At 32.9% G+C, this 62,581-nt stretch overlaps 2 protein-coding genes and 1 pseudogene across 2 annotated transcripts; 1 reads left to right on the forward strand and 2 right to left on the reverse strand.

Moving 5' to 3' along the window:
* Positions 1–2,053: 2,053 nt before the first annotated feature.
* On the reverse strand, positions 2,054–6,004 carry LOC114376452 (annotated as a pseudogene).
* A 15,854-nt stretch (positions 6,005–21,858) lies between these two features.
* LOC114373039 (mitogen-activated protein kinase FUS3-like) lies at positions 21,859–24,295 on the reverse strand. Its single transcript, XM_028330592.1, has 4 exons — positions 24,101–24,295; positions 23,912–23,980; positions 22,189–22,372; positions 21,859–21,890 (listed from the first exon to the last, which is right to left on the reverse strand). Exons 1-4 carry the CDS (start codon positions 24,293–24,295, stop codon positions 21,859–21,861), a joined length of 480 nt encoding a protein of 159 aa, XP_028186393.1.
* A 7,379-nt stretch (positions 24,296–31,674) lies between these two features.
* LOC114375864 (peroxidase 4-like) lies at positions 31,675–35,653 on the forward strand. The gene is made up of 3 exons (XM_028333731.1): positions 31,675–31,924; positions 33,680–33,874; positions 34,904–35,653. The coding sequence occupies exons 1-3, from the start codon at positions 31,709–31,711 to the stop codon at positions 35,465–35,467; spliced, it is 975 nt and encodes a 324-aa protein (XP_028189532.1). The 5' UTR covers positions 31,675–31,708; the 3' UTR covers positions 35,468–35,653.
* Positions 35,654–62,581: the final 26,928 nt, after the last annotated feature.

Consider the following 62,581-nt stretch of genomic DNA (forward strand, 5'->3'; position numbering starts at 1 on the left):
CCCATGGGGAAGACATATGAAGCACCCCTAGACCACAATCTAACTGACTTCGAACCTCACCTCGGATATGCCACTGAGGGGTAGACATTTTGCGACATACCCCTACCAAACACTTTGGAAGGACCTCAGTACCACCTACAACCACAACCCTTGCCTTTTGCAGTGGGAAAAGTCCCTTTTGCCATGGTGGAAAGAGAAAAATTCAATCATATAGAGGAAAGGCTGATGGCCATTGAAGAAGGCGGAGATCATGCTTTTGCTGACATGGTAGAGTTATGCCTAGTGCCTGACATCATCATCCCTCCGAAGTTCAAGGTGTCAGACTTCGATAAGTGCAAGGGGACTACTTGCCCCAAGAATCACTTAAAGATATACAACAGGAAAATGGGGGCATACTCGAAAAATGAAAAATTGTTGATGCATTTCTTCCAAGAAAGTCTTACTAAGGCAGCCGTCACGTGGTATACTAATCTGGAAACTTCTCAAGACCATTCTTGAAAGGACCTAATGGTTGCCTTCATTTGGAAGTATCAGTACAATTCTGATATGACTCTAGATAGAATGCATCTACAGAACATGTGTAAGAGGGGGCATGAATTTTTCAAAGAATATGTCCAATGGTGGAGGGATCTGGCAGCTCAAGTAGCACCCCCAATGATGGAAAGGGAGATGATCACAATGATAGTGGACACGTTACCAATGTTCTACTATGAGAAGATGGTGGGTTACATGCCTTCAACCTTTGCTGATTTGGTTTTTGCTGGCGAAAGGATCGAAGTTGGTTTGAGAAGAGGAAAATTTGATCATCCTGCTTTGATGAATAGGAAGCTTGTGATATGAACCCTCATGGCACAAGGGCTGACTTAGGATCGTCTAGGATTAAACCTTGATGGAAAATGCTGAAATTGATTAAGGAAAGGATGGAAAATAAGGTGGTTAATTTCGTGGGTCTTAATAAGGTGGTTCTTGGCATAAAATGGATGAATGGGATGGTAAAACGTAGGTTAAGTGGTGGCTGGACAGAAATATAGAAATGGCAATAACTGAAGCTACAGGGCTCCAAATGAGGTGATTCCAAAATGAGGTGAAAGGTCTCGTTTTGAAATTCAATTTAGGCTCAAGAATCACTTAATTTGAGTGCATAAAATGGGAGTTATGGCCACGAGATAATTCTGGGCAGAGGTGGATTTTCTGGAATTGTGGTTTGAAAGAACAAGGGTGAAGATGAAAGGAAGGAAAGAATCACTCTTTCCAGCGAGGGCAACACACAAATGTTGTGAAGTCCTTTGATACAACCAGAGTGTTCTTGAATCCCTTAAGAATTTAGGAGAATCACTCTCACTAAGATAAAAGAGATAAACTCTAATTTTCTGAATAAAACTCAACTTGTGTTTATTGATAAAATGGTTCAGCTTATATAGAAGCTTTACAGTAGATTTTAGTAATGACCCACTAACCTAGAATTAAAATAACTTAATGCCATTAACCTAGGGAATTAAAAAAAAACTTAATGGCTGAGTGTAACTGAAATTGTGGCAACCAAAAGTAACCCCCAACAGCCAACAAGTCAACCACCATTTGGTCTCCCAAAAGGCTTATGCCTAGTTTGCCAATTAGGCCCTTATTACAACTTGAACTAAACCTAACTAAAGCCCTTTTAGTTGATTAACCCAAAACATATTTTTGTTCAGCCAACTTTACAAGGATTGGGCCATTATTTAGACAAACTAAACACTCTAAAATTGAGACAAAGTGGTGTCATTTAGTCCTCCTCCATTTGGGCCATGATACAACTCACAACCTTGGACTTTTCTCCTTGAAACTTGGGCTTGTATTCAAATAGTATGGACAACACTTGTTGAAGAGCTTCCTTGGCTTTCCTTGCTCTAGCCCTTGTCATAGGTCCTCTAAGTCCTTCAAGTGGATCCTTGCCCTTGCTCTTGATCATGTCCTCATCATTCTCTCCCTCTTGAGAATGATTTGTCCTCAAACTGGATTCTCCATCTGCATCAAAAAGAGATAAATCAGAGACATTGAAGGTGGAACTAACATTATACTCACCGGGCAGCTCAACTTTGTAAGCATTGTCATTGATTCTTTCAAGCACTTGAAATGGTCCATCTCCCCTTGGTTGAAGCTTTGATTTCCTTTGTTCCGGAAACCTTTCTTTTCTCATGTGCACCCAAACCCGATCTCCGGGTTCGAAGACAACCTTCTTTCTCCCTTTGTTGGCTTGTTTAGCATAGCTTTTATTTTTTCTCTCAATTTGATCTTTGACTCTCTCATGAAGCTTCTTCACATAGTCCGCCTTTGCTTGACCTTCTTTATGCTTAAAAACAGAAACATTAGGCATAGGCAAAAGATCAAGAGGAGTTAGTGGGTTAAAACCATAAACAACTTCAAAAGGAGAACAATTAGTGGTGCTATGAACAACTCTATTATAAGCAAATTCAACATGGGGTAAACAAGCTTCCTAAGTTTTTAAGTTCTTCCTCAAAACTGTCCTAAGCAAAGTTCCCAAAGTCCTATTAACAACTTCCGTTTGCCCATCGGTTTGTGGGTGACAAGTGGTTAAAAATAACAATTTAGTGCCCAACTTGCTCCACAAAGTCCTCCAAAAATGGCTTAGGAACTTAGAGTCCCTATCACTAACAATGCTCCTTGGCAAACCATGGAGTCTCACAATCTCCTTGAAAAACAAATCAGCCACATGGGAAGCATCATCAACTTTTTTACATGGAATAAAATGAGCCATTTTAGAAAACCTATCAACAACCACAAAAATGGAATCTCTACCATTGCTTGTTTTTGGCAGCCCCAAAACAAAATCGATGGATAAATCAATCCAAGGATACTCCGGAATTGGCAATAGAGTATACAATCCATGAGGCTTTACCTTAGACTTTGCCTTTTTACATACAATGCAATGTTCACAAAATTTCTGCACATCCTTTTTCATATGAGGCCAATAAAAATGTTCTTGTAATGTTTCTAGAGTCTTTTGGACCCCAAAATGCCCCATTAAACCTCCTTCATGTGCTTCACAAACAAGCAAATTTCTAGTAGAACATTTAGGCACACACAATTTGTTTTCTTTGAAAAGAAAGCCTTCATGTCTAAAGAAACCATTTTCTGAAAATTTTTCACAATTTTTAAAAATTTCTTCAAAAGTTTCATCATTTTCATACATGCTTTTCAAACATTCAAGACCAATCAATTTTGTTTCAAGCATAGAAAGTAAGGCATGACGCCGAGAAAGAGCATCGGCTACAATATTACATTTTCCCTTTTTATGTTTGATAACATAAGGGAATTGCTCTAGGAATTCCACCCACTTCGCATGCCTTTTGTTAAGCTTGCCTTGCCCCTTGATATATTTGAGGGACTCATGGTCACTATGAATGACAAATTCCTTGGGATAAAGGTAGTGTTGCCATGTTTTCAAAGCCCGTACTAAGGCATACAACTCCTTATCATAAGTTGAATAGTTAAGGGTAGGACCACTTAACTTTTCACTAAAATAAGCAATTGGATGGCCTTCTTGCATCAACACAGCCCCAATCCCAACATTTGAAGCATCACACTCAATTTCAAAAGATTTTTGAAAGTTTGGCAACGCAAGTATGGGGGCATTAGTTAGCTTTTGCTTAAGAACATTGAAAGCTTCTTCTTGTTTCTCTCCCCATTTGAAACCAACATTTTTCTTGAGCACTTCATTAAGAGGTGCTGCCAATGTGCTAAAATCCTTCACAAATCGTCTATAAAAACTTGCTAAGCCATGAAAACTCCTCACCTTGGTCACGGACTTAGGAGTAGGCCATTCTTGAATAGCCCTAACCTTCTCCTCATCAACTTGCACTCCTTTTGAACTCACAACAAAACCAAGAAACACAACATGGTTAGTACAAAAGATGCATTTTTCAAGATTGAGCACAGTCAAGACAGATTTTAAATGATCAATATGCAAATCAAGTGAAGTGCTATAGATAAGAATATCATCAAAGTACACCACAACGAACTTTCCTATGAACTCTCTCAAGATATGGTTCATTAATCTCATGAAAGTGCTAGGAGCGTTAGTTAGGCCAAAAGGCATAACCAACCATTCATACAAACCATATTTTATTTTAAAAGCAATTTTCCATTCATCCCCTTCTCTAATCCTAATTTGATTGTATCCACTTTTTAAATCGATTTTAGAGAAGTAACATGCACCATGCAATTCATCAAGCAAATCATCAAGCCTAGGTATAGGATGCCTATATTTAATGGTGATGTTATTAAGGACTCTACAATCGGAACACATGCGCCATGTCCCATCCTTTTTAGGGACCAAAATCACTGGGACAGCACAAGGACTCATACTATTTCTTACCCAACCTTTGCTAATGAGTTCATCCACTTGTCTTTGAATCTCTTTGGTTTCTTGTGGATTACTTCTATAGGCTGGCCTATTGGGCAAAGAAGCTCCTGGAATGAGATCAATTTGATGCTCAATTCCCCTCAAAGGTGGTATTCCACTTGGCACATTTGGTGGAAACATGTCTTGAAAATCCTGCAAAAGAGTTTTAACACTAGAAGACACTTCAAAATCATCAAAAGTGTTAGTGGTCAAAATCTGATTTTTGCAAAACAAGATATACAATGACTGTTTAGCACGAAACAACCTCTTGACCTCACTTTTTGTGGCTAAATAGCTCTCCCTCACTTCAAGTGTTTCACTCTTCTTTTGTTCACTCTTTTTCCTCCCAAGTGTTTCCCTCTTTTTCTCACTCTCAAGTGTTTTGCTCACTTTTTCTTTTTCTCTTTTCTCTTGAAGAAGTTTTTCTCTCATTTTCTTTTGATCCTCACACACTTCTTGTGGACTCAATGGCTTGAGCACAATCTTTTTGTCTTGGTGCATGAAAGAGATCTTGTTGGTGTAACCGTCATGATTGGCTCTTTTATCAAATTGCCATGGTCTCCCCAACAGTAAGTGACTGGCCTCCATAGGAACAACATCACAAAGTACCTTATCATTGTATTTCCCAATGGAAACGTCCACTTCAACTTGCTACCTCACTTGCACCTCCCCATCCTTACTAAGCTATTGAAGTTTGTATGGCCTAGGATGTGGTTTAGTAGCTAAATTTAGCTTTGACACTAATCTAGCACTAGCCACATTGGTGCAACTACCTCCATCAATGATCACCATGCATACCTTGCCATTGATTAAACATCTAGTGTGAAAGATGTTTTCTCTTTGGCTCTCCTCCTCATGCTTCAATTGACCACCAAGTAACCGCCTAATCATCAACAAATCTCCCTCCGGAGTCTCCTCTTCCTCTACGTACTCACTCTCCTCTTCCTCTTCAACATCGGATTCACTTATATATTCTCCATCTCTAAGAACCACAGACCTTTTGTTAGGGCACTCATAAGCATAGTGTCCTAGGCCTTGGCACTTGAAACACTTCACATCTCTACTCCTTTTAGAGGGTTCCTCTTGGGACTTTGAGCGAGTTTTTGATGGGATAGGTGAGGAACTACTAGAAGTAGCAGCCCCATCTTTCTTACCTTTGTCTTTCCAACTAGAAGAACCAAAGTTGGTAAAACTCCTCTTAGCCACTCCTTTCCTTTTTAATTATTGCTCTACTTGGATTGCTTTGTGAAGCAAATCATCCATTTCAACAAACTCCTGTAGCTTAAAAATATCACGGATATCATTAGTCAAACCATTAAGAAATCGAGCCACAGTTACCTCCTCATCTTCTTCAATCTTCGCTTGAATCATGAGCACATCCATTTCCTTGAAATACTCCTCAACCCCCTTGTTGCCTTGGGTTAGTTTTTGGAGCTTGAATTTCAAGTCCCTTGAGTAACTAGCCGGCACATATCGCTTCCTCATGATCTTTTTCATCTCCGTCCATGTATCAACCATTGGCTCTTCATTTCTTGCTCTCTCCTTTTGTAGCTTGTTCCACCACAGAAGAGCATAGTCGGAAAACTCCGTGGCGGCAAGCTTCACCTTTTGGTCCTCCTCATAGTTGTTGCATGAGAAAACATGCTCTATTTTCATCTCCCACTCCAAGTAGGCCTCCGGATCATTCTTTCCTTTAAAGGGAGGAATGTTGAGTTTAATACCATCAATTCGGTTTTGTCTAGGAACACCCTCATTCCCTCCTCTCCTCCTTTCTTCTTCATTATGATCTCTATTCTCCATTTGATCCAACCTCTCATGGAGCGCATCATCTCGTTGTTTCATTAACCTCTCCAAATGTTGCATCAAAGCTTGCATTTGGAATTGCGAAAGCCCCACTCCATCATTAGGATTAGTACCTGACATCTCAAACAAACAAATCAAACGTAACAAGATAATTATAGTTGCTGTTTGAATACCTCACCCACTCAAGTGTATCACACAATTATGGCTTTTCTCTAATGAAACACTCTTGCCTTTTACCACTCTAATTCCCCTTGAGTTCTTAGGCAATTCAAGAGATTATGGCCACAACAAAGAACAATTCACCAATATGTGTAAAGGTAAGGCTAGAGAGACAAGGAAAAGGTTAACCAAGAAAAAGGCTAACAATGTTTTTAGGCACAAATGAAGGAAATAAAATTCAGAATTTAGGAATTCAAGTAACAATCCTTCATGCAACCAATATATTACCTTAAAGAGTTTTTTTTTTTAAAGTTCTTCAAGCATGAACCTTTCAGCCCAATTTTTTTTTTTTTAATTTTGCTTATACGAAATTCTGCTTTCTTTTTTTTTTTTTTTAACAAAGAGATCAAAAGGCTTAACTTTGGCAATGGTTCAGCCTAAAAAAAAGATATGAATAAGAAGGTAATATAAATGGCAAAGAGAATAAAGAAGGATGTTACCCAATATTTCCAGCAAAGGAAGTGTTGATCCTAGAACCGGAGCTTTGATTACCAAATGATATGAACCCTCATGGCACAAGGGCTGACTTAGGATCGTCTTGGATTAAACCTTGATGGAAAATGCGGAAATTGATTAAGGAAAGGATGGAAAATAAGGTGGTTAATTTCGTGGGTCTTAATAAGGTGGTTCTTGGCATAAAATGGATGAATGGGATGGTAAAACGTAGGTCAAGTGGTGGCTGGACAGAAATATAGAAATGACAATAATTGAAGCTACAGGGCTCCAAATGAGGTGATTCCAAAACGAGGTGAAAGGTCTCATTTTGAAATTCAATTTAGGCTCAAGAATCACTTAATTTGAGTGCATAAAATGGGATTTATTGCCACGAGATAATTTTGGGCAGAGGTGGATTTTCTGGAATTGTGGTTTGAAAGAACAATGGTGAAGATGAAAGGAAGGAAAGAATCACTCTTTCCAGCGAGGGCAACACACAAAGGTTGTGAAGTCCTTTGATACAGCCAGGGTGTTCTTGAATCACTCAAGAATTTAGGAGAATCACTCTCACTAAGATAAAAGAGATAAACTCTAATTTTCTGAATAAAACTCAACTTGTGTTTATTGATAAAATGGTTCAGCTTATATAGAAGCTTTACCGCAGATTTTAGTAATGACCCACTAACCTAGAATTAAAATAACTTAATGCCATTAACCTAGGGAATTAAAAAAAACTTAATGGCTGAGTGTAACTGAAATTGTGGCAACCAAAAGTCACCCCCAACAGCCAACAAGTCAGCCACCATTTAGTCTCCCAAAAGGCTGATGCCTAGGTTGCCAATTGGGCCCTTATTACAACTTGAACTAAACCTAACTAAAGCCCTTTTAGTTGATTAACCCAAAACATATTTTTGGTCAGCCAACTTTACAAGGATTGGGCCATTATTTAGACAAACTAAACACTCTAAAATTGAGACAAAGTGGTGTCATTTAGTCCTCCTCCATTTGGGCCATGATACAACTCACAACCTTGGACTTTTCTCCTTGAAACTTGGGCTTGTATTCAAATAGTATGGACAACACTTGTTGAAGAGCTTCCTTGGCTTTCCTTGCTCTATCCCTTGTCATAGGTCCTCCAAGTCCTTCAAGTGGATCCTTGCCCTTGCTCTTGGTCATGTCCTCATCAGCCTGGGAGAAATGGAGAGAATGAGAGGGAAGGAGGAACCCATGTTGTGACTGTCGTTCCTACATGGCCAAATTTCCCACCAGCTTAACAATATCAATACTCAGTCAATATTAGTCCTTTTCATTACCCACTACCCTATCAACCAAGAACACTCAATCATCCATAAAGGCCACCCTTAAATTAGTCACAAAGTCTTCCTGCCACACATCCAATACCAAACATCACCCTTAACACAAACCAAAACACCAACCAGGGAAGGAATTTTCCAGCAAAGAAGCCTGTAGAATTCACCCCAATTCCGGTGTCGTATGCTAACTTACTCCCATATCTACTCAATAATGCAATGGTATCCATAACCCCAGCCAAGGTTCCTCAACCTCTATTTTTCCAAGTATACAACTCAAACGCAACATGTGCTTATCATGGAGGAGTTCTGGGGCATTCCATTGAGTATTGTATGACCCTGAAACATAAGGTGCAAAATCTGATTGATGCAGGCTAACTAAAATTTGAGGAGGATAATGACTTGTGAATTCTGACGTTGGCAAGCAACACTATGCATGGGGCAATTTGAAGGTTGCTGCTAGATGTCTACAATGACTCATTAGGATTTTCAAGTTTATGCCATTACTGTAAACAACAGTCACAATGCTAATAATATGGATAAATTTGATGTCCGTATCTCATTCTCTCACAATTACATCTTTGCTTATTTAACTTTCATTGAAATGTGAATGTAAGTCGTTGGTTTCTTTGCTCAAGTGACTTGCGCTCCTTTCCAAGTCTATTCAATTAGATACTACTCATTCTATACGTTTGGTAGGGGTGTCGTAAATGACAAGTAAAGTAAAAAAGAAGAAAAATAACGTTTGATTGACTATTTTTTAATCAAAATAAGAAGTACAGACATTCATGTGACCTCATTCTTAAAAGTTTTCTTTTTGAGAGAAAAGTGAGTTATTAAGAACAGGAGTCATTTGACTTAATCTGTCAATTGAAAATCTATTAAATATTTCTCGTCCTTGAAAATTCATTTTCGAGAACCTGCATAGTTTCTTTCATTTTTCCTTGCTACAAGGTGATGACAAAAGACAACAATGGATATCTCAGAGCCCTACACTAAGGCAATGAGAGGCACCTTGCATGAGCCTCAAGCGAACCTAGGGGCAGATCAAAAGTTCTCACCCGGTAGGTTGAAAACCCGAAAGGGCAGCCTAAGCAAAAATTAGGGTTGATATAAAATAAAAAAAACAACCAGGGGCGCGTTATTGAGGTTTTGTCCCAAAATCCAAACTACAAAAGGATCTAAGTCAAGATTTGAAATGAAACATGGTCATGTTTCAACATCCCAAACACCAATTTGTCCCTTGCTACCCCCTCCGAGCCAAAGCATATTTGTTTTTTAAAAAACAAAAAACAACAAAAATAAAATAGGAACCCTGAGTAGGAACCACCGCTAAACCAGCAGGAAGAGCAATGCAAACAACACATGCATGAAGTTGGGCAACAATAATAAAAAAAAAGATAAAATCTGCCAAAGGTGAGTGAAGAAAAAAGAGAGACAAAAGATCTCCAAATCTTACAAGAAAGGCACAAAAGTGCAATAAGGATTACTGTATAAGACAAAAGGAGTAGAGCCCAACCCAAAAGGTACAAGCAACGCTCTTGAGGTTCTTACTCAATGTAACCATTGAACACTCTTTGAGCCTCTCTAATCCTTTCTTTCATAGCCCTCTTACCCCTGACCACGTTACAAGCCTAATAAAGCCCATGTGGATCAAGGAATAACTAATTTCGCTTTTAAGTTAGGATTCTGGAATGAAACCCACACACGCTTTTGATTGTTGAAAAAAAACATGCAAAGAAAAAGAGAATCCTCAAGGTTTCGCACTTGCTCATTTAAGAAGAAAACTCATTCGACCAGGAGCTCGTAGAAAATGCTCAAAGACAATTGTGATAGTAGAGTACATCTGATGTTAGTCTCTCATGCAAACTCTTAAGGATTCGTTTCGAATCCAAGGGTAGCTTCGTTATATAAATTCTTTCATGATCAATACATGTCATCAAGTTTCAACGGGATCGACAAACCCTTGGCATCACTCTATGACCTTAAATCAAGAAAGTTTCACTTGGTCATATACCAAAGTGTGACAATTCATTGCCATCCTTCAATGGGGCGCACGATCGATCCCCAAAGCCTTATGTTTTCTGGCTGTGCAGAATAATCAAAGTTTTTAAAAGGAAAGGGGAAAACCATAGGGTCAATATTTTAGTTGATTGATTAAATGTCGAACAACTCCATTGTTGTCACTCAAAAATTGTCAAGTGACAAAATCAAACTAAACATACACTCTGAGGAAGTCCCCAAAGAGATTTTCAAAAAGATAGGATGAGGTCTTATGAGTTATCACGTCTTTCAAAAAGAGATAGTCAATTTGTGTTTTCCACAAAAAGAAAAAAAATCAAATAAAAATCACAAAAATAGGAAAGAATGTCATGAGCATTACACAATTTTCATGATTCAAAACCTTTTGCATTTTACTGCATTTCAAGATGAAGGTTGCATGCATATGCATCCCAAAAATCATGTTAGGTTATAAGTGCATAGATTTCTCTTTATATACCAATTTTCCAAATCTAAATGTCCTATCTTTAGGATGAGAGGCCCTCTCAAAGAGTCAATCTCTTGTTTTCTCATAAGGTTGAGCTCTTTGGTACTAGTGCCCATTGGCTTGTTTCATAGGACTCAACGTCCTTTGCTTTATGATTTCATGGAACTCAAAGTCCTCGCCTTTACCTTTCATAGGACTCAAAGTCCTCTGTCTTTATCTTTCATACGACTCAAAGTCCTTCATCTTTATGCATTCAAGACTATCAACATCTTCTTTACATTTCAAAGACTATCAGAGTCTTTTGTCAAGACTATCAAAGTCTTCTTTACATTTCAAAGACTATCAGAGTTTTTTCTCAAGACTATCAAAGACTTATTTACATTTCAAAGACTATCAGAGTCTTTTGTCAAGACTATCAACATCTTCTTTGCATTTCAAAGACTTCAATGTCTTCTTTACTTTTCAAAGACCTCAATGTCTTTTGTCAAAAGACGACAATGTCTTCATTTACATTTCAAAAGACTTCATTGTCTTTTGTCAAAAGACGACAATGTCTTCATTTACATTTCAAAAGACTTCATTGTCTTTTGTCAAAAGACAACAATGTCTTCATTTACATTTCAAAAAACTTCAATGTCTTCAGTCATTTACGCTAATTTCGTTCGGGGACTATTGTTTGTTGATCTTTTGATCCTTGTTAGTTGACTTACGGTGTTGAACGCCAGTTATAGTGCGAAACAGAAGATTATTCAATGTTTTTTTATCAAGAATGTGAAAGATACCGAAAGGGAGGGGCAAAAGGGTCATTTTAGGGGGTTTTCTGGACTCTGGCTCGCCTGGGCCCCCAAATAGCTTAGGGGTGAAGTAACCAACTTGCCTGGGCGAGCTGCCATGACCCCTAATGCCATCTTTAGCTATAAATAGGCATGAGGGAGGCTGAGTAAAGGGTTCCAAGGTCCAGCATTGAGAGAAATTGGGAGAAATCAGAGAGAAGAAGAAAGAAGAGAAAAATGAGGTCGAGGCGCTACCGAATTGCGACCGTAATCAACTTCTACATCATTCTTCGTTCGTCATCCAATTAGTTTTTGTTTTAAGGATTTGAATGTGATCTATGCACCCTTAGGGGTCCTTTTTTGTGTTGTGCATCTTCATCTCCTTCTTCTAGCATCAGAAATCTCATTTTCTTCTTGTAAAGTAAGTTTTAACTGTTCATTAGTGTCGCAAGTTATCTATAAAAAAGGATTGAAGGTTAATAAGCAAAAGCAAAATAAAATAAACTTCTTCACTTCATCAAATATCGCTTGAGGTCATTTCAAGGTCCAACGCCTTAACGATTCTCTCCGCTTTTCATCAAACATCACTTGAGGTCGTTTCAAGGTCTAATGCCTTAACGATTCTCTCCGTTTTTTAAAGTTTAAAACATCGTTTCAAGGTCCAATGCCTTAAACAACTTTTGTTCGCAATTAAAATCAATCTTTCAAAAAACCTTAAATCAATGTAACACACAAACTTTCAAACTTAAAGAACTACGTAGGTCTAAATTTCTCATCGCACTTGAGGATACGTTGGAGCAAGGGCAACACCCTTGTCGACCCCAAAAAAATAATAAACATAAAAAAGGAAAATACATAATTTTGAAGTCATGTTTTACACACTCGATTAAAGGCTGTCGTCCCTTGTGACGGGCGCGTAGGGTTCTGATACCTTCCCCAAGCGTAAACAACTCCCGAATCCTTATTTTCAAAATTCGCAGGCCTTCGTCTTTTTGTTTTTTCTAACGTTTTCCTCGAATAAACGTTGGTGGCGAATCCACACATTTTCTTCACGAGAAGACACACCTTTTTGTTTTGCCTCGCCCTCTCGCCAAAGGGTAGGTTGCGACACATATGAAGAGGCTTCAACCCATTTAGTGGAATAATCAATTGCTACTAGAATGAAGTGGTGCCCACTCGACGCTTTGGGTTTATGGGCCCAATGACATTCATTCCCCACATATAAAAAGGCCAAGGAGATTATAGTTCATTAAATGACATTGGTGGAGCATTGATGTTATCAGCATATGTCTGACACTTGTGATATTTTCTCACATAATTATAATAGTCTGTCTCTATGGTTAACCAGTAATATCCAGCCCTCAACATCTTTCTTGCCATGGCGTGCCCATTGGTATGAGTACCAAAGAACCATTGAGATTTCAAAGCACCATGGTTTCCCATTAGATTCCTCTTCTACCAAGTGACAATATGCAGGCTGATCATGATGTTGGATCCTTATAAGTGGCATGTCCCCATCTTTGCTCAATGCTAACATGGATGATAAAGTGGCTAGTGCATCTGCCAATTGGTTATCTTCATGAGGAATGTGCTTGAACATGATTTCATCAAATTGTTTCACCAATTCCTTGATGTTTCCTATTCACCTTTTAACTGATGGATCACAAGTGCTGAGTCACCATAAACCTCAAGTTTTTTTTTTATTTTTGATTCCACAGCTACCTGTAACCCCAAAGTGCATGCCTCATATTCTGCTATATTTTGGTATAATTAAAGCATAGGCTATTCGTGATTGGGATATACTGCTTCTTTGGGGAGAGTAATATAACTCCTATCCCGTGGCCCATGATGTTGGAAGCACCATTAAACCACATGATCCATCCTCTTTCTTTTGACGAATCTTCATTGTCAAACAACGCCATTATGCCTTCATTGGGGAATTCACATTGCATTGACTGATAATTTTCAACAGGTTGGTGTACTATATAATCTGCTAGAGCACTACCTTTAACAGCTTTTTGTGTCACATATACAATGTCATATTCTGATAAAAGAACTTGCCAACGAGTAATCCTTCCTGTAAGAGCAGGCTTCTAAAAAATATACTTAATTGGGTCCATTTTAGACACCAACCAAGTTGTGTGACTCAACATATACTACCTTAAGTGATGACTTGCCCATGTTAAAGCACAACAAGTTTGCTCTAAAAATGAATATTTGGTCTCGTAACCAATGAACTTCTTGCCCAAATAGTATATAGCATGCTCTCTCCTTGTAGAATTATCATGTTGCCCTAACACGTAACCTATAGATCCATCAAGCACTGTTAGATACATTATGAGGGGTTTTCTAGCAACTGAGGGGGACTAAGATTGAGGGACTTCTCAAGTATTGCTTTATTTTCTCAAATGCTTCCTGAAAATCATTATTCCACTTCGAAGGATGATTTTTTTCACAACAATTTGAAGATAGTTTTGCATGTCGCCGTTAGTTGGGATATAAATTGGGCAATATAATTTAACCTTCTTAGGAAACCTCAAATCTCCTTTTTCGTGCGAGGGGGTGGCATTTCCAAGATTGCACAAACTTTTTCAGGATTCACTTCAATTCCTCTTTGGATGACAATGAAACCTAACAATTTGCCAAATTTGATGCCAAAAGTGCATTTAGTTGGATTTAACCTCAGTTTGAACTTCCTTAGCCGCTCAAACAATTTTTGCATATGAACTACATGATCTTCCACCTTTTTGACTTAGTGATCATGTCATCCACGTAAACTTTGACCTCTTATGTTGCCCCAACGTTCTTCAACCCAAATGGCATGACGTTATAACAAAAGGTGCCCCAAGGCATGATGAATATGGTTTTCTCCTTATCCTCTTCAGCCATTTTAATCTGGTTGTATCATGAGTATCCATCCATAAAGGAAAAGAAATAATGACATGTTGTATTATCTACTAGCACGTCAATATGAGGTAATGTGAAATCATCTTTTGGGCTGGCTTTATTTAGATCTCGATAGTCGACACACATTCAAACTTTTCCATCTTTCTTAGGGACTAGAACTATGTTGGCAACCCATTGTGGGTATTTGGTAACAACTATAAATCCTGTGCCGAGTTGCTTCTTGACCTCCTCTATACTCTTTAGGGACAACTCTGGTTTCATTTGCCTTAACTTATGTTTGACTAGAGGACATTCTGGCTTCAGTGGCAACTTATGCTCCACTATGTTGACATCAAGTCCTGGAATATCTCGGTATAACCAGGCAAAGACATCAGTATATTCATGTAAGAGCTTTATTAGCTTGTTGTACTCATTTTTACATATTAATGTGCCAACTTTAACCTCCATTTTCTCATCTTCAGTCCCCAAATTAATTATATCATCTGGTTCTTCATGGGGGCGAATCTTTTTAGTTTCTTGCTCTACCAACCTTAATAACTCTGAAGAAATACCCTCTTCGTCTTTGCTTTCTTCATTTGATTGATTATCGAGACAATCAAAACTGCTGGATGTGATACTAGGCACTGTCAACTTCAAGCATGTCATTTTTAAATCTGCATCATTAAAGTTTAAACAAGAATGACAAAGAGATTCAATAAGGTTTAGAGATGAGAAAGGGAAATAGAAGAGAAGAGAGAAGAAACATTCTTTTATTAATATACTAAAAGGAAACACATGAGCCTTTATTCAATAAAGAAAATATCCAAAAACCTTGGGTAGAGCAATAGTATTAGCATTACAAAATTACTTTAAATTTGAGTTCACAACTATAGAGAGCTCGATAATCTTCCAATTGTTGAGCTTGACGTTTGGTGGACAAGCACGAACTAAGTAGAAAGACTTGTCTTAAAAAATGTCTTCCTTTATAGCAGTTATCGCGTCAGGAAACTTAAACCCAACACTCCAAAAGCTCTCTTGTAAATCGCAGATAGGGACTTCCTCAATTCTAGGCACTCTGTTTTCCAATCGGGCTAGTCTTTTTTCTCTTTTTCCAAGCATAACCCACTTTTTATCATCTTTTGATGGTCTGTAGCCCAGACCGAATCGGTCTTTGTTTTCCACCAAATCAAGCGATTGTGTAGGACCCTGCCCATGTCTTCCTAGTCCATGGCCATATTGATACCCATTCTCTAGCATAACTTTTGCCACCATCTTGGAAGCACTTGAAGGTTGGGTAATCGCCTTCCCTTCCTTCTCATCAATAGCATTCGCAATTTCAAGCCCTTGGAATGAGGTCTCTAAGGCTTCCTCAACAACTTTAATATAAGGAGTGGATGATGGCTTACTAACTAATAAATCATCCTCAACAAAAATAATGACCAATTTGTCATCATTAACAATGAATTTCAGTTTCTGGTGCAAAGTAGAGGGCACCGCTCTTACGCCAAGAATCCAAGGCCTTCTTAGAAGACAACTATATGTCGACGCAATCTCCATCACATGAAATACTACCTCAAAGGTAATTGGACCAATATGGATAGGCAGCCTTATTTCCCCAATCACTTCTCTACGAAACCTATCGAGAACACGTACTACCATAGTGCTTGGCTTCATGTATGATTCATTAGACAATAGTTTTGCCAATGTTGTCTTTGGCATGACATTCAACGAGGAACCGTTATCAACTAGAACTCTTGCCAAGACATGGTCCATGCATTTCACTTATATATGTAGGGCTTTATTATGCCTTGCCTCTTCTTTTAGCATCTCCTCATTAGTGAACATAAGGTAATTGCTTTTGGTGACATTAACGACATGAGCCTCACTCAATATTTTCAACAATACCTTCCTATGGGGTTCAAAGTTCAACATAAGGGAAAAAATTGATATTTTGGCAGGGGTGAGATTAAGTTGGTGCACCATTGTGTATTCATTATGTTTACTAAGCTTCAGGATTTGCAAGCCTCTTCATCAGAAATTTTTTTCCTTTGGAGTATGCACAACATCTTTACCCTTTGTTTCTTTAGATGGTTCGGTCCTTGATTCACTAGGGCTGTAGATTCGGCTACTCCAATTCATACTACCAATCCAGCAATATTTATAACATTGGTAGCTTCTGAGCTGGCATTCTTGGATTATTTTTCATCAAAACCATTAACACACACGTTGACTTCATATCTCCAAGGCACTGCTTTATTATCCTTGTAAGAAAAAGCTTTCGGAACTTGTATAGTGATGGGCTTTGGTCCACTAGCAGTGCATTTTGTATGATGTACCACTAAGGGTTTTGGAAAGTTTGAATTAGAGTCAACTATCGATACATCAAAATTTTCACCAATTGCCTATCCATCAGGTCTTGTAGGATTTGTTTGAATTCTTGACTTGCTTTAGGGTGTAAGTTATAACCCTCATCTTTGTCGAGGTGCCTTCAATCATTCCAAATTTGTACATTTCCTAAAAAAGTCATCTATTAGAGTTTTCACATCTTTTACCCTTATTCTTCTAAGTTGTTATCCACCCACTTCAATAACACTAATTGATGGCTCTCTATGTCTTGGCAAAGGATTATTCCTTATGTTAGGATTATCCTCCTTGAAGTTCAACCATCCTGCTTTAATTAAACGCTACACTTTGAACTTCAAAGCTCTACAATTTTTTGTGGAGTGGTCAATAGCACCTGCATGATAGTTACATTTGGCCTTGGCATTGTTTCCCCTGGGATATGGCGGTTCTTGAGGTTGTATCGGGATCAGAACCACCAATGAGTTTTGAATTAAAAGGGGTAATAACTCCATGTAAGATATTGCGATAGGGTCAAACTAAACTAGTGCTCGGTCTTGGGTGTATTATGATCTGGTTTAGGCAAAATTTTGGTTTCATCACTGATTGGTAAAAGATGAGCTTGCTGATGGTGTACTGGGTGAGGGATTTGTGAGATGGTGGTAATTTGAGGAGTTTTATAATTTGGTGCCTCGAACATCACTACATTGGTGTTCCTTTCTTTTTTCTTCCCTGACCTACTTGGAAGAGTTTTTGAATTGGCTGCTCTAGGGGAATCAATCCTCACTTTCCTCATGCCATTCTCCATTCTCTCCCCTATGAAGACTATATCAGAAAAGTTTGACAAGGTACACCCAATCATTTGTCATAAAATGGCTCACACAAGGTATCGATAAACAATGTTGTGGTTTTTTTTCTCCGATAAAGGGGGTTCCACTTGAGCTGCCACTGCTCGCCATCTTTAGGCATACTTCTTACATGTTCCATATTCCTTCTTTGTCAAATATGTCAGGAGTCAAGTTGATGTTGTACTTGTACTACTTGGTGAAAGCTTCACCTAAATCTTTCCAAGAGTGAATATGGGCTCACTCAAGCTGCATGTACCATTTCAAGGCTGCCCCAGTTAGACTGTCCTAAAAACAATGGATAAATAACTTATCATCTCTGGCTTATGCCACCATCTTCCTACAATACATAGTTAGGTGACTTTTTGGGCAGCTAGTTCCTTTGTATTTATTGAACTTTGGTGCTTTAGACTTCGGAGGAATGATTACATCAGGAACCAAACAAAGATTTGCAGCTTCCGCCATGCCATAATTACTACCCTCAATAGCTTTCAACCTCTCCTCCAACATTTATAGTTGCTCATTTGAATAACCACTAGGACTCCTTCTGTGATATGTGTCATGTTGTGATTGATTGGAGGCGTGGAATGAACTGGTTTGTTAGTTGGGATCGGAACCTCAACCATTGGCTGAGTGAGTTTTATTGTGTCTGCAATAGGGGCGTATAATCAGGTAGGAGACCATATAGGTGAGCTTGAGCAAGGTTAGCATGTTGTCCAGGCCTATTAAGGTGTAAAATGATAGGTTGTGCTTAAGTAGGGATCCCCTCTGAAGCCTTTATTTGGAGAGCTTGTAATATCTCCAGAATCTGCGTCATTTGCTACTTCAATTGATCAATGTCACTCCTTTGCTCTTCATTACGCTCTTCAAACTCATCCATGATCTGGGCTTGGGAGTGTGTTCTATAAGGATGCCGGGGAAACAATTTTCCTTTTTGGTGTTTTACTTTCTGTCAAGAGAAAGCAGAGTGAGCATAAAAGAAAAAGGCAGAAGGGACAAGCCACTAGTTAGAAAGATTTGATCGAAGCATTCCATATGGAAGAAGATTCCCTATATTTTAGCACTAAAGGTATAATCCCTCTTAGCCTGCAAAGTGGTTGACTCTCATCTTAAGGAAGCATTTACTTCTCAATAAAGGAGGTCTTATGTACTAGCAATGCGATGCGTCCCCCACATTTTGCACAAGGATCAAAACATCTCAAGATCGAAATGTGGTTGACATATATCCAACGGAGGATATTCTCCTCAATAGATAATGTCTGAAACATAAGCTGAAAAGTTGAGTAAAGCAAATCCTTAAATCGCCCATATTTCTTTTCAAAAATTGAGCGAATTTCCTTGGTCATCTTTTTCTAGCAAATGTCATTCACCTCTTGTAGATTATTGAGCAACACAATGATCCTGATGTTTTTGGTAAATGTTAACACATTGCTAGTATGATTCTCTTCCATATTGAACATTGCTCATATCTTTTTCTCCTACATGTATGCATGTATATTTTATTTTGGGAGTGATGCATGTATACATGAATCCTTTTTTCTTTTCTTTTTTTTATTATTTTTTATGAATGCATGACATTTTGTTTTATGCTTAATGATATTTTGTGCAAAATAAAAATGCATGTGATGCATGAACATATTACTATGTTTCTACACTAAATGTTAGGATGAAAAATGAGAAAAAGAAGAAGAAAGGTATGTTCCCCATGTGTCCTATCAAGGTAGAAATCTAAGTTAAGGAATTTCTATGGCCATAACCCTAACTTGGTAGGTCACTAAGCTCATCTAGAAGTGAAAGGTTCCATTGATGGTTCTAGACTCCTAAAGATTTGATGGTCTCCAGATTGCCTTTGTCTTTAGACTAAGATCCACCCCATGACTTGGCCACCAGTAGGGAAATGCCCACTCAATATGACTAACCCATAGTACTAGTAACAATCTGAACGGTAACTCAACAACTGTCAAGTGAGCATGAAGCCCCTCAATAATAGTCGTCAAGACGCCTTCTAGCCCTAGGTATGCACAAGCTCGGGTATAGAGCCCAAAAGTGTGTGAGGCAAAAGGAAAAAAAAAAACAAATATATACAAACACTACTAGAAATCACAGTTTTTACATCGGTCGAAAATGACATTTTACATCGTTTTTGGACCATTTTTTGAATATAATGTTGTTGAAAGTTAAAAGTTTTGACATCGTTGCTCAATCGACCGTTGTAGGAATACAATGTTTTCTACATCGGTGTTATCCTGACCACCGATGTAGAAATTATACTTTCTAAGTCGGTGTTGTATTCGTGAACGATGTAAAAAATGTATTTTAACATCGTTGGTGACGTAAGCACCGATGTTAAATGTTGTGGTTTAACATCGTTGGTGACGTAAGCACCGATGTTAAATGTTGTGGTTTACCTCCTCCTTTTTCTCCTCTTGCTGCGGTTATTTCTTCTTCTTTTTACTCCTCTGGAGGTTTAGGCAAAGGTGAAATGAGCTCTACTTTCTTGCCACTTTTCTTTTAAGATACTATACTTAAAAACTATATGAATGTCATAATCATAATCTGCGCGTACAAATATCAAAAACACATAAAAATACCAAGCTTATTCACTTTAAACAGACAACAACATATGACAAAGCCAATAAAGAGAACTAAAATCAAACAATAAAACAAAACAAAATTTAGATAAATTTTGGGAAAATACATGGTACCTATGTTATAAAGAGTCTCTACAAAAAATTATAAATTGCAATACTTCTTAGAGCCACAAGCCAACCAATATGGCTACTTATGCAAAGTTGCTACCTCTAGCTTATCTTGCTACAACACCAGGTACCAACAATTTTAATCAATTACATTTACTTTCGTGGTACTCAATTTTTGGATACAGTGTTGTTGCAACTACAACATGATCTCATGATTGGTCTCTTTCTCTTTCCTCTTATCTCTTATCTCTTGCCCTTCTCGCTTACAACAACTCTTTGAACCTTTTGTCATGACTTTGGGCTGCTTTGGCTCGAGAACCAAATTAAAATGCATATTTAGATAGGTTCAACAAATATCGTATCTTGTTAGTCAAATTGTAAATATTGAAAAAGACACAGGAAACTAATTCCTCCACTTCTAGCTAAATGTTCCATTAAAACACAAGATGAAATTAAGAAAAATCAAATAATAAAGTGAAATGATATTCACATCACACTCATCCCAAAAAAATTGCTCCTAAAGAGTGATACCCACTACTGATTGTAGACAAGATTATAGTCTATGGAGGAAGTTCAATTCTTGCACACTGCACATTTATATATAGTTAAATAATTCGTTCAGTTTTTGAACCATGAGAGAATTAATTCTCATATATATGACTTATCAGATTTTTACCCTTTAGATGATCATAAGTCTAAGATTGTTGAAATGAGTTATATGTGAAAAAAACTCCTAATCAATGGATCCACCAAGAATTCAGAGTTTAAAATGTTATTAAAATATGTATAGAATTTTCTTAAAAAAAGGCAATGTGATTTAAAAAGACAACAATAACATTGATTAGGAGTTTTTTTCACATATAACTCATTTCAACAATCTTAGACTTATGATCCACCAAGAATTCAGAGTTTAAAATGTTATTAAAATATGTATAGAATTTTCTTAAAAAAAGGCAATGTGATTTAAAAAGACAACAATAACATTATATTCCATAAAATTACTTCATTATATAGTTGACAGCGCTTGTGGGTAAAACGAGTACGATCTCCAGCCTACCTTAATTACTTCATGGCTCTATTATTAATGAGACTTGGTGAATCTTAATTATCTCCTCTCTACCTACGTCCTTGCATTATGGTACTAAAGTTCTCGAAGAACTTAGATACATTCCACCATGTCTTGGAATGTAGCTCTTAACTTTCCACTACTGTATTTATTTGAAAAATTGAATTAGTGTCCCAACAAATTACTTGCTTAAAAGTTACTCCAGCAAAAAAAATTAATTATATATCACTTTTAACCTATTCAATTATTTCATATAAAAAACCTATTTAATTATTTGGTTCAACAAAAAACCTATTTAATTGTATATTATTTTTTTATTGTTTGATTTATTTTGGTAGCTCATTTACTTGTGAATAATTAATTTATCCTATGTTGTGGCTATATATATTCTGTGTACGTAATAATAAAAAAATAAAAGGTTTATAGCACAACGTTACCCCAAATATCCTTTACTAAAGTAGAACAGAATAAGAAGAATTAAGTTAGAAAATAGAAAATAAACACCATATCACAGAAAAAAAATTAGATGTATAGGATACATACCGGAATAGATGCTCAGATGTATAAAATTGTGGTTTATTGGCCTTAGCAATCACAACATCAAGCAGTTCCGTCCAAGAGTCTCTACAATCCAGAAAATCCTAATCAACATTCAAGAATAAACTCAAGGAAATTATGTCCAGAAATGAAAAGTGCAAAACAATCATGAACCACAAAAATTACATATAAAACTAAGTAAGGAACTTTCAACCAAACAATTTAAAGAGACCTGAGTGTCAGTGTCATTGTCAACTATCTAAGTAATGCGTAATACACATTTTCTTTTCATATTCAGATTTCAGTTACAACTTTATGAGCACAGTATATCAAGTTAATCATGGTAAATCATATTTGAACAGGATGAAAAACTACGTTATTTTACCTGTGATGCGCCTATTTGGATCATGGACAAGCATCTTCTCTAACAAATCAACAGCACTAGGAGACATACTTGGAAATCTAGCAGCAAATTGTTGCCTTGGATATTGTGGAAGTTGTCTCACATATCTACAAGCATTATCACTTCGTAGAAATCCAAGGCTAGTGTCATCAGGTGAGCCTATGAGCTTTTTAAAAGCAAGGAAAATTTGTCAAACTTAAATCAATTTTTAAACATGGAGACTTGGTATGAAAATGAGAAAGAAGTTGCAATCTATAGGGGAAAATGCACAACCTACCCTCCCCCCATGCATTTAAGTTCTTAGTTTTTGGTTTAGAGTGAGTGAAGAAATTTTTTTTAGGGAAACATGTCTGAATTAGCTTAATCAAAATCTCTGACTAGCTAATACCTCTGACATGTTTTTGAACTTCAGTTTGGCAATAATACTAAAAAGAAGAATAATCTACAGATCTTTTAATATGGTAGACATTAATAAAAGGCATATGCAAAAAGAAATGGTTATACTGCTAATAAAAAAATTAAAATTAAAATCCAATAAAAAAAAATTCCCATGCAACAAGGTGAAAATATAACACCAATACCAACTCTTAATAGATGTTGACTTACAAAAATGTGTGTTTCACAATATACTAATTAGAAAACAAAAGAAGAAAACTTTTTTTCAAAAAAATAGATATAAAATGTTGTGAAGGATGTAAATACCTAAGTAAGCCTAAAACATGGTACTCAAAAGCATATATAATGTAAATATATATATAAAAGGCAAAAGTTCTATTATATCAATGTATATTGATATCCTAAAAACATAAGTCAAAATACACAGAAGAGATATTTTGGTATGTTGTAATTTTCAAGAGTTTTAAATTTATCACAATAGAAAGGGTAACCAAAAGTATATCAATGAGTACTTCTACCAAATTATAGATATGTTTATGAGAACTAAAGCAAATGTCTAATTTGAGCCGAACATCAGGATTATGGTTAAAAGGTCCTTCATCACTAGTAAATTATGGAAAATTTGTGTATAGTTACAATGTGCGATGCAACCCAAAAATAAGAAGCAAAAACAAAGAAGAAATCAAAATATAAGGCAACAATCAATCAAACAGGAAAGTCCATACTGCCACATGGAAAATGGCACTCCCTAATATCCAAATTTGAGAGGAAAAAAGGAAGATAAAAAATAAAAAGTAAAATACATAATTAAATAAATAAGCTATACAAATGGGGGGACAAGGTTTAGATATGAGAATGCAAGTAAAATATTTATTTAAATTACATTTTCATGTTCCATGTGCCGAGAAGTTTAATTTCTCATAGGGTCCTTTTGGCATCGATTCTGTTGTCAAATGCATTGCCAACCTTCTTAATGGCAACTTCTTCATGCGTCTCTGCATTTACAACAACACTGAAGGAAATTGAAAGAAAAAAAAAACATTGTCCCTCATATTATTGATAACAGATTCTAAATTCATATGAATGAGAAAAGACAAGTCATTGTCTAACACACCAAATTTAATAAACCATCCACAAGATACAAAATTATCTTCAGTTTAATGAGTCTGAAAATCCTAAGGATTGTGTTTAAGTGTCAACAAGTACACCAAATTCTCATAGTCCCGGCTATGACACTCAGGTCAGGTAGCTTCAGCCAAAATGTAAATTAAGCTCTATAACAAGATAATCTGAGGCATAACCCTATTGCCAGAGGTTTACCATTTTTGAACCCCAAGTCCTCTTTGATGCACCTAGAGAGGAGGAGTTCATAGTTATCCTGCGCAACACATGGTATCAATAATCCTATACGTCACAATATTTGGCAAAATGCAAAGCACAGTCAATCATAGCTTGTGATGAATATGTTTAGGTATAAAATTGATAATAAACCCTCTACCTGAAGCCCAATCATACTACCACACATTCTAACACTAATATACACAGAATGGGGGAACAAAAGTTTGAAAAGTGGAACCTGATCAATGGCGAAAACCCACGACGCCTCCGCCACCACCACCATCGCCCCCATTGGCACTGCTGCCTCCTCTGTCAGCTGTATCGTGGCGGCAAAGATCCCCCTTCCAAGGCCCATCGCATTGGGCTCTCTGCGTAAACCCTAACCGCACTCTCCCTCCTTTCTTCCCCAATGGAGGTCGAAGTCAAGCTGCATCTCGCCGACACCAATGCCCACCACCACGTCACCACTCTACTCTCGTCCTTTCTCGTCATCACCCACTGCTAGCATAACCTCTTCTTCGACAGAGCCGCATCCGAGATCTCTGTTCGCCGCGTCGTTCTCCGCCTCTGCTTCTACGGTGATGACGAGCGTTGCGTCGTTTTGCTGAAGGTGCGGGCGGTGCTGGTGGATGGCGTCAGCGCGTGGAGGATGACCCATGCCATCCTCCACCAGAGAGAGAGAAAGTGAGAAAAGCCAGAATGAAAGAAAGGGTCTACCCGATAAGATAAGAGAGAAAAAAAATGAAAAAAAATAAAAACGTTCAAAGACGTTCGTTGGGTAAGACTGTCTTTATTGAGTTTAATTAAGTCGGTGTTTTTAGTCACCGTCCTTAAATTTATAACTTAATTACGATATTGTCATTCTATTATTTTCAAAGACGCGTCCTACCCACCGATGTTATTTGCACGTTGTAGTAAACAGATTTTGTAGTAGTGAAAAAGCCTTCTATCCTTGAGTGGCATATAATATTTATAAAATAAAAAGATAACCAAAATATATAAATAAAAGAACTCATACAACAAAGACACAAAATATACAAGAAAGAAAGAAAAAAAAAGAAGAAAGAGTAACATAAATATTTATAAAATTATAATTTTGCACAACTAATTATTTTAGGCCCGACTCTAAAAAAAAGTCCTTATTGGAGTCACCATCTGTCGCAACCGGGATCACGAGAGAAAGTAAAATTTTATTTATAATGGAGTCGTCACTAACATTTTAAATTGAAAGAACACATTAGAAAATCCTTAAAAAATCTTTGGAACTATAAATGAGTTCATGAGTCTATTACATGTAGAGAAGGTATTAGCACTCTACATTGCTTCTAGAAAACGGTACCTCTAATTAATTGCACAATATTATTAATTTTATAAATATTTACTTTATCTCTAAAAACATATTCTTGAATCTTATTATAAAAAAAGCTCATTTTTTATACCTTATTAAGAGTTAATGCAAGGATTTAAGCTAGCAAATGACTAGTCCTCAAATCCTCACAGAAAGATAATTAAAACTAAACTAATCTATACAAAGAAGGCACATATTGCAAAGGACACAACCTTACATTTCCTGATCATTACTTTAATATTTCTAACTTAAAAGATAAAATAACAAAAGTTAAAATAAACTTAATGAATAAAAAAACCTTCCATGCCTCTTGTATCCTAGAGTTATCATTATTTCTTCATCTTATAAAAAGTTGAACTTTCTTTTTATCCACCAAAACAACATCTTTTAATATTATAATCCTAAAATAAATAAATAAATAAATAAAACGTTGCCTTTTGACTTACAATACGAAGGTGAACATGTGGTCACAATGAATATATGTATTCTATTAAGAAAATAAACATATGGGCCGCATACATACACGAATTCATGAAACTAAAAATTAAATGAAGAAGCCAAACATAACAACATATGAACGAGAGAAAAGAAAAAAAAAAAACAAGAACAAGGACCTGATCTAAAGCACGTAACAGTAAAAGAAAGCTGCAAACTTGGACTTAATTTAGGATTGAGAATAAGGCGCTATCGACTTATGTTGCATGTGTGGGGCAATTGATTATAGCACGATAATCACCTTTTCAGTATATAAGTGTTGTAACCACTTAATCTTGTTCATCCATCTATTCTCTTCACTATCTGTCAGTTACACAATCAATTTATCTCTTTTGATTTAGTTTTCTCTTATCTTATTTAACTTATCATTATCTTTTAACAAAAATCTTTTTGTGTAACCAAAAATATTTTTTGATGACCTGATCTTCTCTTATAACCACCTGTTATTTAATATTTTAAAAAGATTAACATATTCTTCTAAATAAAATTGGTTATTAACATCTCAAAAGAATTGATGTTTTAGAATTTTAAAGTCTAATTAATTAATAATTTTTTTTTCTCAAATATGCTCTTATTTAATACTAACTACTATTGGTAAAAAAAATCACTACTAGTGACACATGTATTAAAGAACAAGCTATTAAATAAGGATAATTATATTTATTTTAAATATATCAATTTCTAATTTTATTAAATATTTTTTAATTCATGTGTAATAATCTTAATCATAAAAAATATGGAAAAAAGGTGGTATTAGCTAGAGAGAAATGCTATGATAGGATGTGAGTGGAGCCAATTGCTTAATTGTCCACCAACTTTTCGTAAGATTAGCTATATGCCGGTTCATGCTATGCCGATTCAAATAACATATGGTGTATGGTTAACTGTCACCTGAATCCACCTGGGTCATACCAAGAACAACCAATTAACTGACATCAAACAATTTTTTGTTTGCTTGAAATTGCAGAAAAAATAAATTATATGGAGTATTTCACAGAATTATGTTGAAAGCATCAAATGTATTGCATTAGCTTTAGTGAGAATGTAGATTTTGGACAGACCAATAAGCTTGCATTTAATAATACCGTTGACAATCTTTTGGATAACATCAAGCTGTATGCTATCTATTTTCTATATATGTCACAATTTTCAACCTATAACTGATCGAGTTCATGGTAATCACGAGCCTCAGAGTCAATGGGAGTATGCTTTTGACCCAAGAAAAATTAGTTTTCTTTATAAATGTATATAATGGAAAAATATGATTCCTAATGGTTACGTTTTGCAATATTTCTTTTCTGGACTCCGACTTTATTAGAAAAACTGTTCATTACATTATTCACTTTCCCATTTCTCTAACATTTGTTTACATGGTAGAATCAGTGTACAAATTACAAAAAATGAGGTAAACTCTTTTTCAAAATCTAGGTTATTGCTTTTTTGTCTCCAAAATTTCACAATGCCACAAATTTTGTCTCATATTTTTATTTTGCAAAATTTATCCCCAAATTTATAAAGCATCACAAATTTTGTTCTAAAAAATTGTTACAATTAGAATATTTCATTTGTAAAGGTTTTTCATTTAAAACGTCATAATTGTGAAATTTTTCATTAATTGTGATGTTTTTTTTTACACGGGGACACAATTTTTTATATTTTATAAATTTGGGGAGGAATTTGCGAAAAAAAATAGAATAAAACTAACATTGTGAAATTAAGGAGACAAAAGTGTAATTAAACCTAAAATTTAATTGTTGAAAATGTATATTGAACTTAACTTATATGTATGCTTTTCATGAATTCACTTCATCATAGAATATTTCCAAGAGCCTTGATTAATTTATATTTTAAATAATGCTCAGTTTTTTTTTTCACGAGACAATTCTTTTTAACAAATAAGAATAATGAATGATTAAATTGTATTTTTTTTCTTTTAATCCTTAGTTTTGGTTCTCCTTTAATTCTTAATCCTCAATTTCGGTTCCTCTACTTTTTTTTCCTATAATTTTGATTCAATTCTTAAAGATGTATATGTTTTATTTATTTTATTTTAATCCAATTAAACCTTATACTTAATATATTCATTTTTTATAGAAATATATTCACTTAAGGTATCATAAAAAATAACTTAATTAATTAAAATGTAAAATAAATATTTGGAAAACTGGAGATTATATTAGACCAAAATTATAGATTTTCTAAAAGTAAAAAGACCAAATCACATAAGAAAAAAATAAAAAGAACAAAATTATAATCTAACCAATAAAAAATGGGTATAGAGATTAGACACATGTACACGTGTATAAGAACTAAAGTATTTCTTGTACTCCTTTAATAAAAAAAATCATTGTTTATTAAATAAATGCTATCTATGAATCAAAATTAATAATTAATTATGTTACACCTATCTTATTTGTTTGGAAAATAAGTTGAGGGAGTGAGTGTTGAAATAAATGATATTTAATTTTATTATTTTAGAAATTTGATTAAAAATAGTATAAGAAAAATATCCAAACAAAAAACAAATATTACTCAACAAAAAATAAAGGTTGTTAATTTGATTATATGTGCAGCATGCATGTCTAGACTCCAACATCCCGCAGAAAACTCAGGGTGGGAAGGAGTTCAAGAGTTACACGCTGATTATGTCTTAAAAAAGTATTCGTATAAATTAAATCTGTACACGCGAAAGGAAAGTACCAAAGCAACCAAATGATTAAGAAAGGAAAACGAAAATAAGCATGGAACAGAAATAACTGAGACCTACATATCTAATTTAATTATTTATTTAATATGCTGCCCTCTTGCAGTCGAATGTTTTGAACTTTATTTATTGGAAATGGCATGTTTATCTATTGTGTTATCTATTTATCAGCACATATCATATTAATTTTAAATATTATTTTGGTGTTAGACAATTAATCATGTCCTCATCATGCTTGTATCTTAATATAATGCACATAAAATTACTAATTATTAACAAGAAAAAACCTGTCTGGGTCATTGTTGCCAGCTCACAGCTATATAAAAATGTTCTACATTGAATTCTTATATAAAACTTCAGGATATTGGATGCTCTCCTACTGTATTATAGCTAGGTTGTCATAAGGAAAAATTAATCATTTTTTTACGCTTAGCATTTATATAATTGGATAAAAGTTAGGGATAATAACAAAAAGTTAGTAAATGCACTACTACAAAATTTACTTTTCACATCGTTAGAATAACATCGATTTTTTAAACCAAAATGCGATGACATAATTGTAAATAATGTGGTTTCATCAACTTTGGTTCTACCAAAAACTAATGTTAACGTGAGTTTGTTAACATCGATTTTCCAAAAATCAATGTTAACGTGAGTTGGTTAACATTAATTTTCCAGAAACCGATGATAACGTGAGTTGGTTAACATCGGTTTTTTAAAAAATTGATGTTAACCAACTCACGTTAACATCGGTCAATGGAAAAAAACGACGTTGTGTTGTTCTATTTATAATTGTTTCGTGCTTCTAGCAGTTCACTCGTCTCTCCCCCACGCTTCATCTCCCTCATGACTTGTCTCCCTCACGAACCCTCCTTTGTCAGTCTCACTCTCACTCTCGTGGCGTTGAAACCATTACCGCTGACGGTATCTCGCACACGATGTCACTCTCACTCACTCTCACGACACTGAAACCACCCTTCACTCTAACTCTCGCTCACGGTGTAGGTGTTATTGTTACTCTCGCTCTCACGATATGTTTTTCTCTCGAAGCTTTTTCGACAGTGGTTGTTCATGGTTATGGTTATTTTGGTTGTTTTCGACATTGTGTTGGTTGTTCATGGTTCTGGTTATTTTGGTTGTTTTTTATAGTGTTTTGGTTGGATTTGACAATGTTTTCGACATTGTGTTGGTTGTTCGTGGTTCTGGTTGTTTTGGACAATGTAGGTTTTTTTTTACAATGAAATAAGTGAAATTTTACTTAGGTTAGGTTCTATTTTGGTTGCAGATTAACTTAAGTTCTGTTTTGCATGGTTCTAGTTCCTCCTCATTATGTTAGTTGCATGGAGTAAGCTCTTAGATAAGCATGGTGCATGATCAGTTTGTGCATGGATCAGTTAGTGGATTTAGATGGTTTGACAAAATCTACTTAATGTCATGTTTATATTGTAAATGGAGTTTAGAAACGATGGATGAACATCAACAAAATTAGAAGGAAATGACTAACACAATGATAAAAATTAACAAAAAAGTAGAAAAAATGTTCAACATTGTTCATGTTATTGATTAGGTTAAAAATTTCAAGACTATTCTAAAATAAACATGACTTGATATAACACATTTACTTATATTACTTTGTTTGTTAAATGTAGCCTTATAGTAGGTCATTTGTTGTAAGATGAAAGGATGTACTAGAGCCTACTTGACATCTGCTACACTCTAGTGGCAACATGCACTCTATCACATATAACCAAGACCAAGATCTGGTGAGCCTAATTCTACTTGCTAGATGGACAGAACTCAGAGAGTTCTATGGGCTCACTAGAAATCGTCAAGTCACCTTGACCCACTATGGACAAAGTGTTTTCCTCTTCACCATCTTCAAAAGCACCTCTTAACCAAAAACTTACCCTAAATGACACTCCTTGTACCACGAAGTTCCTAACTCAGTCACTTTTAAAGTTCTGTTGACTGAGTATAAAGTGACTTGCAGCAGTTTGGTGAGTAATTAAACACTCCATTGTATGTCAAATTTTAAAATCTTATACATATTTAATATGAATTTCATGTTAATTTCAGGATGTGCCGAGTACCATGTACTCATTTATGAAAGCTGCAAGATTCACCCATCTGAACATGGAAGGGACTACGGAGTGTAGGATACTTTATAATCATCATAGGAAGATTGCAAAAATTGGAAATGGACGGAGAAAATTTTCACAATCACAGAATTTGCTTCTTGAAACTCAAATTATATTTGAGTTCCTAGATACAACTTCTAACTTTGTTTTATTTTGACTTTGTTTGTAATTAATTAAAATACATTACTACTCTAGTCAATTTATAAATTTTTGTTTATAAGTTATTTTGTGAGAAATATTGGAACATGTTGAACACATTTATTGTATATTTTGTTTATAAATGTTTATAACTATTCTTGGTGCATGATATATTGATATACTTTGTTTATAACTTTTTGTGCATGACTAATTTTATATGTTTATTTACAACTTTAAATGATAAGTTGTGATTTGAATTAATTACAGGTTGACAATTAAAAAAATAAGTAAGATATTAAAAAAACCAAAAAACAATATTAGTTTTAAAAAAAATCAATATTGTTGTTTACTGACAACATCGATTTTTTCTAAAAACCAATGTTGGTGAAAAGAAAATAACATCGATTTTTATAAGAACCAATGTTGTTTTAGCAAAAAAACAACATCTATTTTTAAACAATCAATGTTAACGTTGGTACTTTAATGTTGATAGTTTCAACATCGGTTAATAACTGATATTAAAAGTCCTTAATAACCAATGTAAAAAATCTATTTTCTAATAGTGATGAAATATTACTCCAAAAGTTGCACGTGCAAGTTATTAGTAAATGAAATTGTATATTATAATTTAGGGCTTAAATACGTAGTGTAGCTCCTCCTCCATATCTATGCAATATTACTAATTCATTTTGGACTTATATGAACACATATATAAAATCTCTTGACTTTAGTTTCTAGCAGACGTGTGGCGATGTTATGGACCACAATCCAGTTGTATTATGTACATGATGAACTAAAATATTATAAAGTGAGTAGTTTAAGCAAGTAAACTCATTAATTAATTAATTTTGCTCGACGCCATATTGCTACTTCCTTTCTATATAAATCATATCCCTAGCCAAGGCAATAATAACTTAGCACAAAGCAGGGCAATAGCACAACAAGATGGCTTCTAATATCCAAACTCTGCTTGTGCTTGTTCTGGCTACATTGGCCATATTTATGATCCCTTCCAATGCACAACTTACTCCTAATTTCTATAAGAAAGTTTGTCCCCAAGCATTGCCAATCATAAGGTCTGTCGTTCACCGTGAAATCATTCGTGAACGACGCATTGGAGCCTCCTTGCTACGTTTGCATTTCCATGACTGCTTTGTTAATGTAAGTTATTAGTGTGTGAATTGGTATATATATACTGTCTTTTATACACATACATTCTTTTATACCATAAATTTAGGCACAACTAAGTAATATTATTTGTAGTATAGTTTCCTATATTACTTTTCTAAAATCAAAATTAAAAACTAATTAATTACTATATGCATGGCCAATTAAAGTTTCCTATATCAATTTATATGCAAGGTTTCAATAAATTAAAGTTTTTCGGTTCTGCTAACCAAAACCACGTTATTAATTATGCGCAGCATGTAGCTTTTGCCTCTATGTCACTTTTCAGGTGTAAGAATAGATTTGTTAGTTTGACCTTAGGTCATATATAGGGCCAACCCACTTTTGGATTATAACAATTTTAAAAATATTTTTCAGTCGACCAATGTTAGATTACTTTTGGATCGGCCTAAGTCATCTTTTAGTTAGTCTCGATTCGGAAACTTTTCGGCTAACCTCAACCAAAACATTTTTTTTATCAACCACGGCCTAGGTTTCTTTCGGCCAGCCTCGACTAAGACATTTTTTGGTCATGACTTTTTTCCATTAGCCTTAGCCACGAGACATCTTTCGCCCCGGACAACTTTTGGCTAACATGGCTAGAACAATTTTCAGTTGGTCTTGGCTTGAGCTTCTTTTGGCCAGCCTCATCATGATATCTTTTGGCCATGACAATTTTTAGCCAATCATGGCTAAGAATATCTCTAATAAATTTTCTTAGGAAGCTTTTTTTAGATGATGAGGTTTTGTTAAACTTAAAGAACTAATTCTCATACAATTTCATTATAGGAGTGACAATTCTTGTATGAGAATTGTTGTTTATATAAAGAACTATTCTTAAAAATTGTGAGTCCAATTATATTATATGATGGGTTATCTTAAGTTCTTAAGAACAATACTATTGGAGAAAATAATTATTGAAGTTCTTAAATCTCATGTAACATTGAAGAGTTTACCAAAAGAAAAGTTAAGCACATCTTAAGTGATTTCATATGATCATAGATTCATAGTTACACTATTGGAGATGTTCTAAAAGCTAAAATTCCTTCCTTCCATTTTTTTACAGTCAAAGCGTAATTTTATAACAAAAAAGAAAAGTTAAGCACATCTTAATTTGTATGATAAATTATTTCAACTCTAAAAATTACCATTAATATATTATCATCAAATTTTTAAAATTAATTTATTTTTAATATAATCCGAAAAATTTATACTCTTATTGTAATTTGATCATTTGACTTGAAATTAAGCGTGCATTATTACAATAGCTTTTAAAATAGGTCGCTTAAGTCCATGAAATGATCACTGTATTTGATACCTATAAAGAAAAAAAATATAGAAAAAAAAGAAGTGTAGATATATAATTGAGATATAGGTGACTAGGTGATATGAAGTGAAAATAGAAACTGTTATTGAAATATTTATAATGAATGAGTATTTATGTATCTTTATTTATTTATAATTAAATTAAATTTCAATTTTCAGTGATGAATATACGGTTAAACCAAAATGATTGTGAATCTTACGTGTTGCAAAGTGATGAACTTGCAGGAAGCTGGAATACGTAGCAGCCCAACCAATCATGTCGATCATAAAATGAAATAATCTAAACACCATAAATTAAGAAATAACGGAAACATGCATCAAACAGACAGGAATATGCATGTCACTTTCTATTAGATAACATTATCAAATTTCTGTAATATATACTAATTAATTTAGTGATTTGTTGGATCATTGGGAGCACAGGGTTGTGATGGATCAGTTCTGCTGGATGATACGCGCAACTTCACTGGCGAGAAAACAGCCCTACCCAATCTGAATTCAATAAGAGGTTTGGAAGTGGTTGATGAGATTAAGGAAGCTGTTGACAAAGCTTGCAAACGCCCTGTGGTATCATGTGCTGATATCTTAGCTACAGCTGCTCGTGATTCTGTGGCCATAGTAAGTATTAATTATATATAATTATTATACAAACTTTTCGTTCCAGCTAGCAATATTGCACTTAATTTGTTGGGATAAAATCTTAAATTAATTTATTTTTATTCTTAAGTTAAAATACTCTCGTTACACGAAAACATTATTCATGGAATAAAAACAGTAATGATACATACACGTCATCCTATTATTACAAGGGAAATTATTTTGATTGAACCCCCGATGCCTGTAGATGAGAAATTATTACAGGATAGGATCATAAACACGTGGTGATTTGTAACTATGTAATATTTTTTTGGTATAAATATTTAGAGACATGAGAAGAAATGATAGATAAGTAATGAGAAGAAATGATAAATAAATAATTGATATGATTTGACAAAAGAAAGAATAAAGAGAAACGTGTGATTTTCAATGGAGCGTTTGCAAGCCACTTTTCAGGGTAAAAAAATGAGGACTCTTATTACATTCTGTTGCTACAAATAGGCATTAATTTGATACCTCTTATTTCTTAATTTGTTTGTTTATCACATCACACATCACACTTCTTATTATAGCTATCACAAATATGTATGTATTGTGTCCGCAAACATTGCTCATAAAATCAGAATTTAGAGTGATATTTTTTTAGATACTTAAATATTTAAATAAATTTTTCTTTATTTCTCTTATCCCGTCACATCATATTATCTATGATACCTAACTATTCTTTCTTCTTCTTTTCCTTTTCCCTCTCACAAGCCGTTAAATAACATTTCCGTTGTGCATGTAAAATTCATTTTTGTTTTGTTTAGTTTAGTTTAGAATATTGTTTTTTAGATACTCCAATTTTTAAATAGCCCATCAATACTTTTTATTTTTCTTTTCCTGTGATGTCATATTACTTATTTTACCTATACTTTTTTTTTTTTTCATTCTCACTATGGATTAAATAACGTTTCGGGTGTGCGTGTAAAAATCATTTTTGTTTAGTTTATTCTCTAATTTCTTAAGGGGAAGCCTAACCATATCATATTGTCTTTCTGTTAACAACAGTTAGGTGGTCCACACCTACGGTACTCAGTATTACTAGGCAGAAGAGACGCAAGAACCGCAAGCAAGGATGCTGCAAACGCCAATCTCCCTCCTCCATTTTTCAGCTTCTCACAACTTCTCTCCAACTTCAAGTTTCACGGATTAGACCTCAAAGACTTGGTGGCACTTTCTGGAGGCCACACATTAGGGTTTGCAAGGTGCACTACCTTCAGAGACCGCATCTACAACGACACCAACATAAATCCTACCTTTGCAGCCTCTTTGCGCAAAACATGCCCTAGAGTTGGCGCTGACAACAACTTGGCACCGTTGGATCCAACTCCTGCAACGGTTGACACTTCTTACTTCAAAGAATTGCTGTGCAAAAAGGGTCTTCTTCACTCTGATCAAGAACTCTACAAGGGAAATGGCAGTGAAAGTGACAAGTTGGTGGAGCTTTATAGCAGAAACCCTTTTGCATTTGCTAGAGATTTCAAGGCTTCTATGATCAAGATGGGTAACATGAAGCCTCTCACTGGGAACAAGGGAGAGATCAGACGCAACTGCAGAAGGGTTAATAATTAATGTTGTTGTTGTCGCATTTTACTGGGATGGACCACAATAAAGATTGAAAGATTAAGAAATTAATTAAGAGTATTATTATTATTATTATTATTATTATTATTATATGTCAAGTGAATCAAGCCATGCATGCCATGTAATGTTTTTTAACTGTATGTGATTGTGGTATTAATTTATATTTTCTATTACTAAAATATGTGTTAATAGGTTCAAATAATGTTGAACCAAAAGTGTCAAAAAGAAATATCAGCTAACGAAAGGTCACGTGTTAATTGTGGCTACGCAACAATTTGTACTTTTTGAATTCATGCACCAAGGGAATCACTTCAGGGATATATAATTTTTGTTATTAAAATTTTAGCTACCGATTAACAAAATAAGGTTAGACTTCTCTAAAGTAAACATGAGTAAATTAAGCAACAAGTAGACAAAGTAATTAGGTTTTCTACTCTTCAATAGAACTTTAAAGTATCTTTAAAACATGAGATCTTGAGCTCACCATGTGACTAATATATATTTTGTTTATGACTTGAAGTAAACATGAATAAATTTTAATTATTTTTTAATCCACATATTAAGATGTTGGTTAAATTATTTATTTGGTTCTTATAGTTTTATGATCTTACTTTTTTAGTTCCTATAGTTTGAAAGTGATATTTTTAATCCCTATAGTTTACATTTTAATTTTCTTTTAGTCCCTGTCGTTTAAAAGTATTTTTTTTTAGTCTTTATAGTTTGTATGTTAATTATCTTTTAGTCCCTATAGTTTGAAAGTGATATTTTTAATTCTTATAATTTGTATTTTAATTACCTTTTAGTCCTTGTTACAAAAAAATATATAAAAATAATTAGTTACAAATTAGTTATAAATTATAAATTATTTTTTTATTACAAATTATCTTATGATAATTTAGTTACGAATTACTTGCTAATATTTTTGTAATTGATTGTAATTGATAATATTACTCATATTTTGATGGTAAGGACTAAAATAAAATTAAAATATAAAATATATAGACTAAAAAGACCACTTTAAAACTATAGAGACTAAAAGAGAATTAAAATACAAATGATAAGGACTAAAAAAATCACTTTCAAAATTATAGGGATTAAAAGAGAATTAAAATTAAATTATAGGGACTAAAAAAACCACTTTCAAATTATAAGAATCAAAAACATAAAAATCGTGAAATTATAAGAACTAAATAAATAATTTAACTTAATATCTTTAATTATTTGATGAGACCTTAAGATATTGTCACAACTTTAATTTTCGTTCTTTGTGCCAACTACTTGACTAATCTAATACGGGCAGGGATCTCATTGAAACCAATATACTTAAACTCCTTTCCCATGTATGTATCTTTAAGGATGTGTTCTACCAGAATAAATAATTGTGATTTTGGCAATTCTTTGGATCATCTGATTAATCTTCAATAGAGATTTAATTAGTTACACCTAAACTCCTTTTCCCTTTTAAAGGATAATGTAAGAATCAAACTCAAATTTTTTTCACATAAATTCAACATGTATTATCAACTAAATTGTACTTATTTGATTATTACATCACATTTATAACTTTTGTGTAAGAACACATAATATTAATTGTTGATTTTCTGATTAAATTTAATAGTTTATTTCCTAAGCTGAGTTTCTCATTTTCAAAGAGTCGAATCCATAAAATTAATAAATAATTCTAAACTACTTAACTATGAATTAATTTCATTAATAAGTTTACCAAGAGGTAGCATGTCGGAAGTGCAAGTGTTTTAAATCTTCTGAGATTCTGTATTCAATTCATATGAATCGGAAAAAAACTACCTTAATAAGTTTAGAAATTTGTTTCTCTCCTTGTGATACACTTAAAATCTTTTTGTATCATATGCAATTTACAAGCACGTACAGACTACATACTCCTTTGATTAGGTCTTCCTCTCTAGCTAGCGCTTTCTCCTTTCCCCGATCTGTCCATTATATATGGCTCCATTCATGTCCTTAATTTTAGGGCATACATTCAAAGTTATAAAAGATTTACTCGTCATTTTTTGCAGGCTATGTTGGCCTGCAACTTAAAATATGGGAAAATTATCTGTCTGTAATGCTGAGCGCGTAACGTTTATATATGAAACATTTTTAGTTAAAGCATTATTACATATGGTCAAGGAAAAAGAATACACAAAGAGTTATGTCAAAAGAAAACACAAAGAGAATAAGCTCTATTAATTATTTTGAATTGGTCTGCTCCCATAGTAATTTGGATTATTTTCGTTGAAAAGTCATTTGGTATATATACTGTCACACTTAATTGATGGAGAATAGTGAAACGGAGATCATGATGCATGTCACACGCTCTCGGTATTTAATTTAATTATTAATTAAGTTAACGATACCTACCCAATATTTTTGGTCATATCTCAATTATTGATATGTTAGCCCGGCCCTAAGCCATTACCATCATGGCCGCTCCGCAACCTCTTTCAGCCTATTTGAAATTAATTTCCGAATTTTCTTTTCCTTGGTTACTTGTATAACTCACTCCAGAGTAGCGTACAAAACATGTATTTTCTTGATCTTATGAATTCATCACGGTATTAAAAGTTTTATAATACTCACATTTTGCTAAACCAACTAAGATAAATCCTCTGGATACAAAGCATATATTAGCAGACTGCTATGACGGAATTCTCGGCGGGAGATGCAAGTTTCACAGAATTTCCTGCAGAAATTGCCATAAAAAAAACTAATTTATTTTGATTTAAGAATGAATTGAATTGAAATAAAATAAATTATATATTTAGTCACTGTCCACCTACACAAATTAACTGGTGGTTGCTTAGAAACTATCGTAAATTGATCAAGGTCAATGTAGCTTTACATTTTATATATTTATATTGTTATATATTATGTATTTATATAAATGTGTACGCATAGTTGACATTTTAAGAAATCATTATATAATTGAACTATTTTAGTATTTTTCTTTTGGATAAATCTACGAGGTGTCAGTTTGATTTGAGGTAAAAACTAAGTTAAGGAAAAGTAATTATGAATTTGTGAATACAATTACTTAATATATTCTTTTATATGTTAGTCTTTTTTTGTACAATTAATGACAGTAATAAGATTTAAAGTATTAATTAAAACTCTTTATTACTAGTTAGGCAGACTCTAATGAAACATTAGTAGTGCTGCACGACAGGACCTCTTTAAATTAGTAGTACTGCACAAAAAGAAAGTACAAGATACAATTTACTCTTAGTTATTTTAACATTACAGAACATAGGTCGAGTTTTTCGTTCCATGATTACACTTTTGTCAAATACGAACTTAATATATTCAGTTTTGTCAAGAAAAAGCTGGTATTGACTTTTGGTTACAATTTGTCTCATTGACCCATTATATTTACACAGTAATTTTATCAAACATTTTCATTTTTCTTTTATTTCTTTATCTTTTTCCTAATTATATATGGCTCTCATTTTTCATTTTGTTTCGTAAACCCGTGATTCAAAACTTCGGTGTTTCCTTTATATATATATATATATATATATATATATATATATATATATATATATATATATATATATATATATATATATATATATATATCCAGTTTTTAGCAAAAGATTCTTACAAATTTCTTCTCCATTTTGGTTGGGTAAACATACGACTTTTTCCCTTTTCAAGCTGGCATGCATTAAGCACGGATAATTGCATGCAATGCACGCATGGAAAAATATTACCATGTTGATAACACAAACAAGTAGGCTAGCTAGTTGCTACTTCGTGTCTATATAAATCCTCCCCAACCAAGATAAACTCACATCAATCATTGCTTGTTAAGATCCATCAAAAAAGAAATGGCTTCTCATAATCTCCAATCACGTACTACCAGAAAAAAGGTTATTTGCACCGACATTTATTGTTGAGATGAAAAGTATTGTTGCAAAAATAACTTTCGGCAGTGATAAAATTTTCGTTACAAGCTTAAAAGTTCGTTGCTAAATGTTTTTGTAGCGACATTTGATGTTGCTGCCATTATTTATGTTTTAATAACAATAATTGTCGCTATCATTTTCACACAATTGTTGCTGCCATAAGTAATTTGTACCAACCATTGAACTTATTGCTACCAAAAAAATTATTTGTCATCAACTAAAGTCATTGCAAAAACATTATTTGTCATCAATTATAGTCTCTATAATTAGATAGTTTTCCTTAATAATTAATATTTTGCTATGATATGATACCTTTAAGCAACAACTAAAATCATTACAATAAAATCTTGTTACAAAGATTAATTACTGCTATATTTTTTTCTTAATAACAAAAAGTTGCTGCCATAAATAGTCATTTGTTAACTATCTATATTATATATCATTGCAAAATTTAATATAATTTTTTTTATTTTAATGATAATTATATATTATTTAAACACAAATGACAATATTGTTGCAAACAAATTATCATAAATTATTATAATGAGTAAAATTCTATTTAAGTGTAGTTTTCACAAGTAAAGACTAACATGTATATAATTGACAAAATAGAAATGAAATCAAACCCAAATAGAAAAGGTGACTTTAAATAATTAAATCTGTGAGGGTTCAAAATAAAAACAATAAATACATTAAAAGAAGCTAAGTTGTTTCCTATTTTTAATACAATAAAAAAATAACTCTATACAAGCAAACACTATTGTACTCTAAGGGGGTGTTTGGTTTGACTGTTTTCTGTTTTCATTTTTACTGGAAATAGAAAATGGTGATAGAAATGCGTTTGGTTGAATTTATGAAAACATTTCAGTGGAAATATTTTCTCAAACGAATCAAAAATTGGAAACAATAAAATCTCATTTTTTAGTTGAAACCAGGAACCTCATCTTGGATAAAATGAAAACGTGGTGACAATGAATGTAATTTTAAGTAAATCTAAAAATACATTTCTTTTTGAAAATGCAATTTTCAATATTTTTATTTCTTAAAAGTAGAAAACAAGAAGTCAAACCAAACATATTTTCAGAATTTTAATCTTTTAAAAATGAAAACAGTTTTCAAAAAATGAAAACAAAAAATAAAAATACAAACCAAACGCACCCTAAATTTTTCCATTTTCAGTAGTTGAACATAAGAAAACACGTCGAGAGCATTCTTTATGTCCAGTGCCTGTAAAAAAATGTCAGTCAGTTTGATTTTTTTATTAGCAAAGTAAACTTGTATTATTAGTATAGGTACATTCTTTTAAAGGCATTTGCTGATAAAATATTTCAATACACAGAAAAACTTCGAGTACAACTTATTTTAATGGCAGCACAAAATATTTCAATACAATCAATGTATCTTACCTAACCAATAATAAAAACATAAAAGCTCAAATACCCATTATTACCTATCCCCCAAAGAATATACCAAGAACCTTTAAGATATGATATTGTTTAAAACCAAAAACAGCACAAACGTTAAACATAGAACTAAAGCTTTGCCACTTCAACCATTCAAACAATACATCACACAAGGTGATAATTACAAAAGTGTGATTCCACATGTTGAATCTAAGTCGGTTATAAAAACTTGAGGTGACATTTTTGAAATTAATATCAAATTTTTATAAAGCATTAACATAGGTTTGTATAAAACTGCTTTTGATATAAATGTTACTAAATCGTCTTTGTTCGTAAGCCTATTACTACGGTTCCTTAAAAACCGCCTTTGTCTCATATTTATAATTACTTTATTAATTTTTGCTTTTTAGTCTTTGGAACTCATATGCGCATGCCTTTCCATTCACTCTCACCCTTCATCCCGTTGTGACCTCCACACATCTCACTCTCGCCCTTCACCCTGTCGTGACCTCAACAGTCTGCCACAACCTCCGTTGTGACCTTCGATACTTGCTGCAAGCTCATCGTGGACATTCCCTCTATTGCTTCCAGCTGCCTCTTGGAAATGTGCAGTATGTACCAATAACCTAAAATCAAATCCCCCAAATAGATTTTATTACCCAAGTCTCAAACCAAATACATGTAGACACTTTTTTATGGATAGACAAAAATATAAAAGCGCAAGGTGCGCGTGCTACTATACAAGTAGCAGTCTGCCATAACCTCTGTTGTGACCTTCGATACTTGCCGCAAGCTTGTCGTGGACATTCCCTCTATTGCTTCCAGCTACCTCTTGGCATTGTGCAGTATGTACCAATAACCTAAAATCAAATCCCCCAAATAGATTTTATTACCCAAGTCTCAAACCAAATACATGTAGACACTTTTTTTTGCATAGACAAAAATATAAAAGCACAAGGTGCGCGTGTTACTATACAAGTAGCAGTCTGCCACAACCTCCGTTGTGACCTTCGATACTTGCCGCAAGCTCGTCGTGGACATTCCCTCTATTGCTTCCAGCTGCCTCTTGGCATTGTGCAGTATGTACCAATAACCTAAAATCAAATCCCCCAAATAGATTTTATTACCCAAGTCTCAAACCAAATACATGTAGACACTTTTTTATGGATAGACAAAAATATAAAAGCGCAAGGTGCGCGTGTTACTATACAAGTAGCAGTCTGTCACAACCTCCATTGTGACCTTCGATACTTGTCGTAAGCTCGTGGCGGACATTCCTTCTATTGCTTCCAGTTGCCTCTTGGCATTGTGCAGTATGTACCAATAACGTAAAATCAAATCCCCCAAATAGATTTTATTACCTCAAACCAAATACATGTAGACACTTTTTTATGGATAGACAAAAATATAAAAGCACAAGATGCGCGTGTTACTATACAAGTCTAAGAGAATCTAGAAAATTCTTCACATATAACCAAAACCCAGCGTAGCTGTCCCACTAATACTAAAAAGTTTCACCCCAGCATCTTATAATATCGCAAATTGTGTGGCATATTACAAGATACTGGGATTTTCCGAATCCAGAACAAATGATGGTATAAAAAAGACCAACCACACTCCTCCTAGTATATAAAAACAATCCCACACTCCATCAAGAAAGCAAAACCACAAATAACATGTAAATACATTATCATAACACCACATATGATACCATCCTTCTGCCATTTAAAACTTTTGCATTATAGTAGGCATGCATAAATCACATCCAGGATACCATAATACATTAGTTACTACCTAATAAAAGATTGAAGCTAAGATGTGCTAGAACTTAAAAAAAAATTATTCAAAACTTACTTATTGATGTGCAGTAGCTTCAACTTTGTCATCAGGATTGTTGTGTACAATTCAAGATAATTCACGCTATGTAAATATTTAGAACATCAATAATTACTAATTTATTATACTTTTATAGTATTTAATTACTATTCAAACTTACCGAAAAAGTTTTCATTCTGAATAAAACAGATGCCATCCTTTCTTCAATTTGTTTGTCATTTCTTTCTTTGATTGTTCTTTGACTTTCCAGGATCTGTCTCTGACTTTCTTCAAAGTGAGCTGCCATTTCTTCCCTCATGTTGCGCTCTCGTTGAAGTTCGTTCTCAACCTCTTTTAATTTCATTTCTATAGATTGATGCATTTGACGCTCATTTGTTAACTCTTCATGTAAACCCGTAATAGATCTACCAATGTTAGTTGAATGCCAGCACCAAGACCACGACAATAGCCTGATTGTTCTCCAACAATTGTTTGAAAAAATGCATTAACAATTTGGTCTTTATTGGTATCCTCGTTTGTGCCTTGTAACTTCTGCAAAGCAGCCTCTTCAACCCTTATATAGAGAAAGATCAAATCATAATTATAATTCCCATTAATAAACAATAAATTAATGACAATTATAATTTATAATTCACATAAAAAGGCCATACATATACTTCCTCAGATACTTCATCTACCCATTCTTCCTTTCTTGTATGAGTTATTTGCAACAAATCTTGAAAATTAGGCTCCTTTTGAGTCTCATGATCTCTCTAAAAACATATTTCAAAACAAAAATTATTATCACATTAAATTAAAGTATATATGCCATGAACAATTAACAATAATAAAAATACCTTTTCACAGCTGATGGCCTGACAAGATTTCCATCCACATGTGTGATTATTAACTTGTTTTGATTTATTTAATTTATTTCTGATACTAATTTCCTAGTTTGATACAAATAAAAATATAATTAAAACTGGCATTTATAACTACTAAACAATTTAAAAATTATATTTAGAATAACATACCTTGAAATCAGTGACGGATTTAAAACCCTAAGTTATTGGGTGTAAATTATAAAAAATAAAATAAATAGATTCAATTATATAAATATAGATAAAATAAAATATAAAAATATAAAATTTTATTTACAAATTTAATGAATTTTAAAAAATGAGAAAATGCAAGTGCCTACCCTCACAGCCACGTAGGTCCCTCACTGCTTGAAATTAGAACTTGAGAAGTACTGTACCAAATATTTCCAATCTTCATCACTTGAGTCCTTAGTTTATTCTCCAAAGCTTCCTCGGGTATTTCATGTTTTTGGAAATGTCGGTGAAGTTTACATTTGTGGGTTCGGTAAAGTCTTTTGGCCGTATCAAGGATAACCTTCTTAGTATGTTCTGTACTTGTATCATCAATGTCAAAAGAGTCCTACACATGATAATTAAATTGAAATTAATATAAAAATATGGTTTTTAACAGGAAAAAAGAAAACTGAAAAACTGTATAGAAAAATAAAATTTACCTGAACTTTTGTAACTATTCTTTCTTTCACAACATCAAGAACACATTTCCACTTTTGTACATTAAAAGGGGCACACTGCTGAACAATAACAGAAATTTCAGTGACGAAATCTTCTGCTCCTTGGTCCAACAGCTACCATCTTATCAGCGGGAATGATGTCATGCAATTTTCCGGTAGCACTCTTCCTTCTTTTCTTTGCAATACTTAAACCTGTGTTGTTTCCTCTTCCAATTCTACTAGCATTTGTATATCTTTTTGTGTTTTTCGAAAAAAAATGACAAACATAATATTTAAATTGAATTTATAAAGAAGAAAATTTAGAATGAATAAGAAAAGAGCAAACTAAGTTAAAGAAAGAAAATAATAATATAAGTACCTTGTTGAATCATGAAATCATTCAAGTTATTTTGAAGTCCTAAATTTGAAATGCGACTTGAGGATGTCATTACTAGATACAAATAAAAAATAAAATTCTTAAGTTTTACCTTTCATTTTCTTCAATAAGATAGATAAAACTAAAGTAAAATTAGGCCTCTCTTAACTTTCTTCAATAAGACAGATAAAATTAAAGTAAAACATCAAATGCCAAGAAGCTTGATCCAAGTCAAGCTACAACCAGAAGTTAATCTGAGCAGAATTAAGCTGGTCATATCCACCCAATTTACTCCATTGTCCTAAGATGTATGGTTCATATATTAATTCCAATTCCGTAAGATTTCTTTGTCATCAACAGAAATAAAAAGTCATAAATTTAGCATCTAGTTACTAATACAATTTCCAGATGCAGGGGTTTCAACTAGGCAATTAAAATGCATGAAATTTGAGCCATAGCTTCGAGATCATCTTGATTAAAATTGGTAGAATTTGCAAATAGGTCAAACAAGCCAATTTGAAAATTACCCAGGAACCAGGATGTGAAGACAAAACCAAAGATGATTTCTAGTAAAATAATGCATCACAAATTCACAATTAATTTCCAGCTAAAATATTGAAACTGCTGTTATATCACCTAATATGACAGTTCCTCTCTAATTTTATTCACATTGACTATATTTTTAGAGATAAACATTACTAACTTCAGGAAAATAAGTTCAAGAACTCAGTGCCACGATTCTTTCAATGTCAATCATCATAGATAGTCAGCTATAGAGAACACAAGAGGGATTTTTTAAAAGAGAAATGCAGTAAAAAATAATATCATTGGCATTTATAAGGTCAGCTATAATTAAATTATATGGTGCTAAATAAGCAGGCAACTTAATGAATTTGGAAACAAAATGCAACTACCGATAATATTTTATAGATTCCTAAGATGACTTAACGCTGAGCAGAATTAAGCTGGTCATATCCACACAATTTACTCCATTTTCCTAAGAAAATTATCAGAACCTAGAACCTCATAAAACAACAGTCAAATATTTAGTTGTACTGGTCAAACTTGAGTTTAAACAATCATTTAAAATATAACCTACATTGTCCTCCAAAATCCATGATTACACAAAAGGGTTCTGATCCCAACTTAAAACAACAGAACTCCAAACTTCACCACAGAACAAGCAGAAAAGAAGTGTGTGACACTTCTTATTTGATGGGTTTCACCCTTAACAATTAAAATCTACCTGAATTTTAGTAAATAGTGTTAAAAAAATGAGTATGAGAGAATATATTAGTAACACTTGATAAGAACAAAATGCTGTGTTAGTCCTAATCTCTGGTAAAAAGGAAAAAATGACATAAAATTTCATAGTGGTACTATAAGTCATAATACAAATCAAATCCATAGAATAAAATTCTAAAAAAAAACACTTTTTAATTTGATGGCTGTGACACGGGAAAATGGAAACCTTTTTAGAGACAAAATGTGACTTTGTATCTGAAATTTTCTGCTCAAAATATGACTTCAAAGAAGTTGAGGAAGCACAAGGCTTTGTAGCTTCATTATTCCTAAAAACACAAGAACAAAAATTAACCAATAGATACCCACATTATTCTACACTTCTATTAGGCAATATATGCTCCAAGGGAAGAACCAATTGTCCAAATCCCATAAATATATGGATTAAGATGATTAAAATTGAAAAAAAATTGTGTTTCATTTACCTTTCTTACATACATCTATTCAATTAAGCATGATGAATTGAAAGACTTTACTAGATAAGACATATTCTAGAACAAGATCAAAAACCCTAAAATGGGTGGTAGCCTTGGCCTTGAATTGTCTTTTTATGGTAGCTGGATCAAACTTGGTTACCACTGCAAAATCAAACCAAGTTACATGCTTGTAATCCCATTTTGTTTATGATTTGACAACACCCAGAGAACCTAACCAAAATAGTTTCACAATCTAAACTGACAATTACATCAACTTGGTCCATTCAGTACATGGAAAATGGTAATCTAAAATCAAGAGAAGGGTATGCCAGCTTTGTTAAACACAAAAAGCAGGTATAGGAATTCCTGCAATGTGAACTTGGACGACCTCTTCTCTTCAAAATCTCCCTCTTTCAGAACACCCAAAATCTCTTTTACCTAGTCTTTGAAAATCTATTTTACTTAGTCTTCTATTAATTTTTCATGTTCCAATTCCAACATTTCCACACACTAAACCAAGTAGACTTAGAGTGTGATGAGGTAAAAGAGAATTTTAGAGAGTGTAATACTAGAACATGACAATCTTTGGGTATAATTTCAATCATAATTTATTTAGTATTTAAAGCATTGCAACTTTAAACAGCCCAACCCCTAGTCCCCTGCCCAAATTTCTAGTATTCACAATCTTATCTTTGACATGTCCTAAGGTTATAACAAGAGCTACCCAAACAAAACAAAAGTTGATCTCCAACATTAAATAAACAGAAACTAAATCAATTAATTGAAAATATTATTATGCATGGATACCTTTAAATCATATCACAATTCATTCAGCTTGGAATTTGAAATAAATTAACTGATATATGGTGTGATAAATAGCAAATGGAGCAGAGATTGCTAGCAAGGACAAGAAATCTCTAAGCAATGTCCAAGTATCCAACACTGGTGTAACATTAATTAGACTGTACAAATGGGAAAAAAATGTTCACTTCAATGATTCTTGGAACAGTGAGGAAAATATTTAAACATAGATACCTAGAAAAACCATTTTCCAGCCTCACCAGTCTCATAGTTTTTCAGTTTATACAGAATATTTACCGAATATTTCCGCCAGACAGGTTGCGAGATGTTCAGTGCAGACTTGTTCTTTGTGTAGCTGTTCTGTTTTGGTCAGTCTCGTGACAGTAGCCTAGGATTAAGTTAGGATTGATCTTTTGCAACTTTGTAAATATAAATGTCCTCTAATTAACCCCAGTGACCAAATAGTTTTTAATATCCTAGGGAATATTAGCGAATATAATGGCAGCCTGTGTCAAAGGAGGTCTCCAACAGAAAAGTGAATTCTGCTACTCCTAGTCTCTGGTAAAAAGAAAAGTCCTATACAATTATAAAACCCTCTCCATAATGCTGCGTTAGTCCATTAAATTTCTATAGGTAATTATTATTACAAGGAAAACATATTAAAACACTAGAAAATCCTTATATACCCAACGGTGTCCCTGGCTGCAACAAAATTACAGCCCTCAGAAGTCAGAACCAAAATAGGTATCAGTTCCCGCCCCTAAAAATGGAATTATTTTAGAATAAGTACATATACATGTATGCTAAGCAACATGTATCTAGCATCAAATTCATGGGCTTTTGGGGAACCCTTCAGCCCTTCACCTTCTTCTACTTCCTTTTCATCATGTCACGACTCAGTATATTTTATCATATACTCATAAACCTATATAATTAGCAATCAAAGCCCATGGAATAGAATCACCTCATGTTTGTACTTGTGTTAAAACTTGTTCAGAAAAAAAGAATCACATTTGAAATATAAAACCTATTACGATTAGCTTTTCAAAATCACATTCAATATATTTCTGCTACATCATTATTTCTAAGGGTTAAATATGTTTTGAATCCCTAATAAATATCTGATTTTTGTGTTTGCTCCCTAATAAAAAAATTACTTTGAGTTTCTAATAAAATAATATTTTTATTTTTTATCCTTAATACTTTTTTTTAGTCCCTGATAAATTAGAAAATTTTGTATTTGTTTCCTAATAAATTAACAAATTTTGTTTTAGTATGTATTAATAACAAATGAGAAATATTTATCATGAAAAAAAATAAAATTTGTTAATTTATTAGGGACTAAAAATAAGTGTCGAGAATAAAAAATAAATTTATTGTTTTATTAGAGACTCATCCCAAAATAAAAACTTATTAAAGAGCCACCAAAAATTAAAAAAGTAAATGAAAAACATTTCAAATCTTACTTTTGATTAAAAGGAGGCAGCGGGCAAAGGAAAAAAAAAAAAAAAACTTTCGAATGGGTAGTGGGAGTGAATGGAACGGTCATGAAATTTTAACACGCAAGTGATGATAAGGCAAGGAAGTTAATTTTAAACTTCCCTGTCAATATGAGTCCAATATAAATGAAATTGAACATTTACCCCAATATAAATAAAAATATATCAATAAAAATACAAAACATAGACAAGAACTTAATACATAATATGACAAAGGGTGAAAGCCAAAAGCGTAAACCTCATTATCATGATGAATGCGCATTGGTTCCAGACAAACATGCACCCTCTACGATGGGTGCAGCTGAAGAGGCCTCGCGCCAGTAATTCCAGCTCGAAGAAAGGGAAAAATGGAAATGAAAATTAGGTTAGAGAAATTGAAAATAGAGTAAGAATGTGAGTGTAAAAAGGCGCGACAAACAGGTGAAGTGGTCTCTGACGAAGTTGTTGGCGGCGTCTTCTGTGTTGAAGATGAGTTTTTCGGGGTGGAAGAGCTGTTTGGTTGCGCGGCGGACTTCGTCAATGACAGTGAGCTCGAGGTGGACAAACACGGTGCAGACTGGAGACATACTTCTCCGTCTCGAACAAACTGATCATGATCGACGAAGATGTATTATCATGGAATCTCTTATGTTTTATTATTTATTTTTTCATTGGTTGAACATAGATGCAATTAAAAATTGATTCTACATAACTATTAAATTATGATGTAAAGTTTAAAAATTACTAAAATAAATAAACTCAAAACTAAATGTTAAGATTAAAATTTGATAAAATATATATTTGACAAGAGACTTCAGAAATTTTAAACCAACAAAACAATCTAAAATATACCAAACTTGCACCATTGGATCCAATAACCAGCTTACAAAACATTTGAAGCATCCATGCAAATCCAAAGTACTAAATCATATCAACAACATCTGATTAAGGGATGAGTGCCAAAATTAAAAGAGCCTGCAACTTAAAAAAATGATAGTTGTGAATTAGAATGGGATCAAAATACACATTTTTTTTCAGAATATACACATTTTAGTTTATATATTAAATGGATGTTTAAATTAATTTGATATAAAATTACAATAATAATATTTTTGTTTAGAATTATTTTAAAATTAAAAATGTACTAAATATGTTGCTTGTTACATTTAAAATCTAATAACTAAATTTATAATTAATCTAAAAAAACAATACTTAGAAATACCTTTAATTTTATGCTATGTCAAAATCCTCATCCTCTACATTTTCATCTAGTTCATATTCTTCTTGGCCATTGTCATCATCAATATCAAGGTCATTTTCATCTAGTTCATATTCTTCTTGACAACTCTTCTTCCAATGCAACAATTTTCTTACTTAATCAGCATAATCCAGTAACACCATCCCTATTTAAAATCTCTTCATATTGGTTAACAAATTGTGCTTCTAAGTGTCCTCGTGTATCACTCAACTCATTGAGTTGATATGGTTCAAAGCCATCTTCATCGTCTTCACTTTACCCATAATGTACCAATTTTCCTTGTCACTATGTTTGACATGATAAACCAACCCAGGTTGACAACCTAAGACGAATGGATCATTTGCGTAATACAACCTTGTTAGATATACATTGATAAATCCATATTCATCTTTCTTATAACCTATGCCTTGATTTCGACTTTAAGAAGTAGCTTCAAACCAATCACATTTAAATAATATTATAGAGTTGTTTTTTAAATATCTTATTTCAATAATATTTCTAATAACTCCATATATAATAATCTGCATGTCTTGTCAACTTATCCCCTTTCACTATCACACCACTATTTTGGGTTTTTAAGTTTTTTTGGAGCATCTCTTGTTCGAAACTTAAAACCATTGAGAATGTATCCACTATGATAGAGCACTAAAAAATCTGGTCCGCTTGATAATGCTACTAGTTGTTTAATAATTCTTGCATAAGATAATTTGTGCAATCACATAACCTACATAAAAACATTGTATAAAAGATTATAATTTATAAAAATAAACACAGTTAATACCATAATTTAATTGTTATTAGTAGCCCTAAATATAAGACAAACAATAATCTTACTACCTCATGTTCAAACCATTTAGGGAATTTATCTTTGTGCCTCTTGTCCACATTCCTATGGTTTTCATTTCTCAACTTACTCATGTGCTCCTTACAAAGAGTATATAAAATATTAAGTATATTAAATTCATATAAATTGTAATTAATTTTTTTAGTAAAAACTAAGAGTGAAGATACTTGCTCAATCCAAGTCTAACTTCACAATTTTGAAATATGTAAAAATGAGCTTGCTGAATTTCAAAAGAGTTCATAGTTTTCCAGGTCCAATAGATCGACCATTGTTCTTAAACACTAACAAACCATTGCAATCATCACTTGCATGTTCCATATATTTAACTGCTCGATTCAATCTAGAATCCATATCAACCAAATATTTAGCACAAAATTTCATACATTTTTCAACCACATATCCTTCTGCAATGGAACCTTCTGGTTGTGCTTTATTACGCACATAACCTTTTAGTACAGGTATTGATCTAACAATAAACAAAGTAAAACTAATGATATTGAGAAGTAAAATAGGAAGGTAACCTTTGAATAAAAAAATATTATTTAAACTAACCTTTCAATAGGCACTACTAGAAAAAAGACATTTAACATCAGCACTTTAACATCGGTTTTCAATATAATCGATGTTAAATAAAGGGCGGTGTCATAATTGTAAATAAAATGAGTTCATTAATATCGATTTCCATTAACCTATGTTAACATCGGTTTCAGAAAATCCATGTTAACAAAGCGATGTTAACATTGGTTTTTAAAAATAAACGATGTTAAACGTTTTTATGTTAACGTCAGGTTTTGACAAAAACTAACATTATTTTCGCGCGTGTGTGTGTGTGTGTGTTTATATATATATATATATATATATATATATATATATATATATATATATATATATATATATATAATTGCCCTCTTCTCGTGGCAACTCTCACTTTCGCAGCACTCCAACTCCTTCCTCTTCTCGCCCACACTCTCACTCCCACTTGCACTCACTTATTTGAAGCTTGCACCCCACTTGCACTCGTTGTCGATCATGTCCTCGCTCTCGGTGACCACTCTCCGCAGCAGTGACGACTTTACAAAAGGAGAGTTGTCGGTATTGACGACGAGGTATGTCTTTCTTTTACCTTTGGCAAATTAATTGAATGAATTCCATTTCAACGCTATGTTAGGTTTCCACTTCTTCCCTATTTATGAAAGGGACAGAAACAGATGTTGGACCTTGTGGCCTCAATAATCTTAAGAGGGATAGGCTTAGAATGCAAAAGAAGCAACAACAATCAATTTAATAATGTTCTATAAACATGCAAGGCAAAATTGATTGCAATAACATAAACAAGATAAGGGAAGAAAGAATGCAAACACAGTTTTATACTGGTTCGGCCACAACCCGTGCCTACGTCCAGTACTCAAGCAACCCACTTGAGATTTCCACTATCTTTGTAAAATCCATTACAAAGTCTGAACCACACAGGGACAACCCATCCCTTGTGTTCAGGAATCCTTTACAACAAGAGACTCACAGTCTCTTAACCAATCTCATTGAATAAGAAGAATGGAAGAAGAATTCTCTCTTCAAGAGAAGAATATTACAATAAAGATCATGTAGGAATCCTTATAGATTTTGCAAGTGTTTGGCCAAGGATTTCTTTTGAGAGAGCATTTGACAATGAAGTTCTTTTGGAATCTCTCTCATTGTCTTTTGAGAGGATAAGACATTTTTGCCAAGCAAAACTCTTATCTAAAATTCGTGCCCAAGTCACTATTTATAGGCCTTTGATGACCATTCACAAATCTAATGAAAAGATGTGCTGTTGGCAGATTTTCTGAAACTTTCCACTGGTAATCGATTACAATGTTTGTGTAATCGATTACACAGTTATAATTTGAAGGGTTATGACTTTTGAATTTGAATTTCCAAAGTTTTGTTGCTGATAATCGATTACAGACATATGGTAATCGATTACATGTTGAAAATTCAAATTCAAAACCTTTTTCAACAGCTATTTCTCAACCCTGTCTTCTGGTAATCGATTACACTTCCTGGTAATCGATTACCAGAGCCTTGCATGTCTTGAAAGCACATTGTTTTAAGGCAAGGCTTGGTCTTTAGTGAATCTTGAAACAAGGCTTTGTTTGTTGAAGCAATCTTGAATTATTCTTGAAGCAAATGCTTATCATTTGAAGCAGCCTTGTTAGATTCTTCTTTGACATCATCAAAATCATGTATACATACATTCACAACAGAATCAAAATGTAGGCCATGGTGAAAAAGGTGACGATGTTGGCATGGAGCTCGATGGTGAACGTGGAGTTGCATTGGGAGAGCTTGAACCATTTCCCAACTCTAGTTGTGGCTACGTGTAACGCCCCATTTTTCATAAAATAAATTAAAAAAATTATTTAAAATAAATAGAGTTTTAGGAAAATAATGAAGTTTTTGTATTTAAATAAATAAGAAAAATAGTTTTATTAATTAAAAGAATGGCTTTAAGGTAAATAAATAAATATATATTCTTAGAAAATAAAAAGAATATTTTATTTATTCATTTGATAGGGAGTAAAATGAAGTTCATTTTTATAAAATAATAAAATAAAGAAAAATTGAATAAATAATAGGCTGAGAGTATCCTAACTACAAATAGAGACATATTAGGTTAGTTTTTACATTTACGATACGTCTCTACACTCTCTCTTTTTCTTAAATTCATTTTTCCTTCTTCCTATCTCAAAACCCTCTCTTTTTCTCGCATACACTCAAACTTGTCTCAATAAAATTATGATCATGGACTCGTTGACCGTTGGATAATCATGAAATTTGAACACCAGGTTCGGAATTCATTTCCGCACATCCCCAACGTTGGGATTTTCAAAATAATGTTAGAGGAGGGAGAAACTTCCCCTGCACGCAGATAGTGAAATTGAGGCTCCAATCCCTTCTCCTTCTCTCTAACGCTTGGAAACCCTAGCAAAGCAACCAGAGGAAAAGCTTGAGGAATCTTTGAAACTGCTAGATACCAGACTACACACGTGAGCCTACTTAGAGGTAAGGGATAAGTTTATCGCAATTGGGGATAGAATGAATATGTGTAGGGATCCTTAGAGGATCAAATTGGGGTTTATTTTGGGATGTTTACTGTATTGTAATTCTTCTTTTACAACTATAATTACAAGATTATTGTGTTTGACGGGCCAATTGATGCCTTGATGCGAATTGGTTGATAAAATTGACTGCTCTTGATGTTTTTGACCTATGATTTTGATATGATTATGTGAAATTATTTGAGTACATGTTGAATTGTAAGATACATGTGCATTAAGATGTTATGTGCATTGAGTTGTGAGTTATGAACCGTACAATTATACAACTGTAAGACCCTTTAAGGGCGACGAATTAATGTGCGATGAGTATTGTGATGAGATCTACCGTGGGAATCCAACGAGTTTAATCACTCTGAGGCGTAGTGAGTTAAAATTATTTTGAGAATAATTGAGGAGTTGTGTGTTTTGTCCAGTTCATAGATAGAGTTTATGTGCTAAAATATTTTCTGGGTTAAACCTGAATCAGTAGGGAGAGGCCCTGACAGACTCTTCGGAGTCTAGGCATTGGGGGTAAATATACTTGGTTTGAGTGCTCCATTAAGCTTATGTCGATCCCACATGGTTGGAGCATTCTCACAAAGTAGCGTGACCCTGACTGGTCTCCCTATGATTTTACCTAGTGAGATTGACTTGACTTACTAATGTATGGTATGTCTTGTCATGTACTCTTGAGCACCCGACGAGATTTTTCACTAACATGGTACCACATTGCATAGGATTAAGTCTTAGTATATTTGTTGCATAACACTTGTGTATTAATTGATATGGATTGGTTGAGTGATATTGTGTTTTGATCCTTGAGTACGTGAATGATCTGAAAATGTGTGAGACATGTAGTGTTGGGATGTGATGTTACACGATAAGTGATAGAATGACCTGAATTGTGTTGAAGTAAGCTATATTTCATTTATACGATATGTATATCTATCTTGTTTCGTTTCTCTCTATTATTTAGGAATGTGATAACTCAATCCATGTGTGTTGTTTGTATTTGGATCATGTGATGATCTTGAACTTTGTGTTTGTGGGAGTAGATGGTTAGGTGGATGACTATGGATAACCTCATGCTAGAGGACTCTCGAATATAATGCTCTAATAAGATGTGACATTGGGGCATGAGTTTCTGTATTAATTGCATGAATTTTCGGACATGTATTTTTTATCATTTTATTTCACATGCCGAGTCTTTAGTTCATTCTTTGGAGTTTTGGACGACCTTGTGTTGAGCCAGAGATGTTTTCATACCCTTAATTGATAAGTTTTTAATTTGGTGATCAATACGAATGTGAACATTTTACCCACGTGGATTTACTTATGATTTTATTGAATAAAATTGATTTAATTAGATTCCGCATTTTATGTATTTTTTTTTTCATTTATGTGCATGTTGGGGTAAAAGGCGTCACACTATGTATTGGTTGTGGCTACTTATTGGTTCTAAGCTTTGAGTTGTTGCTGGTTTGATAATTTTGCTTGTTTGTTGGTATATATTTTATTTTATTCTCCTAAATTAGTTGCTCGATAAAATGTCTAAATTGATGTATTTACCAAATTTTAGCTCTTCATGATTGTTTCTTGTTCTATCAAGCTCTATGACCTCGTGCTAAGTTTGTATATATTATTTGCATCTTGAGTTATCTCATCGGTTCCATAAAAATGCATACACTATTGAGTAACTCCTTGTTGTTTAGTCTTGGTGATCTATTCATGGTTGTTAATTCTTGGTAGGAGTTTAATTAACTCTTGGTACTTTTAATTTAAACCATAATATGTATATGCAGAGATTGATATAAAAATGTTGTCAATTCATGTTTTTTTTTTGTTCCTTTGTTGTTGTTAGTTCAATAAAGAAAAAAGGACTTGTGGTGTTGTAATTGATGTGGAGCAAATTTCCCACTGTTGTCATGCTGTCATGGACTTTTCTTTGTTTTTGGATATGTTATCAAATAGCTTTTGATCTTAAATTGCCATTCATTAACTATGTATCATGAATTGAATATTTTCTCATGCTAAAGCATTTTTGAAAGCATGGGTATATGCATTGTGTCTTGCACTGTGCCTTGCAACTCTGTGGCATATACTAGATCAATCTCATATCTCTTGGTTTACTGTTACTAGGTAGGCATGCATATTTATTTTTAAGCAGTTATAGCTTTCAAGCCAAAGGGTAATTTTAGATTAGAGACTATATAATGTTGGATTAATAGTTGCTAATTGATTAAAGATTGAAAATGGGTCTGTCACAGACATGGTTATGTGCAGGCTGAGTATGAAGGGTGTTTTCTCATGTTAGAAGAATTGTATACTTTATGCATCTCTATTACTCTGTTTATATAACACATTTTTGATACAATTGTATACTAAGCTTATCCAGATGTTATTCTTTCTATATGTTTATTTATGTTTCACCATTTAATAATAGTAACTTTTATATTATAAATGGAGTTTAGAAACGATGAATGAAGATCAAAAGAATTGGAATGAAATGGCTAAGACAATGATGAAAATTGACACAAAACCAGAGGAAATGTTCAACACAATTCATATTAAGGATCAAGTTAGGAGTTTCAAGACTATTCTCAAATACACAAACATGACATGATATAATACATATGAATTGCTTATATTAGTTTACTTTAAATGTAGCCGTATGGTGAAGTGAGTAGGTCCTTTGTTGTAAGATGGAAGGACCAATTAGAGCAAACTTGGCATCTGCTAGACAGTAATGACAACATGCACGATGTTACGTCCAACTAAGATCTTGTGAACCCAACTATACTAGTTGGATGGACAAAACTCGGAGATTTCTATGGACTCACAGGAAATCATCAAGTAACCATGACCCATTTTGGACAGAGTGTTTTCTTCCTGACCATTTTCAAAAGCAATTATGAACTAAAAGCTTATCCTAAATGGCACTCCTTGTATTACCAAATTTCTAACTCAGACATTTTTAAAGTCCTACTAAATGAATACAAAGTGACTTGCAGTAGTTTGGTGAGTAAGTCAACATTGTATATAATAAGTACAAAACACCTCTATCTGTCAAATTTTAAAATCATATACATATCTAAGATGAACTTAATGTTAATTTCAAGATGTGTCAAGTATCATGTACTCATTTATGAAAGGTGCAAGATTCACCCATCTGAATTTAAAAGGGATTACGGAATGCAAAATTGTTTATAATCATTGGAGGAAGTTTGTAAAAATTGGCTATGGATGAAGGACTTTTAAACAATCACAAAATTTTGAAGTTAGAAGTCAAATACAATTTGAGTTTCTAGATGCAACATCTAACTTTGTTTTATTTTGGATTTGTTTGTAATTTAAGTACATTATACTATACTAATATCTGTAAATTTTTATTTATAATTCTTGGTGGTATATTTTGTGGGAAATGATGTTTGGAATGTTTCTGCTATGAATCTTTTTGTCAACTTATCATTTTATTGATAGACAACTTATTATATAAAATATATTGAATATTCTAATTTTATTACATTTAGTTTTCATTTACTTCTTTTTAAGGATGACTTATGTTTATTTTTAGAGTTTTCACAACTTTGAATGATAAGTTGTGCTATGTATAATTACAATTGGTAATTAGAAAAACAAACAAGATAATAAAAAAATTTCCAAAAAACAACATCAAATTTTCAGAAAATTGATGTTGTGTTGTTTAGTTTAACATCGATTTTCAAAAATCGATATTAAAGTTGTTACTTTTAACGTCAGTAGTGAGGATATATCCATCAATATCAATATTGAACCGAGCCTCCAAGTTTCGCCTCATTTGCCAAGTGAATTGGTAGGTGAGTCATGACATCAAAAAATGATGGTGGATCGCAAATTTCCAAAGAACAAAGATAACTCGACCAGTGGATCGCAAGCATCCTTTGGAAGCAATCCTTTTATGGAAAGGGGAACAATTCTCTCAAATAGAACATGATAATCATCACTTTTAAGTCCCAAGATATTCAATTTACTTACATCTATGCAATGACTTATATTTGAGGCATATGCATCATGAAACTTTACATCCTTTAATTTTTGACAAAACTTTACCTTTTCTTCCTTTGACATTGTGTATTGTGCAAGAGGAATTAAATACTTATCCTCATTCTCAATAGGATGAAGTGGATTTTTAAAGACCCATATGACACAAATCCAATCAAGACCTCAACGTATCTTTTGTTTTCCCCGGAATACCCAATAATGTCCCAATAACACTTTCACAAATATTTTTCTCCGTGCATCACATCTAAATTATGTCTCAATAATATTGTCCTCCAATAAGGTAATTCAAAAAATATACTTTTTTCTTCTAATTGTGATTTATCTTTGCACCTTGTTTTCTTTTTCTTGTAGATTTTCCAAAGATCACATGCAGATTTAAAACTCGTGCTAATACATCGTCTACTATCAATGTTTTTGGTGCATGCCTTACCTCCTTAGTATTAACAAATGAGCTTTCATTCTTACACCAAGGGTGATCAACATGTAAAAATCAACAATGAGCTATGTAACATTGCTTTTGACCATATTTCAAATAAAGAGAGCCTGTTTCTATGTTAACACAAGGACAAGCTAATGCTCCTTTAGTACTTTATCCAGATAACATCAAATACACTAGAAAATCTTTAATGTTCCATATTAAGGCAACATGCAACTGAAAATTTTGTCTTGATGAAGCATCGTAAGTTCCCATGCCCATATCCCATATCTCTTTTAGGTGATCAATTAATGGCTAAAGATAAACATCAATATCTTCCAGGACCTTTTGGACCAAAAATAAGCAATGATAAGATAAAACTTTGTTGTTAAATACATAACCAAGGGGGAAGGTTATAAGGAATTAAAACCATAAGCCATACACTATAGCTAGTGTTCATTATATTTGAAAGGGTTGAAACCATCTAATGCTAGGCCAAGTCTCACACTGCATGCATGCATCTGAAGCAAAATATCTGTGTTAATCATCAAATGATTTCCAAGTCAAAGAGCCTGTTGGGTGCCTTAATAAAACTCCATTATCAACTCTTTTGTTCTTATGCCACTTCATATCTTCTGCAACTTGCTTAGACATAAACAATCTTTGCAGTCTTGGTTTTATTGGAAAGTAACGATTGGGGACATTGTTTTTCTTCTTATTTTCTTGCCATCTACTTTTCTTACAAATAGGACATTCGTCAAGGTTTTCATAGTCTCCTCTATATAAGATATAATCATCAATGTAAGCATTTATCTTAACATAATCAAGTCCAAGATCCTTAATAATCTTTCGTCAATTATACATTGAATTAGGAAGCACATTGCCTTCGGGCAAAGCTTCAACTAATAACTTTAGCAATGAATCGAATGAAGTATTGCTCCATCCATAAAGACATTTCACATGGAAAAGATGCATGATAAAAGATAACTTGGAAAATTTGTGGCAACTAGGATATAATTTTTGTTCAATGTCTTTCAATAAATTATAAAACTTTTTTGCTTCCTTATTTGACTCCTCATTGATATTGGCATGACTAGACATAGGATTATCAAACACATCATCTCCATCCATATTAAGTGATTGATGCATGTCATGAAGCATGAAGTATGTTTGAGTATCATCAACCATTTCAACATTAGCACCTAAGACATTAGCATCATGTTCAAAATCATCATCATGGTCAGATGATGAATCACTTGCATCTACAACATGGACACCTGATTGTGTTTTTATTCTTGAAATTGGAGAAAAAAATTCTAAGAAATCATTAATGTCCTTTAAATACTTCGGGGAAGCTCAATTTTTAAGTTTTATCCACCCTTTATTTTGCTTGTTCGTTATCACAATTCCTATATTTTTTTTAAAAATGTCTCAAATTTTAAAATATGCAACTTAATATGGTCAATTTTTAAAAATTAAAAAGCAAGAAATTTTACTTAATATGTGGTACATAACTAAATGGGTTTAAATGGAAAATAAAATAAAAGATTAAAATATATATATAAAAATGAACAATACAAAATGGAAAAGATTAATTAAAAATTATTTTAATATGTAGCATTATTGTTTTCGCTTCTATTCATTTGTATTTTTTTTAGTATAAGTTTTTCATATTTTTATTTTTTATTTCAATCTTTAATATTTAAGTAATAAACTTATTTCCCAATCTGTGATAATTATTCCATCACATAAATAGAAAACTCTGATGTAAAAAATAAAAATGAAATAAAAATTTAATAGATACCAAAATAAAATATGAGAAAACTAAAATAAAAAAGCCATATATTATAAAAATAAAAATTTTATTTAAGTCAAAAACCAATATTTAATAAAGATAAAAATATTAATCTAGTATCTAATAAAGATAAGATACAAATAGGATAGATTAGAAGATAAGATACTTATGATTTAAAATTAACTTTAACTTTAAAACTAAACATAAAATCTTAAAAACTAAAAATAAAAGTTATTTGAATTTTTTTTACTAAAAATATCTTTAAAAATAAAAAAAAAATGTTTCTTTGTTTCGGCAAACCAATTTGTTCAATATGAAAAGTAGAAAGAAACAAAAATATACAACTTATTTTTAAAATTTATTTTTCTTATTTATAAAATAAGTTTCTTGTTACATTTAAAAATTTCCTACAATTGTAATTAATCTAAATTTTTTAAAAAAAAATAGAAGAAAAAAAGAATAAATTTTTTGGATAAATTTGAAATTTAAAATTTAAAATTTGAAATAATTAGAGATTTTAAATTTGAAATTTTTAAATCATTAAATATTGATAAGTTAGGTTGGAGTGTTTATTTTAAAAATCTATATCAAGAAATATGACATTTTGGTATACACATTTTGATATCCATTTTATTTCTATGAGTACAATTGCAAGTTATTATTGTATCCTTATAATTACTTTCACAAACCATCCACTAATATTATATCTTTCTTTTTAATTTAAAAAACATAAAAAATATAATGAGAGACAAAGTGCTTATTTTCTCCTCCTAAAATTGAAAATTATAGCCTGAATTGAGTTAATCCAATTATATTTGAGTTAGATGGACTGGGTTATAAAGCCACCTAAATCAAATGAACACGTAAAAAATAGAAAAATAACAACTTATGAATATAGTTACAGCGATCCATAATTAACTTACACTAGCTAACAAGCTTTATAAATACCAAAATTTGAAGTATAATCTAATATATATTAAAAAAAAGGAAAATAGAAAAAAAAAAGGTATATACCTACGCAACAAGAAACACGATGATGATGTGATTGAACTTGAGGAAGGATGTTTGAGTACTAGGTTGATGCATTAATCTTTACACAATTTTAATTCACCACCATCAAACAACTTCTTATAACATACATTAAATATCCTTTTGTAGTGATTGCATAATAACTTGTTCATTTTAGTGAACATAAAAACTTATGTGCACTTCGAATGAATGATTGATTTTATACTATTGGAGATTAGAAGAACATAAGTATTAACTCAAGAAAGCAAGTGATATTAACGTTGAGAAAAATAGTGAATAATGAAGATGGGATTAGCTCTTCTATTTATAAATGTGGAATTATAATCTTTTTACTCATTGATAAGGCTAATCTCATACATATTTAATTTTTCAAAAAAAATATTATGCATATTTTTATCTTTATATATTAACAAAAAAGTAAAGAAATTTTAGAGAAAATCCTTATACATTTGAATGAGAAATCTTTAGAAAAAAAAATTATATAATTTTATATAATTATAAATTAATTATTATTAATTAATTATGGATGGCGAGTTACTCCAAACTTAATAGCATCACAGATGGGAGGAGTAAAGTGATGCCAAAGGAGGAAAAATCGGAGAGATATGTTTCTCACTCTAATTCTTAGCACTAAGAAATTCCGCCAACAGTTCAAATTTTAAAACTGATGTATTTTAATAACTTTACTATTATTTTAAATAAATTTTCATTATAAATAATTTATTTTCAAATTAACTACCCCTAAAATTTCTCATTGAGATCAAAATATCAATAGGTTAAATATCCTGTAACATCAATATACCAAATTCAAAACTAATTATAAAAAAAATCTTTTAAGTATCTTAATTTTACGTCTGTGTCGGTGTTTTTATTTCATTTTTGTATTTTTTTTGCTAAAATTAATATATTTTTATAATTTAATAATGATATTAAGGATTTTTACGTAATTAATTTACAAAATCTCAAACACAACCGACCATTAATTCAAGCAAAGAAAAATAATATATCAAACTTTATAAAATTCAAAAGAATATAATAATACCATGTGTCTATTAACTTTACTTTAAGATGCGGTTATTTTTATTTATATATTTTGTAAAATGACTTTCATGAATTTATAGTTACCTATTCTGTAAACCAAGCCAGAGAACAAAAATAGTTGTTTACTAAAAGATTATCTTATAAAACCAAACAACACACTTATTATTACGTGTAAAAAATATTGAGCGGCATAAAACATTATTCACCAGTCTTTTTTACATATTATTATTTATTAGGTGTAAAAAATGGGCATCTGTAAAATTTTAAAAAATAAGGGTAATTGAGAAAAGTTGGCTACTTGGCCAGAAAAATATAATTGACATATAATTATAATATATATTGAATGGAAAAGTTGTGTGAAATGTTAAATGGCAATATAAATTATATTGTTTTTATCATTTACAGTATAGATGACATTAAATTATGCTAAGTGGTTTTCCCAATTTGTCTCTCTAAAATTTAAGTGTCTACAATTTTCTGGAAAAAAATGTTGTTATGTTAACATAATTGGTTTACTTAGAGATGAGGGAGCGCGATAATAAAACACACATGGGTTC

This window comes from Glycine soja, chromosome 11, assembly GCF_004193775.1.
Source record: "Glycine soja cultivar W05 chromosome 11, ASM419377v2, whole genome shotgun sequence".
Taxonomy (NCBI): Eukaryota; Viridiplantae; Streptophyta; class Magnoliopsida; order Fabales; family Fabaceae; genus Glycine; species Glycine soja.

Bases quoted from the DNA above. Each gene is read 5' to 3' on its own strand.
- LOC114375864 (XM_028333731.1), top strand. From the start codon at position 31,709: ATGGCTTCTAATATCCAAACTCTGCTTGTGCTTGTTCTGGCTACATTG. The intron at 31,925-33,679 runs GTAAGTTATTAG...TTGGGAGCACAG, and splicing joins TCCATGACTGCTTTGTTAAT to GGTTGTGATGGATCAGTTCT. The intron at 33,875-34,903 runs GTAAGTATTAAT...TGTTAACAACAG, and splicing joins CTCGTGATTCTGTGGCCATA to TTAGGTGGTCCACACCTACG.
- LOC114373039 (XM_028330592.1), bottom strand. From the start codon at position 24,295: ATGGGCCTTGGAAGGGGGATCTTTGCCGCCACGATACAGCTGACAGAG. The intron at 23,981-24,100 runs GTAGAGGGTTTA...TGTGTTGCGCAG, and splicing joins GTAGTATGATTGGGCTTCAG to GATAACTATGAACTCCTCCT. The intron at 21,891-22,188 runs GTAAAATAACGT...TCTGGATTGTAG, and splicing joins TCCAAATAGGCGCATCACAG to AGACTCTTGGACGGAACTGC.